General features: G+C 36.6%; 1 protein-coding gene and 2 long non-coding RNA genes across 10 annotated transcripts in view; 1 reads left to right on the top strand and 2 right to left on the bottom strand.

Annotated features, from left to right (window-relative positions):
- Positions 1–8,598: 8,598 nt before the first annotated feature.
- On the bottom strand, positions 8,599–50,088 carry LOC137487503 (uncharacterized). The gene is made up of 4 exons (XR_015507998.1): positions 50,008–50,088; positions 10,147–10,293; positions 8,832–8,929; positions 8,599–8,739 (listed from the first exon to the last, which is right to left on the bottom strand). It is a non-coding gene; the product is annotated as an uncharacterized LOC137487503 (long non-coding RNA).
- Positions 20,397–21,441, top strand: LOC147840910 (uncharacterized). 5 transcript variants are annotated; one of them, XR_015506974.1, is made up of 3 exons: positions 20,397–20,769; positions 20,845–20,907; positions 20,987–21,441. It is a non-coding gene; the product is annotated as an uncharacterized LOC147840910 (long non-coding RNA). The 5 variants fall into 5 exon arrangements; XR_015506972.1 differs by having other exon boundaries at positions 20,397–20,439; positions 20,682–20,769; positions 20,845–21,441; XR_015506973.1 differs by having other exon boundaries at positions 20,397–20,424; positions 20,682–20,769; positions 20,845–21,441.
- A 19,429-nt stretch (positions 50,089–69,517) lies between the features above and the next one.
- Positions 69,518–72,089, bottom strand: part of fstl5 (follistatin-like 5) — a 390,165-nt gene continuing 387,593 nt past the window's right edge. For 3 of the 4 annotated variants that reach the window (XM_087280661.2, XM_087280663.1, XM_087280662.1), the window contains one exon: positions 69,518–71,650. In XM_087280661.2, the coding sequence (XP_087136787.1) occupies positions 70,948–71,650 (703 nt within the window). In that variant the 3' untranslated portion in view covers positions 69,518–70,947. 4 annotated transcript variants of the gene reach the window in all.

The raw sequence follows: 72,089 nt of genomic DNA on the forward strand, positions 1-72,089 counted from the left end.
ATGGTATCGGTTGTCGTGAACTATGCCACATTACACAAGAAGAAACGATTGAATCTTGTGTCACAACGCCCATTTGTCATTTACAAATCCCCACGACACCCTACGTCAACGAAATCGTTCATGACATATTTGTGTGATCTGATAAATTTTACTATGATGCTACCATCTAATCACACAAATGAAAGCTGGTATCATGATTTGAAGGTGGATCATCTGATAGTGAATAATGCCACGCAGAAACCAACGTCTGAAAGTGACTTGTTTACCACACAACTTCTGGCATAACAGCCTTATAAAACATCCCCTGAAACCAACATTGCTGTCATATTCACCGCCTTTAAGATCCTTTCTCTATTTCCCAATAAATTTCCAGCTCTCCGTTTAGTGCTGAGAGAGAGACAAAGAAGTGCATATAAATGTTCGCTGCTCCCCGTATCCATGTGGCATGGGGTAACCTTGAGCTCTGCAATGTAATTCCTTTTCCTACACGTGTTTTTATTGATTTTCGCAAAGCCAGATTCTTCATATGCATCCTGCCCTGTCTCATTTACCTGAACCTTTTAAGGCCTCTCAGTGCTAAAATTGCATTTCTGAAAGAAATGGCTACCATCCGTTCATTCGCATTCACGATTGGCAATAGGATGTGGTGTGGTGTAGAAACGCAGGGAGATCAGTGAGAAATGAGTCTGCTCAAAAAACAGAGCTCCAGGCTCGACTCCAGGCTCTCTGGGCTGGATTTTTTGCTTATATATTTCTATACTTTATAATGATATACTGTATAGACAGACGGATGGATAGATAAACAAGATGGATGAATGTTTGATGCATGGACAGAATAAACAAACAATGAATAGATGAAAGAACAGAGTGAATGAATGATGCTGGTATGAATTAACGGATGGACTGAAGAAACAGTGCATGGATGGATGGATGGACAGATGGATGGATGAATAGAATGAAGGAGCAAGAAAAGAGCTGGATGAACAAACTAATGATGGATTGACTGCTTTAATGAACAAACAAAATGGATGATGAATGAAAATAAAGAATAAACAATCAATTATTGATGCATGGATTGACAGCAAACGAACAATGAATGATGCAGGTATAAATGGATGGATGAAATAAACATGAAATAAAATGAAAGAACAAAAAACTGGGGCGTGAAACAATAATATATAATATATAATAAACGAACAATAGATGGATGAATGAAATAACTAGAACAATAAAACAAATGAATGATGGATGTAGGAACAGAATTAACAAGTCATGGCTAGATGGATGGATGGATGGATGGATGGATGGATGGATGGACAGATAAAAATAATTGATAAATTGATGCATGGATGAATAAAGTGAACAAATGAAGTATAATTATGTATGGATTAATAGAACGAATGATGAAATAAATGAATAGTAGATGGATTGATAGAACAAATGAACAATAGCTAGAGGAACAGAATGAACAAAATATGGATAGATAGATGGATGAAGTGAACAAATGAACAAACAATAGATGGATGAACAGAACTGACTGATTAAATAATGGCTGATGATGGATGGATGGATGAACAGAAATAATAAGTCATGGATAGATAGATAGATAGACAACTGACTAAAATAACTAATGGACAGATGGATGGATGAAAGAAATGAAGAAAACAAATGAACAAGCAATGGATGGATGGCAAGACTTGAGTTAGGGCTGATAGATGGATGAATGGATGGTTGGTTGGACAAATGATTAAAATATTTGATGGGCAGATGAATGGGGTGGTAGATGGAAAGACAGATGAATAAAATAATGGATGGAGGGATTGATGGATGAATAAAATGAACATGAATAGATGGATAAATGGATAAATTGCTAAAACTTTTGATGGATGGATGGATGGATGGATGAAGAAAACAAATGAACAAACAAGGGATGGATGGACAGAATCAAATAACTGAATAATGGTTGATGGATGGATGGATGAATGGATAAACAAATCATGAATGGATAGATAGAAAAACAAATGACTAAAATAACTAATGGACAGAGGGATGGATGAATGGAATGAAGAGAACAAACAAACAAAATGGATGGATAACAGACTTGCATAATGCTTGATAGATAGATGGATAAATGGATGAATAAATGGCTAAAATATTTAACGGGCAATTGAATGGATGGATGAGGTGGTTGATGGAAAACAGATAAATAAATCAATGGATGGATGGATGGATGGAAGGTCAGATGAATGAAATGACTGATGGATGGCCAAACAACTAAAATATTTGATGGGCAAACGAATGGATGGATGGGGTGGTAGATGGAAAGACAGATGAATAAAATAATGGATGGAAGGTCAGATGAAAAAAATAACTGATGAGTGGATGGAGGGATTGATGGATGAATAAAATGAACATGAATAGATGGATAAATTACTAAAGTTATTGATGGATGGATGGGTGGATGAATGAAGAAAACAAATGAACAAACAAGGGATGGATGGACAGAATCAAATAACTGAATAATGGTTGATGGATGGATGGATGAATGGATAAACAAAATTAACAAATCATGAATGGATAGATAGAAAAACAAATGACTAAAATAACTAATGGACAGAGGGATGGATGAATGGAATGAAGAGAAAAAACAAACAAACAATGAATAGATAACAGACTTGCATAATGCTTAATAGATAGATGGATGAATGGATGAATAAATGGCTAAAATATTTAACGGGCAGATGAATGGATGGATGAGGTGGTTGATGGAAAACAGATAAATAAAACAATGGACGGATGGATGGAAGGTCAGATGAATGAAATGACTGATGGATGGACAAACAACTAGAATATTTGATGGGCAAATGAATGGATGGATGGGGAAATGGATGGAAAAAAGATGAATAAAACAATGGATGGATGAAAGGAAGGTCAGATTAATCAAATAACTGATAAATGGATGGATGCATGAATAAAATGAACAAAACATGGATGGATGGATGAATGGAGGGACAAATTACTAAAATAAATGATGGACAGATGGATGAATGAAGAGACAAATGAACAAACAAGGGATAGATAGACAGAATCAAATAATTGAATAATGGTTGATGGATGGATGAATGAATGAAATGAAAAGAACAAATGAACAAACGATGGATGGATGGATAATTTCATCAGCACTCTTAATTATTGATGATACATACGTGCACTTAATAGCCGATAAAATGCTTTCTCTTCCGGGGGGGTGGGGGGTGATACACATATTTGGGATATAAGGCTCTCATTCTCGCCTTTAGGACCCAGCGAAGACATTTATTAATTTACACAGCCATAATTCCAAAATAAAAGTACTTCAATAGTAATACCAGAATTGAAAAAATAACATTTAATCAAAATAACTCAATGCATTGGGTTAAAACAACCCATAGTTTGGAAGTTGCTATAATAACCTATGGTTGGGTTGTATATTGGAGTATTTCAGCCTGATCTCACGAGGAAACGCAAGTATGTTACGTTTAGCCAGTTTAGTGGCTAATTCGTCAGTTCAGTCGTACAGTTGAGTTCAGTCGTACGAAATTGTACGATTTTAAAAAAGAGGCATGGCACCTAAACCCAACCGTCATTGGGCGATGAGCAAGTCGTACTAAATTGTACAAATTAGATAGTACGAAATCATACGAATTAGCCCCTAAATCAAAAATCTACGAATTGCTGTGAGATTTTGTTCGGTATTTTCAACCCAGCTTTTTTAACAGAGTAGATAAATGGATGGATAAATGGACAAATTACTAAAATATTTCATGGACAGACAGATGGATGAAGAGAACAAGTGAACAAACAAGGGATGGAATAAATAATTAAATTAAATAGTTGAATATTGGTTGACGGATGAATAAATGGATAATTAACAAACCATAATTGGATGGATGGATGGAAAAATGACTAAAATAACTAATGAACAGATGGATGGATGTATGATGTATGAATGGATGAATGAACAGAATAAACAAATTATAGATAAATGAATTGATAATAGATATACAAAAAGAACAGTATTGGAATATTTAATGTACATTGATATGGTTATGCAAGACTTGCAACAATGTCAGTTCAAACATTACCAATGAATTACCAATGAAATCAGATTTTTCAAAGATATCATGTTTTCCAGAGTTGTTCATTCATTAATATTCTCTTTTTCAATTATTATTCTCTTTTTCAGAGGTTGCCCCAGCAGAAGGAACCACCAACTATTCCAGCATATGTTTTACCCAGCAGATGCACTTCCAGCTGCAACCCAGTATTGGGAAACACCCATGCACACTAATTCACACACACTCATACACTACGATCAATTTCATTCATTCAGTTCACCTTTAGTGCATGTCTTTGGACTGTGGGGGAAACCGGAGCACCCAGAGGAAATCCATGCGAACATGGGGAGAGCATGCAGACTCCAAACAGAAACCCCAATTGGCCCAGCCAGGACTTGAACCAGCGATCTTCGCACTTTGAGGCGACAGTGCAAACCACTGAGCCACTGTGCCACCCTGAGTTGTTCAAAACCCCACAACTGAATTTGCACTGTATATCTTCTCAAAGCAACTTTAAATGCATTATTGATCAATGCAGAGATAATGAGATCTGAAAAGGGTCTGCTTGATCTCATCAGCATGTTTATGGAAGTGTCCATCGTGCAGCACTGTCCAGATGCATTACTGACTCCAGTGCAGTAATTATCAGCGCCGTGACGCGAGGGTTTGCCCATTGTCTCTAGGTATTGCTGTTTAGATGAGAGCCGACATATGCTTCCTGCAGGCCTGTTCAGCGCTAATCTACAGCATGTGTTACCTTTATATGACAGGAGAATCGGATAAAGACAACCGCGAAAAGGTCTCCAGAAATAAAAAGTCTTTATAGAAGCACTCACTGTCAGTAATGCACACCATTATCCAAATACGATGTTCCATCTGCCATATTGCATTTCGAATAAAAAGGCACTTGTACTTTTCTCCCTGTGTTCGGGGTTGTAAGGAATAAAATGTTAATGACATATTTTTGATGTTCTGATGTTTACAAGACACACTGTGTACTCCTTGTGTCTCCACACACAGTGTGCGCTTATTACACCATAAATAACAGCTCCCTGATGTTCCTTCGTGATAGTCCAACAATGACTATCACAGCACGTGTATAAAAAAATAAAAAAAAGCTTCTTGTGCCTGTTTTCAAAGGCATCTCTGAGGTGAGAACAATATAAAAGTGAAAAACCTTTTGTTCTGCACGTCTTATTAAGGGTTCTTTCACACCTAGACTTTTGTTTAGGAACCTGTCTCGTTTGCCCAGTTAGCGCGGTTCGTTTGGCATATGTGAAACCACCAATCGCGCTCGGATCCGCAGCAAAACAATCGCTATAAGATCGCTTGAATGAGGTGGTCTCGGCTCGATTGAAACGAACTCTGGAGCGGATCGATTGTAGTGAGAAAGCGATACGATCCGAGCCCGGTTATGTCACAGTGTATTATGGATATGTAAAAGGCATATGGCTATATGAAGAGAAAATTATGAGCAGGGCATGTCATTCCAGACATCTCAAGTTTCCCGGAAGTTTCGTTAGTCTCCCGCAAATGCACAGAGACTCCCGGGCACCCACAAACGAGTGATAATTTCCCGAAAATCCAACGAAATCTCACAGCAGTCCGTAACTTTTTGATTCAGTGGCTAATTCGTATGATTTCGTACGATAGGGGTGGGGTTAGGTGCCACGCCTCCTTTTAAAAAAATCTTACAATTTCGTACGACTGAACTTGTACAAATTTGCACGAATTAGCCACTAAACTGGCAAAACGTAAAATACTTACGTTTTCTCGTGAGATCAGGCTGCTAAAATTGCTCTTGTCCCTCCCAGCCCTCAAATACGTTGCGTACCCTTCTCACCCCTCCCCACAGCATCCCTCCTCGCTCTTCAGACATGTCGCGCACACCCTGTCAAACACCACCAAACCACTACCACCCCCCTGACAGCTGAGCAGGACTCTGTAAAATAAACTGTGAAAGTGACCAATGTGAGGAGAGTTTACTCGCACATGACTTGTTATAGCTATTTTGGTCCGATTAGAAACTTTGCCGTGTGAAAGCGAGCCGCACTAAGATCAAAGAGCAACATTGTAACAATTTTAATCCCTGTTTCGGAACAACTGAATCGATTGACAGGTGTGAAAGCACTCTTAGTGTTCATATAAAATGTTTGCTGAGAACGTTCTCTATATTTGTTATTTTGTAATTTTAAGCAAAAAATTTTGCAGCTTCGACACATTATAGGACAACACAATATCATTATGTTATATACACTGTAGCCTAGTGAAGTGGGTCATGACGATTAAGACACCGACGCCCTACAAAAAAACCAAAAACTTTGCATTTAGGCAAATGATCTTATTTAGTCTGCATATAAAATGTTTGCTGAGAAGTTCTCTATATTTGTTTTCATTTATTCTTTCACTTTCTTTTCAGCTTAGTCCCTTTATTGATCCGGGGGTCGCCACAGCTGAATGAACTGCCAACTTATCCAACACATGTTTTACGCAGCGGATGCCCTTCCAGTCACAACCGATCTCTACACACTCACTCACACTCATACACTACTGACAATTTAGCCTACCCAACTCACCTATACCGCATGTCTTTGGACTGTGGGGGAAAAACCGGAGAACATGCAAACTTCACACAGAAACACCAATTGACCCAGCTGAGACTAGAACCAGCGACCTTCTTGCTGTGAGGCGACAGCACTACATCCTGCGCCACTACATCGCCCTCTATATTTGTTTTGTCATTTTAAATCATATATTTAGATATATTTGATGTCCAGGTGAGATTAAATTTACATAGTAACGATCAAATACAAACATTAAGCAGAAGCAATTTGATTTATTAATGTAAAAATTAAACCATTATTCTGACATGTTTATATTTAAATATATTAAAATATTAATTTATCGTAGTAGATTTTGTAACAATTTAAAGGGGAAATGAAGCACTCAGTCAAGTTTACCTTATTTTGTACATTGGATTCCACTTTAATGAAAATATATTAAACAAACTCGATTAATGTAACCAATTAGAAGAAAACGCCGTGCTTTATAATAGATTTTAGACCTAGGGTGCTGCCATCTTGGTATGTCGCTGTGTCTGACGTCACGGGGATGGTTTCGTTCCCTCCGCTGAACAGAAACAATGGAAGTAAAGGAGTCTTTATTGCCTAATTCACCTCCATGCGTGAAGTTGTAGACGTGAAGCTGTTGCAAATACAAGCATCAGATGTGTGTCTAATATAAAAGTATATATATATATTTTCTCTTTTTTTTTAATTACCAATCATTTGATGAGCTTGGATTCACTCTCTGTTTTACGCTGCCTGTTTAGGTTTCAACCATGATTGTAACAGACTGAACACAGAGACTGGACAGCCCAATTGAACTCAATGCATAAAGATGTGGACGAGCATTACAGAGCTGCTGCAAATACAACAAATATAAGCATTTAAGAGCCTTCAGTTGCGTATTTGTCTTTGTTAATACCTTTCGTTTGATGCGCTTTGATCCAATCTCTTACACTGCTCCAGCACTGCCTGACGAGGGGATTTACATTCAAACTAATGCAACGATTAAAATCATACATGACTTCACACTTTATTAAGTCACGTCTGTGACATATTCCCTCTTCAAGTCGATCTCTCAACATGTTATGAAGGATGTAAAAACCTGCCATGAGAAAAGCCGCGGTGATATTAGTGCCGTTTTCTTCTAAATGGTTACATTAATCGAGTTTGTTTAAATATATTTTCATTAAAGTGGAATCTAGTGTACAAAATAAGGTAAACTTGACAGTGCTTCACTTCCCTTTAATTGAATACAAACTTTTTGCTGACAAATGAGTAAAAGCCGAATGGTATGTGATCAGCTGGGGACAAAAAAGAAGGAAGAATAGACTCCCCTCAAAAAAAAAAAAAAAAAAAAAAAAAAAAAAAAATATATATATATATATATATATATATATATATATATATATATATATATATATATATATATCCATCAACATTAGGATGTGAAAATAAGGGATATGCCTATCATAATAAGGGACTACTCCGAACCCCAAACCCCTAAAAACAATCCCCAAATTACTAAATATGTTCCTCTGGAGCTGTTCCTCATTGTAAATAAACAGTTAAACTGTAATATGTTTTATTATTACTATTTACAAAATAAAAAATAGATAGTAGCAGCAAATAAATTAGCAAACAGTTCAGCTTATTAAAATTAATAGCTATTAAAAAGAAATAGAATCTAGTTACTAAATCTCATCAACCTTTTCTTCACTGTATAACTTACACATTCTGATTGAGAGCAACGGATGAATCTCATTTATTTAGATTTTTTCGTTTAATTACATTAAATAATTCATCATTTTAAAAATGCACACATCTAACATTATAATGAAAGCATTCGACTGCTTTCCAAACTGTTTATGCTCATTTAGGACGAAATGAGTTGTTTGAAAAAAAAAAAAAAAAAACCCACCAAAATCGACATCTTTAGACATTATTATTATTTATTATGTGTCAGTTCAGACACGAACCCAAAAACCAGACTTTCGCTCTGCTCAGCGTCTATTTATTATGGAGCACGTCAGCTGACAGTGATTGATTTGAGGATTGCATAGGAGGGGCTATGGCACCTGTAATGAAAAGGAAAGGGAATTGCGCCGTTTTAAATTTATTTCAATGTGTTTTCATGCATCGATAAAACAAAAACACAGAACAGACTCACATTTAAGAGCAAGGGGCGTCCCCTGGTGGTTCGGCGGTATGAGTTGTGTATAGGGAGGACTGGCTCTTTAATATTTATTGCCACCCTTCAGAGAAAGACTGAAAATACGGGAGAAATACGGAAATATATCTTTACAGGATGATAGTGGGATAGAACTGTAAAATACGGGAGAATCCTGATAAAAATGGGAGGGTTGACAGGTATAATATATATATATATATATATATATATATATATATATATATATATATATATATATAAATTGATATATTTATATATACTATTGTTTTAAGGGAAAAAAATATATATATATACACACACACACACACACACACTTTGTTTTGGCATATTTCTTAAAAAAGAATGGCATATTTTTTCCCTTAAAACAAGCAAAATAATCTGCCAATGGGGTAAACAGAATAATCTTGTTTTTCCCTTTGACAAGGCATTATTTTGCTTAAATATTTATTTTTTCTCAAATCAAGACAATCATTTTGACTGTTTTGCTTGTCTAGAACATGCATCTTGATTCATTTTTGCATTGTATTATTCAGGTATGTCTAGGTATATCCAGATTTAATTATATAGCACCTATAAATTGATTGACGATTATGAATATTTAAAGTTTTGAATTAACATGAGCATATCAAACATTAAACTTTGTGGATATATGCAATTAATATCATGTAAATAGGACGTGTTTGAGTAAGCTTAATCCACTGGCAAGCATTGGGAAAACAAGTAAACAAAACCCCTAATCAACAAATATTTCCATCAATATTTCCCTGTCTAAATCAACACTGCCCTCATTATTAGATGTGACAAGCGTTGAGAAGGCATCTTGAACATTTTAACTTTTCAAACACAAGCTCTTGCCGAGCACTGGCTGTTTCTGTGATTAGACACTGAGGGCTAAACGCTCTTCACACCACCATCTGTTCAGTAAATCTCTTCTTCCTCGCCACTCTTCTGTCTGGCTTTTTCCCATCGTCTAAACAGAGCTCAGACCCTGGGATTTTTGCCATTGGTCAGAGCTTCTTCTGGCTCTTGGCTTTAGCTGATGTCCCTCTCAGATGGCCAATCCTCAGTGTGGATTTGTGCTAATTGCATTAAATGGTGTCGGATGTTTCATATTAAGAAGACAATGCATTTCACACAATTAAACCAACATGAAATCTGAAAACGTGGCCCAGACGTTTCTGGAGATCGCAAATTATGTTACCAGAGCTATGTATGGCTGCATTTTGCCTTCAAAACGAATGCTATGAGGCGGTAGGATCCCTTTTCTTTTCTCGCTTATCAGCTGACCCCTTACCTCCATGTAGAAAACGGTCCGCTATTACCAGTTTGTCCGGTAGCTCGACGCATACGTTGGCGGACTTGAGACGCAGAGCGAAGATGACTGCGACAACAGCGTTCAAGTCTGGCAAAGATCCGTTCCAGAAAGCAGGTAAGACAAAAGCTGGAAAATAAAATAAACAAGTAAATAACAGAGTGAAAATGTGGTAAAATCTTAAAATGTGGTAAAAATCAGGCGGCTTTTCTTTTTCTGGATTGCTTTAGAAAACACTGCGGTTGGGTTTAGGAAAGTGGGTGGGCGGGTCAATCGGTGCTTTTTAAAACAATATTGGTTGGGTTTAGGAAAGGGAGAGGGTGGGGGATCGGTCGGTTAGTCTGTCAGTTGACAGCGACCTCTGGTGGATTTATGCAAGAACAGCAGGCACAAATGGCACTCCCGAGAGAAATTTGAGATCTAAAAAAGCATACACAGCGGCCTCTGGTGAATTCGCAAAAACAAAAACCTCCTGGGGCTTATTTGGTGCTCTCCAGAAATTTATTTAGAGGTATGTAATCAGAATGAGCCTGGGTGAAATTAAACTACTATAGACGATGGTTACTAGAAGACACAGCTGCGGCCGGAAGTTAATGAGAATTATTTATTAAAATATCCATGAATTGTTTTTTATTAACATCCAGCCCTACCCCAACCCTCACATAAATGTAAATTATATACAGTATTACTCATGTTATTTATGAAACAATCTATTAATTGTAATTTACCCATTAATTTACACATTAAATGTATAAAAACATTGGTAAAAATACTGTTATATGTAAAATCTAAATTTTGGGAAAATGTGTTTCAATAGCAACTTGGTTTAGTTAATAAACTAAAATAATAAAGATATCCAAAAGAGTAGGGCTGCACGATTCTGGCTTAAATTGAGAATCACAATTTCTTTTGCTTAAAATCAAGATCACGATTTTCTCAGGATTCTGTATCTCAAACGTATGGTAAAACAGCTAAAATACTATTAGGCTTATGTGTGGGTCTACTGTTGGTTAAAATAATACATTTTGTATAAACTTGGAATGACTTTAAATAAGTCCTGGTTGTTATTTCAAAGTAAAGTGACAACATCAAAATATAATTTTTTCACTTGTCATTGACAACATTATTAGACCATTTTTTTCTGGTAAAATGAAACATTTGTCATAATCAGATTCCCTCTTGCATTAAATTCAACATTATATAATCTAGAGTGGTTATACTCACCCAGTAAACATTTATTTTCATGCTCAACACTATGAAGGAAAAAAAAACATGTAAATATACTTCTAAAATGGGAAATGATCATTAAAATGATGTGTGCGCTTTCGGATTCACTTTTTACTGCTGAGTGTGGTTCATGTCACTGAACGTTATTTACAACTTAATTACCTGTTATTCACAGTCTGCGCAGTTTCTGTCAACTAAAGTAGACATTATTTGCAGGCACATGCACGTCCATTTGATAGTAAACAAACAGTGCGTCAGCTCATGTGTGATTTCGCGGCCGAGAATACTTCATTACATGATGACAAAAAATACTCTTTTGGGTGAATTATACCTTATAAATATAGGTGACACTTTTAACACCATTTGCAGGTGTCCATGTTGCTGAGCAACATATATAAAACAATGTGAAGACTTGTGTGACCGCCTTTACGCTTCTCTACTGACCGTGAAAATATAATTGAAGATCGAGTGTAAAGTTGCATCAAGATTGTGATCTTTTTTTCGATTAACCGCGCAGCTTTACAAAGGAGTTAAACTGAACAAAATGTTTATGTGCATTGTACAAACAATAAATTGATCAAATTGCGGGACTTAATCACACAAACTCAATGATCTCAAGTACAAACAAGTGTGCATTAATTAATATAATGAATTGTTGTGAGTTGTGACAACTAAAGAACAAATGGAAACACTTTACCAAACTAAAATCTTATTGAATAAAATCAAATACGTTTTTATGAAAGCCAATTTTATTTGCTCTACTAATCAATAATAGCTGTTTTTTTATTATGTGCTTTTTTATTTGATAAAATACACTTTCTAGATAAATTATAGATATTTAGATTTAACTATAAATCTCTATAAAAAGAGGTAATCATTGCATTTTTATTATAAACACAAATCAACAACACAGGGCAGTTCATGACACAATATATAGCGCCAAATTATAGTGCTGATATGTATGTCATGACTTTGCCAAGTAAGATGCGATCCTAGATTAACATCATGTTGATCCTGAAACATTATTTTTGGTATAATAGTTGAATAACAATCATGTAGAAGTGTATAAACCTAACCGTAAGACTAAACATAAACAGTAAACATATCTCTTAACTCCTATTGGAATGATGTTCCAGCATCAACGTTAATCCAGTAACATGTCCTACTTGCTGAAATCAGGTTGGCGGTGCTGATATACAATATAGCGCCAATATTTACAATGTGGGCATTTCAGGTTAGGGCTGCTCGATTTTGGAAAAAATCATAATCACGATTATTTTGGTCATAATTGTAATCACGATTATTCAAAACGATTATCAGTTGAAGTCAAAATTATTAGCGCTCCTGAGAATTTTGTTTTTTTAAATAACTATTTCCCAAATTATGTTAAACAGAGCAAGGAATTTTAACAGTATTTCCTCTAATATTTTTTTTTCTTCTGAAGAAAGTCTAATTTGTTTTATTTTATCTAGAATAAAAGCAGGTTTAAATATTTTGAAACCCATTTTAAGGTCAATATTATTAGCCCCCTTAAGCAATATATTATTTGATTGTCTGCAGAAGAAGCTACTGTTATACAATGACTTGCCTAATTATTCTAATTAAGCCTTTGAACTGCACTTTAATCTGAATGCTTGTATTTTGAAAAACATCTAGTAAAATGTTATCTACTGTAATCATAGCAAAGATAAAACAAATCAGTAATTAGACATGATATATCAAAACTATTATGTTCAGAAATAAGTTTTTTTTAAAAACTTCTTTCCATTAAACAGAAATTGGAGGAAAAGGGTTGCTAATATTCTGGAGGGCTAATAATTCTGACTTCAACTGTATATATACAGTTATTTTCCACCCTGCAGAGGAAAGAGAAATAAATACAATAGAATAAAAATATAAAACAAACTGTTATTTAAGCATCTTCACCCTAAGAAAAACACTTTAGCTACAAAAGTCCTTCAGTCAGGAGCAGTAAGGGATGTTCTCGTCGTTTGATTAATGATAAAACAGGCTGCAGCATTTGGCACCGTCACTTTAATGGTTTCTGTTTCACGTGTCTTTTGATTCTCAACTCGTTTGTTTATTACACAAATGAGGGTTAATATGAATAATCACTAATCATCGCGTTTTGACACCTATTTGACCATTAAAGCGCTCACGTTAAGATGACTTTAGATGTCTGCGCTCCTCTGCTCATCTCAGTGTGCGAATCAGACCGAATGCTAACCGCGTGCTTGTGCGTGTGCGGGTGTTGCACACACACATAAGCACGCGGTCTTTCGCGCTTTTGGTGTATGATGCAATAATCGTTTATCTCGATTGATGGTTTTTCATAATCGTTAGAAGCCGAAATCGAAATCGGATTTTCAATTAATTGCACAGCCCTATTTCAGGTTACAGTCCCCTGTCAATATACTGTCCCATCATAAAAAAGGCACAAATGTCCAAATTAATATTTTAAAAACAAAACAAAAAAGCTTTTCTTCATTTCAAAAAATGCTTCAAGTGTGCAAAATTTCCACTGAGCTTCTGTTCTCCACAGAGGTCTGATGGGGCTAAAAGTGATAGCAGAGAGCAGAGAAGAGAAAGAGACGGATGAACAGACCTCTGCGCTCCAGTCCTGCTGCGAGTAAGAAGCTGTTCCGGGAATTGAAGTCCAGATTTTGTTTTTTCGAGACTCTCTTCACCTGGATGACTGCAGTGATACGCCGCGGCGCTTGCAGAGGTTACGCATGAAAACACTTCATTCTGAGGAACAGTGTAACCTGCTGAGAGCCTTAAACCTGATATCAACCCACACACACACTTACTAGAGTGATCCTTGATAGTTGTTGTGTTTGTTGATATTTGCTGGGTAAATGAGGCCTGTCTCTCTTGTAGAATATACCCCCAAAAGAGGACTAAATAGGCTCCATTTCTCTTTCCTTCATCTCCCATCTGCTTTCCTCAGCAGGCTGTTTGTACCTGCTGCGAGATCCTTTATTAAGCTTCGTAGCAAATGTGTTTGGAGGGGGCAGTTGTCGCATGATCAGAACTTGTGTGTTTTTTTCTGCCTGGCTGCATAATTGTCTATTTTGATTTTCTAAACAGTTGAGTTTATCAAACACTATCATCCACCATTGGAGCCAGAAATACAGAAAGGAAAAGCGACAGAGAGATAAAGAGAGAAAGAGAGAGAGTTCAGGCACATCCACGGCCACCTGTTCTCTAATTCTCCAAGTCATTAAAATTACATCATGTAAATGAGCGCACTCCAGCAGCATCAATGAGTCTGTGTTGGATTTATTTCATTGTGACGGGAGTCTTATTCGAAATAATGTTAAATTGCCTCTACTATGCATATCTACGCTTATGTCTTTATGTTTTTATCCCAAGGTCTCTTTAATATTGGACTGCACTGTATCCTGAACAGATGTTGTGGTGTTCTTGGAGGAGTGGTTATCATGAGATTGATTCCTAAAAGACCCCAGTGACAGACCAGTCTCTGCACTGGTCCTGTGGGCCAGCCTGAACACTCGCCGGTAACCTACTCACACCTGCAGCTTCTCCATGATGGATGTCCAGCTCTCTCCAGCCACTGGCGCCTAGACTGAAGTTTGGCCAGAGGAGAAATGGTCGTGTCCAACTGGGCCTGGTTTCTCTCAAGGTTTTTTTCCTTCACTTCCATCATTTGGTTAAGTTTGTTTCTACGCCACTGTTGCCACTGTCTTGCATGGTTTAGGACTTGTGGAGCTGCGCATCGATGGATTTGCTCTTCATTGTTTGGACTTTCAGCAGTGAAAATTAAACCACAATAAACTGAACTAAACTGAACTTTAACTCTGAAAACTGGAGTGACACGGTTTCAATTTACTAGAACTTCTATGTTAAGCTGTGCTGGGAAAATCTACATTGTAAAAGTGCTATAGAAATAAAGATGAATTGAATTACTAAGTGCCCCCGTGTATTACCTATCATGTAATGTAACTATTTGTGAATGTAACAAATGTTTGTGAATCTAAAAACTGAAGTTGTAACTGAGGCCAGGAAGAGTTTAGTTAAAGTTTTCAACATGCTGAGACAATTTTGAATCTTCCAAAGGATCCGGATTTGCTGAATTAGTATCATTGTTAATTTGGCTTTTAGACCTGGTGCCTGTTAGGATTGGGCAGGTATAAGATTCTGACGGTGTGATAACCTTGGATAAAAATATCACAGTTTAACGGTAATCACAATTAATGCAAAACAAGTTCTTTCCTGCGGATCGATTGTTTTATTCCGAAACAGGAATTAAAATTGTAACAATGTTGCTCTTTGTTCTTGGTTGTTCTAGCTAAAACAAGTCACAAGTGAGTAAACTCTCCTCGCATTGGTCAGAGTTTCAGGATTTATTTTGAGTCCCGCTTAACTGTCATGCGTCCTTATTTTAAATTATGACAATGAGTAGTAAGACAATATAAGCGAAAAGTTGCGCTTTAATTTTGAATGGTGACACCACAGACACCATCGCCAAATATATATCAGAGGTAAGACTTTCTCATACATAGCCATTGGCTAGAATTATGCATTATAGGCTTTACATTAAAGAGAGGAAAAACAGATAAACTAAGACTGCAGTTCAGTCAATTTTCCTAACTAATAAACAGCACTCTAATATTTCTAGTAGAGCTGCACGATTCTGGCTAAAATAAGAATCGCGATTTTTTTGCTTAAATTGAAGATCATGATTTTTTCACGATTCTGTAGATGTAAAATAAAGATTAATGAGTCTGCAATTATTATTGTTTTTTTTTCAAACATATGGAAAAACAACAATATTATGTGTAGGAGATCTACTGATCTCTATAAAAAATTATATTCTACTTTTAATAATTCTGCTGTTGAATAATGTTTGAGATATAGGCCTATGTCTGCAATCTTTCATTGACAACTATATTAGACTATTTTATTCACTGGTAAAATCAACATTATATAGGCTAGAGTAGTTATACTGACACTGTAAACATTTATTTTTACATTTGAGTTCTTTCACACACTAGAATTTGTTTCAATCGAGCTGGGACCACTTCAATTAGGTGATCTCAGACCTATTGTTTTGGTGTAGATCCGAACGTGCTTGCGGGATTCACATATGCCAAATGAACCGCACTGACTCTTTCATGAAAAGTCAACAACAGTATATTAGTTTCAAAGCATGTGATTGGCTGTTTGCTACTGATGTACTGGTTTAGTTTTATCAACTCAAAACTAATCCTACAATCCTGAGCCACATCATGGTACAGGGCCCCTGTTCTCAAACCAACCACTGACTCTCTGATTCTAAAACCAACCATTTTAGACAAAATATAAAAAGGAAAGTGCTGTTGGACTTTAGATGAGTGTAAACCTATTGTATTAGATACCAAAACAAAATTAAAGAGCTTTAAAATAGCATAATAGGGGCACTAATGGCTAACACCTACAATTCCACCATGAGCATGATTCATTCTCATTGCTCTAAACTGCCATGGACGAAGAGAAAGCTTTGGGGAACAGTTGGCCTGACATCTGATCGATGAAGTTTATTGGTGTGATATATATAGCAGGTTCAGAGTTTTACAAGGTTTCCAGGATGCAACATGAAATGCAACATTAATAGTAAAGTGGTAAATCATGGTTTTGCTTGCTATAACAAAAAATGCTTAAAATGCCTGAAAAAAACAGGTCATTCCAAAGCTATGTGACTTATAAAACATTTACAATGAAACAGACTGAAGCTTTTAAGCTTCAAAAAACAGGGAAAACGCCATAAAACTATCACAATTGTCCATATTTACTTTAATTCAAGTTTATTTGTATAAATCTTTTTATTTGTATAGATCTTTTTATTGTTATCGTTCCATAGCAGCTTTTCAAAAATGTGCACATTATTACTACATTAAAGTCAAAATTAGAAATGTTAAAGAGCCCCTATTACGGGTTTTTGCTAATGACCTTCCATGCAGTGTAACACACAGGCCCGGATTAAGAACTCAGGGGCCCCTGGGCACATTGTCTTGTAAGCCCCCTACCTGGCCGCACCCCTATATTAGAATCAGAATAATATAATAATTTTTAAATAAAATTAACCTATAATTTGTTGCCCACATATATATATATATATATATATATATATATATATATATATATATATATATATATATATATATATATATATATATATTAGGGGTGTAACAGTTCACGGATGTAACGGATGTACCTGAGCGGTGGGGTTGAGTTGTGCCCAACGTACCTAAAGAGCTGGGAGGGATTCGGTGGGGAGTGGTGTGTGACGTATTAAAGGACCGGGGGGGAGACGCGCGATTTCCAGAAGATTATCATTTGTTTGCGGGCATCCAGCAGTCTCTGGAAGCTTCCGGGAGACTTGGGATGCCTAGGATTACATTAACATTACTAGCCATTTTGTGAGCTAGTGTAGCACGTGCCTGGAGTAGTGTTTGGAGGTTGGCTCTTCTGTGTCGGGGGCTCCAGGGTTGCTGGGGCAACGGGGGCAGAGCCAGCACGAGCAGCCAGGCTAACACAGAAGCTAGCAAGATTGCTAATGAGTGCATGCTTTAATACAGTGATATTCTGAGTTCAAAAGCGATGGTCTACTGTTTAACATGACAGCGGGGAAGTCAGCATGTTGTCTGCCACTACATTTGGGATGCCATGTTGAGCGTTGTTGCACTGAAAACATTATATTTTCTATTTATGCCCTTTTATTTTTTTAGATATTAGTCTGAATTGAATCGTTCGGTTCGTAATGCGTACCAAACCGAAAGTTTCATACCGAACGGTTCAATACGAATATGCGTATCGTTACACACACTCTCTCTCTCTCTCTCTCTCTCTCTCTCTCTCTCTATATATATATATATATATATATATATATATATATATATATATATAGAGAGCTCTCTCTCTCTCTCTCTCTCTCTATATATATATATATATATATATATATATATATATAGAGAGAGAGAGAGAGAGAGAGAGAGAGAGAGAGGGTCTACAATGATTTTACTTATTTTTCAAAGCATTCAAAAAATACTAATAAAGCTGGTACAAATGAATGTTTTTAGTATACTTGTTCAAGTTTACTAAAACAGTACTATATATAATATAGTATTAATATATATGGCTTTGTTTTATAGTACTTTTTAGTCATTTTAGGGCTTGACAGGCACAGCGTCAATTATTATTAGGGATGCACGATATATCGGCCGATAAATGCTAAATTTAAGATTATCCTTATCAATGCGATGTCTAAATTTGGCTGCTATCTTTAAGCCGATAAATTATGTAATTGTACAGAACTGCCTGCCTCCCGCATGCGTGGGTGGAACTTGTTCAGACTTGTCCAGTGCACTATAATGGATCTCTCCTCACACTGTTTATTCCTTCAAAGTTTGTCCTTTCTTCATGTGGCATTGCTGTGCGTTAATAACTCAGTAAGTAACCATATTTCTTATCATTGTAGATGTGTTTGATTGAGTGCCATTGTGTATTTTGGTTTAAATCACTTCAGGAAAAAATATTACATGTGTAAACATAACAGCAGAGACGCACACATGCTAAACAACTTGTTGGGTTGTTTGTAATCTAATATGATTATTTGTTATTATCAACCCGTTGCTTGCCATGTGTTGTTGATGTAATTGTTGTTGATGTAATTGTTGTTGATGTAATTGGATTCAGTTTGATTGGAATATTCATATTAATGAGCGCACCTGAGGGCTGTCACCCCACACACAGACACACACACAGACACACACACACACACACACACACACACACACACACACACACACACACACACACACACACACACACACACATCTGACAGTCTTCACAGCAGCATGGGGGAGAGGTGCGCCGGTCACTGAATCCAGCATAGGGGCTCTCAACTCGCCGCACATTCTCTTTATATTATGCTCTGTGTTTGACTGCGCCCGTATTTGAGTTAAACTCTCAGTGGTTTATAATAAACTTTTCATCCAGCACTTGACAGCAAAAACGAACACAGAAGCGTTGTCTGATTGACAAACAGCAGCTACATGTGTTCAAAAGATTAAAAACACCAAATAGGCTGAATCTATGCCACATTTTTTAAAGTAATACAATCTGTATTTAGCTTTTTGCTTGTACGGTGGCTCGGAGCTGCCAAAACACCTCTAAAAAGGCTTTTTTGGATATGACATATTTGTGCACATGTACATTACTGCACCACGCTTAATTCAAGAACATTTGAGCTGGTTTTAGACCTTAGCTCTTTCATTTTAATATTAATTAAAATATATTTAACTTGCTTGTTGATTAAATCCCATTTTGTTATTTAACCTATTTTTTCATGCAATAGTCAAGTTGCATGTTAATTTGCTATGAAGTAAAGGAAATCATTTATTTTGTGCATGCTGATTTATGTGAAATCGTGAATATAGGTTTATATTATCACCTTGCAATTTTGAAATCATAGCTTTTTTGCTTTGAGTATAGACTATTCAGTTCACAAGAGCAGTTCAATCTTTTATGAAGTTTGCTGTATAAAAATATAACATTTTGAAATATTTATAATTATCGGCCTATATATCAGCCTCCAAGTCTGAAGAGTTATCGGTTATTGATATGGATATGGAGGCAAATAACCAATATATTACAGCTGACAAATATAAATATTTTAAAATGTTATATTTTTATCCAGTGAATAACCTCAGAAAAGTTTGATCTAATCTTATAAACTAAAAAAAAGCAATAATTTCAAAATTGCAAAGTGATTATATAGACCTATATTGCCGATTTTAAATAAATCAGAGCATGCCAAAAACAAATTATTGTTTGTATAGAATGTAACATTTTTCCTGAAGCAATTTAAAACAAAATACATGTGATGGGGCGACGTATGGGCTTGGCACTACATTTCCCATAAGTCCGTAGCAGAGCGTAACGTTGCGTAATAGGTGTCAGTACGCGCTATAAATAGACGCACAACAGCATAGCGTGCTTTTGGTTGTCATTCATTGAGGCTACAAACAAGTGGGTATCAAGCAGGTAATTTGTTCTCTAACTATTATAGTAATTGTGACTTTGCTTGTTCATTGTGTCAGGAGAGCTGTTTGTTTATTTGATGTCATCATTTCAAGTTTGATTGCATGCATTTAGAACAATATGTTGTTAGATCAGCTCTGTGTAGCGGAGGATATAAAGTGCCCTCACGCATGGGATTTATTGCGAGGTAGGAAATGCGAGAAGAAAGGCGGGGTAAACAGTTACTTTATTGTGTTGTGTTTCAGAATCCCACCCGTGTTAATGGTGATTGGCCTGGTGACACAGTCGGCAGATTTTAACTGATATGCTACTTGTGTGAATTACATTCAAAAGGTAAAAGGAACTTAAAATGCTACTTTAATATTTACTATTACATAATGTGATTATTTAAATAAAATGGTTTTATAGGTTCTCTAAGAAGAAACTCTGGGTTGGGTTTTAATTCCTTTCGGTTAGGTCCAGTTATGTAAGGTATTTGAATTTTATCCAAAGCCATTTTAATGCAGATTTAATATTCACAAATATTTATTAAGTCGTTTTTGTGTTACAGGACTAGCACGACTATTGTTACTATTTTTGTTTGTTGATTTAGGTGAAAGGCCCTGTTTGTTGTGTGCTGTGTACAAATATTATTGTAACTTTTTCTTTGGTTTGTTTTGTTACTCTTGTGTGTTAAAGGGCAGCCGCTCGTCTCCTCCGTGGGTGTGACTGGCACTGGTGAGGTGGTGGGACCCTTTAATGGTTTGTGGTGATTTGTGTATATTTTTGGAGTGCTGTGGTTGCTGTAGTGTGATTGCTGTGCTACTGGGAGTTAAGAGCTTCTCATCTGTTGCATCTTCTCACACTTCGTCCTGCCCCTTGTAGGCCTGAGGTTTGCCCTGAATGTTTTGTTATTTTGTGTTGCTTACTTTAACATTCTCTTTTTTAAATTGAAATTGCCCCATTTATGCAATGTTTTAACGAGTAACTGGTTTTGTACTTTATAATAAAAACTGTTTGAATGAGTCATAGAGTTCTGATTAAGTTTTGTGGCTATTATTCACTCATCATTATCTGATGGGTTACATACACAATGACACTCTATCAAAATCTACAATAATAAGGAATATGGTTACTTACTGAATTAATAACGCATAGCAATACCATAAAGAAAAAAACTAACTTTGAAGGAATAAACAATGTGAGGAAAGCTCCATTATAGTGCACTGGACAAGTCTAAACATGTTCCACCCTCGCATGCACAAGGCAGGCAGTTCTGCACAATTACGTAATCTATCGGCTTAAACATATCAGGCTAATTTAGACATTGGATCGATATTCATAATCTTAAAAATAGCATTTATTGGCCGATAATGATATGGCTGCCAATATATCATTGATCGGCCAAAAAAATCCATCTCGGTGCATCCCTAGTCATTGTTTATGATAATAAAAAAAAAAAGGGAATAGATAATTGTTTAAAAAATGTATATAGTTTGCTCTACACTTACCGTATTTGTGTAATTTAAGAGTGTATATTATATGAGAACATTTTTGGATGCAATTTTCCTTTAAAACGCTACGATTTTAAAGTGGTTGTCCAACCAAACCTTCTTTAAGTTCTTACACAGCTGGGCTTCCAGTTTGAGTTGGCCTGGAGAAAACTGCATTATTGATAAACAACAAAATGTTCTCTTTTTTTGGTGAACAACTGAAGCTCTTTAACCTTACCAACCCCCCAAAAAGAGGAGAATGTTGGACAGCTGGAAGAGACAGAAAGGAGATGGACATGACAAGTAGGAAATGCAGCTTCTCTTTTCCTGGCATCTGTTTTCTGCTGTGCCACATTCAATTCCAGAAGGGAATTAGCCTGTCGATAAGAAGCCATTACTGCTAACTCTGTGGAACTGCACCTTGCATTCAATTGTCTGCTTTGCAATTTATTTGAAATCTTATCTTTCCTCTCAGAGTAGTGCATTCAGCTGCAGTCATGTCAATGAATGCCGTTTATGCTGCATGCAACATAGCCGGAGGTAAGAGAAAGAGAGGAGACAAGACTAAAAGACAGATGTTGGCAAGGAGAACAGGTCATACTGGTGCAAATGAAATCTGCCTCAATCATTTTGTAATTTTCTTCAGTGAAATGTCCATCACAGCTGTTATTACATTACAGTCCAGCAAATGCACCTGTGCTATGACCATGCTATTAAAACATTGTGGTATACATTATTATGATCATTCAGGTATGCACTTAACGACCACTCTATTAGGACACATTATCAGCCAATCACATGGCAGCAACTCAATGCATTTAGGCATGAAGACATGGTCAAGACGATCTGCTGCTGTTCAAACTGAGCATCGGAGTGGAGAAGAAAGGTGATTTAAGTTACTTTAAATGTGGCATGGTTGTTGGTGCCAGACGGGCTGGTCAGAGTATTTCTGAAACTGTTAATCTACTGGGATTATAACACACAACCATCTCTAGAGTTTACAGAGAATGGTCCAAAAAAAGAAAATATCTAGTGAACGACAGTTCTGTGGGCGCAAATGCCTTGTTCAGTATCATTAGAAATATCATTAGTACGATTTGAGCATTGTGTTAACAACTCAGCCTACCTGAGTATTGTTGCTGCCCATGTCCTTCCCTTGACCACAGTGTACCGATCTTCTTCCGGCTAATTTTATCAGAATAACCCGCCATGTTATAAAGCGTGATTCATCTCAGACTGATTTCTTGAATACGACAATGAGTTCACTGTACTCAAATGGCCACCACAGTCACCAGATCTCAATCCAATAGAGCACCTTTGGGATGTGGTGGAATGGGAGATTCCAATGCAATCTCACTGCAATTCGTAACTTTTTGATTTAGTGGCTTATTTGTATGAATTCATACAATTTAGTACGATTTGCTCATCACTCAATGACGGTTGCGGTTTGGGGTGGGGTTGGGTGCTATGCTTTCTTTTTAAAATCGTACATTTTCGTAAAACTGAACTCGTACGAATTCGTACGAATTAGCCCCTGAACTGACAAAACGTAAAATACTTGCGTTTCCTCGTGAGATCAGGCTGGAGATTCACATCATGGATGTGCAGTCGACAAATCTGCACCAACTGCGTGATGCTATCATGTCAATATGGAGCAAAATCTCTGAGGAATTTTCCAGTACCTTGTAGAATCTATGCCACAAAGGATTAAGGCTAATCTGAACGCAAAAAAAGGATCCTACCCGGTATATATATATATATATATATATATATCTGCAATGAGCAGTTTTGTGTATTTTGTGATCAATATATTTAAATTTTTGTCCATTTATTTATGCTTTTGAATGGCACTGAGGAACCTTAATTTTTCTTTCAACAATTTTTTACTTTGAAAATTTGGAAAAAGTGACTTTTAATAACATTTTTATTAGTTTAAAGTGATATATTGTTTGGGTTAGTGTTTTATATTACACTACAGAAACCTTGTAGTAAACTGCAAGAACATTTTCTGTTATTTTACAGACTTATTTCTCTATATATTATTATGACTAAAATGTCAGTAAAAGTCACTTTGTTAAATTATGTTGAATTTTCAACATTAAAAGTCGACAGAGCAGAGATCACTATCCCAAACTGCAATTCACAACCGTAAATAAATGGAAAACACTTGTAAATCTTAAAATACAGAAAATAATGTACAGATATTTTTGACAGTGTATATACTAAAAATAAATACTTAAATAAATACATATGTTCTTTAATCATTTTATTATTAATAATAATAATTTAGCCATTTTATAGGAGCATCTATATGATTAAATACTAAACATTATTCACTTAATGAAGAGTCAGTGATTATGTATACTGTACATGGATACCAATAATCCAATTTTAATACGATTAAGACAATACTCTGATTAAGAGTCGACCATATAAACATCGATTTTAGATTACGGTCAAAATCGAACTAAACAGAAACAAAATTAAGTAATGTGGAGAATGCCGATTTTAGTCACATTATTGAAGTGCAGTACAGACATGTAAACACCGCAATCAAATTATTACCATCGTGTAGGATTTTCGTCGCATTTTGTGACAGGATAGTTCATACACACACTGAAAACATATAAACAGAGCTCTGGTGCATTAAATCCGTGTTGTGGTTTCACTGTATGTCTAGGCTAAATGTAAAAGCAAAAGCAGAGAACAGGAGATGACAAATGGGCTCGGAGCAGCTGAGTCTGACAGCAGTGCTAACCTTTGCTCAGGAGACTCTCAGATGAGGAGCAATGACTCATGGGAAGACCAGCGTGTCAGTAAAGTCTATGCTTAAGAACAAACAATTAGATCAGCTCCCCAAACACTAGCAGTCACATCCAATCATTCAGTGACCATTTTAAACCATTTCTCGTCTCAAAAAAAAAAAAAAAAAAATAATAATAATAATATATATAATAATATATATATATATATATTAATAATAATAACCGACACGTATAAGAGAAATCGCCACACTCCTCTCACAAACTTTTTATAAATTATATAACTATGTATATAGACCAGGGATCTCAAACTTACAGCCAAAAGGCCATTTACATCCAACCTCCTTTCTCCCTCCGGCTCGCAACTACATCAAAAATATACTGAGATTCAGCCCAACAAAACATATATTTTTGAACCACTGTCATTGTTGTGCAGTAGCGTCTAGCCCAGGTGTGGGCAAACTTGATCCTGGAGGAACGGTGTCCTGCATAGTTTAGCTCCAACCCTATTAAAACAGACCTTTCTACAGAGTTCAAGTGATCTTGAAGACACTGATTAGTTTGTTAAGGTGTGTTTGACTAGTGTTGGAACAAAACTCTGCAGGGACACCGGCCCTCGAGGATCAAGTTTGCCCATAACTGGTCTAGCCACTTGTGGTTTTGACCCGCCGCCTAGTTGACATTTAAAGTACTGCATTCAGATTAGTTTTACTTTCATTTTTTCTCAGTGTGCGATCGAGAGTAACACACATGCGATTGAATTCTGTGTCTGATTTAAATGTTAAAAATATGTCTGTAAGTGCCCTATGTTTACTAAAGCTCTATTTTTGTAAATATTCAAAGGTTGTTTGATTATTATCAGTTTTAAACCACATGTATTTTTTTGTATAAACACTTCTTCATGGCTTACACATTAAGCATGTGGTGTAACAAATATAACAATTTTGCTAACATTCGATTCAAATGGTCTCATTAGATTGATTTTCCTCATATGCTTATTAAGATTTGCATGTAAATTAGTCAAATTGTACTGCTGGTTCAATTGAACATGATAAAGTAAATGTGAATTAGGGCTGGGTGATAATTCGATAATGATAATTATCATGATATTTATTTTTTCAATAAAACGCTATTGTCAGTTCGATAATATTTACGCACCACACGCAAGGCTGCGCAGGCATTTTGCAGCCTGCTCTTCCAGATGCCGCACGCAGTACAAGTTTACAGCCATACAGTGTTAGTTGCACTTGGAGGATTAAGGAAAAAAAGGTTAAAAAAAAAAAGTCACAGTCACAGACATTGTTGACATGAAACATCACAAAACTTCAGTCTGGAGCAACTTTATTTTTTGCAATCAGACACAAAACAGAGCAACTGCACAGACAACTCATTAAAAGCAGAAAAACACCACAAACCTGTTTCATCGTTTAAAACAGTGTCTCTCTTATGAAAATGTTAAGAAATTAACTTAGCATAAATGTTATACTTAGCATATTTTTTGTGTCGAAATGCCACGAAGCAGTAATATCAGCCCTCTGCAGCAAACTGCGGAGATATGACTGGAGCCTCTTTTGCGCTCTCTTGGTGTCACCACTCTTGCTCTCGCGAGTTGATTAAAACAGATATTATCAAATTGAAATTGTGGTTTGACATCAACAAATTTCATTAAATACAAATAATACAAAGGTTGTGTTATTTAGGAAATTAAAAAGTAGTCATAATTAAATAAAAAAATTTATATTGAAGTTATAGAAAGAAAATATGCAATTAAGTTTCTTGGTGTTGTATAAAACCATTAGTTGGAAACCGCAAATAAATAATGTGACATTAAATTTAGTAAAAACTGTAGCAATAGTGTATAAAGCAAGATTTATCCTGGACAATAAATCAATGTATGTATTATATAGCACACTTACGTTGCCATATAAGAGTTATTGAGCTGAAATGTTGGGGAATACATATAAATCTGCCCTTTCCTTATATAAATCGATCCTTAAGTACAATGCAGAACAAAAAGTAATCAGACTAATGGAAAATATGGGGTATTTGGAGCATACAAATCCTTTATTTTTTTTTTAAATTGAAGATACTTAAGTAAAATGAATTGGTTAAATTTAAAACAGCACAATTTATGTTTAAAGCTAGGAATAAAATACTTCTGAAATGCATACAAAAGTTTTTTTGAAGAAAGACAAAGGGGGATATAATCTGAGAAAAGAACTAGGAGGTTGAAAACAACTTAAGTACAACTTTGGACAACTTTAAAAAGTTGGTAACACTTTACAATAAGGTTCATTAGTTAATGCATTTATTAACTAACATGAACTAATCATGAACAACACTTGTACAGCATTTATTAATCATAATTGAACATTTACTAATGCATTATTAAGTCCATGCTTGTTAACATTAGTTAATGGACCATGAGTTAACATGAACTAACAATGAACAACTGTATTTTCATTACCTAACGTTAACTAACATAAACAAATACAGTAGTACATGTATTGTTCATTGTTTGTTCATGTTAGTAAATGCATTAATTAACATTAACTAATTAACCTTATTGTAAAGTGTGACCAAAAAGTTTGAGTATGTCTACATGTGGTGTGAAATTTTGCAACAGACTCTCAGATGTCAGGACATTAATCAATTTAAAAAGTTGTATGAATATATATTATTAAAGGAATGTAATGATGAACAGAGGTGATTGAAAAAGGATAAAATAAGAAAGGTATTATACAATTTCAATTAATGACTGTTTGCAGTAAATGTATTTTGGCGTGTATGCTATAAAATGTAAATGTACAAATGAAATCAAACAAATAATATGTCAAAGATGCCAAAAGGATCAAATATGTCTCATATGTCCCATGTAAAAAAAAGAGATAAGTAAAAGAAGTAATACTAATGATGTGTATGGTAATGGGGTGGAAAAATAACAAGCTTGTGCTTCATCCAGCTCCATTTCGACCATGTTGTAATGTATTTTTGAATTTTTATGTATGACATTTCTGTTCGAAAATAAATAAATCAAATCATATATTGTTCATTTTATATACATTGATTTCCATTTATTACAATACAATATGCACAATTGTCAACCAGGAAAAAAAGTCAGTTGTTTTGTTTTCTATTTGATGTATTTCAATTTAAGTACTAAAGAATGATCTGATTTCATTGTGCTACTCTCTGTGCTGCTTCTACACGAGAACATCCTCCTAACCGCTAAAGAAGAAAGTGAAAAAAATGTAAATGTACAAATGAAATCAAACAAATAATGTCAAAGATGCCAAAAGGATCAAATATGTCTCATGCTAAGCTTTTACTGTATGTCCCATGTTAAAAGAAGTGAAAAGTCAAAGAAATAATAGACAAATGATGTTTGTGGTATGGGGTGGGATCCTTGTGCTTCATCCAGCTCCATTTTCAACCATGTTGAAATGTATTTTTGTCAAAGAATTTTTATGTTTTATGCATTTCTGTAATAAATAAATCAAATCAAACTATGTTCTCTTTTTTGTATATATTGATTACCATTTACTACAATACAAAATGCAAAAAAATTTCTACCAGAAAAAAAGTCAGTTGTTTGTTTTCTATTTGATGTATTTCATTACTAAAGAATGATCTGATTTCATTGTGCATACTCTCTGTGCTGCTTCTACACGAGAACATCCTCCTAACTGCTAAAGAAGAAAGCTTTCATTTATCTTTAGTCATCCGGTGGCCTTGGGAGGAGTCCTACGATAGCCATTAAACTTAATAACTGTCAGTGTGAGGCAGCTTTTTATTCATTATTACCCACCCACAGGTCCCAGAACAGTTCAAAACTCCTTAATTCTCTTCAACCTCATCTCTGTGTACGGGTATTAGCATAGCTTCAGCACATGTCTTATTCATGACTACACTTCCATCTCTTAAATCAACCTCTTGGATGGAGGAGATCCAGCTGGGAGACGCTGAGGTTGTGAACCGCAGGTTAGATGCTCGTGTAAGCCTCCCTTTTAAGGCCAAATACTGCTGGATTTTTTTTTCATGCACCTGTCAATTTTGTGATCTTTTTGGCTTTTTGTAAAGTGTTTCTTCAATCTAATCTAAAGAAAGCATCCAAAAATACACTGTTAAGTGTTTCTTTTGCCACACTTTATCCATGTGCTGTTGATTTAAAACACAATACATATTTTTAAAAGGCATTTGAGATTTTCCCTTTTACTGAGCCATAAATCTCCACTCCACATAATAGTTTTATTCATACTGAAGGTTATCCTTTACTAAGTTATATATTCATACTTAAGTCTGATAATATAAACTTTTTATCCTACAAAAAAAAAAATTAAATGGTGAACATTTATTTATTCTGGCTGTTTGCTTTATTTTCAGGATCATGAAGCAATAAAAAGAGATTCCCAAGATCCCTTCTGCAAAACTTTGAATTAGTGATGGGAAGTTCGGATCATTTTACTGACTCGGATCTTTGAGTCTCGTTCATCAAGATGAACGAATCTTTTTTCGAGTCATTTCGTTCATTTGGTTCAATTTGCCAAAATCTTATTAAAATGTTACGAATTGCTTACAAACACATCTACAACTAGCCCAAACGGTTGATTGCACGACAAATAAGTCATAAGTAGAATATAACAAGGAGAAAATAATAATTCAATGTTTACCTGCTCTTTTGTCTATGAAGGCATGTTGTCTCTTTGCTTAGCTCACTTCTTCATGTCTTCAAATGTCAGTCACATATAATCTTAATCAATGCACAGTCTAAGCAGATAGGAGACATGATCGTTCGTTCATCACGTGACAGAATGACTCAAACCCAAGGACTCGAGAGATGAACGGTTCAATTCTTTTTCCGCCTCTAAACGCGTATGATTGGCCCGTGATGAACGAGTGACTCAGACCTGATAGAGGACTCGAAAGATGAACGGTTCAATTCTTTTTCCGGCTCTAAGCGCGTATGATTGGCCCGTGAGGAACGAGTGACTCAGACCCGATAGAGGACTCGAGAGGTGAGCGGATCAATTCTTTTTCCGGCTCTAAACGCGTATGATTGGCTCGTGATGAACGAGTGACTCAGACCCGATAGAGGACTCGAGAGATGAACGGTTCAATTCTTTTCCCGGCCCTAAGCGTGTATGATTGGCCCGTGAGGAACGAGTGACTCAGACCGGATAGAGGACTCAAGAGGTGAGCGGATCAATTCTTTTTCCGGCTCTAAACGCGTATGATTGGCTCGTGATGAACGAGTGACTCAGACCTGATAGAGGACTCGAGAGGTGAGCGGATTAATTCTTTTTCCGGCTCTAAACGCGTATGATTGGCTCGTGATGAACGAGTGACTCCGACCCGATAGAGGACTCGAGAGATGAACGGTTCAATTCTTTTTCCGGCTCTAAATGTGTATGATTGGCCCGTGAGGAACGAGTGACTCAGACCCGATAGAGAACTCGAGAGATGAACGGTTCAATTCTTTTTCCGGCTCTAAACGCGTATGATTGGCTTCTGCCAATGTGATGAAGACTTGAAATTAACGATACTACCTGCACAAATGTGCGCATGCGCGGATGAACGAATCATTCCCTGAGAGGACTCGTAGTTCCCGAGTCATATTGAATATTCGTTCAAAAAGAACAAATCGTTCATGAACGACCCATCACTACTTTGAATATGTAAAGCAAAATGAAACAAGGAATTTGAACTAAACCTCATCCAAAGTTCAGATTTTGTTTTTAGTTAGAAATGTTTACGAATTAGTAATTTTTTTATGGGCCTCTCGGTGGAACAGTGCACTGTAAAAAAATAAATCCGTAAAATTTACGGTAAAAAAACGGCAGCTGTGGTTGCCAGTATTTTACCGTTAAAAACACGGTACAACCCATAAAATTAATTTCTCATTTTTACAGTAAACTACTGTATTTCATTAATTTATAGATGTAATATGTCTGTATTTTGAATAACCAACACCTACACATCTTTTGTTACACAGATAGACACGTTAATAGAGCCACATGCAAGTGGTGATGAGAAAGTTACATAATGAACTAATGCTCATCACAAACAACTTTTCCCACAAGCATAGAAGGTGCTCAGTGTCATTCACACAGCTACTAAACACCAGTATGGTAACATGAATAAAATTAAAGTCATGAAATAAACATTGTTTATCAACATCAGATGTAACATAAATCTCTAATGTACATAACTGATGGGGAAACAACTAAAAAGATCCATATTAATGTCAACCAAATGCATAAAAAGTGACGTGCCATACAGGGAATTCTGGGAAAGTCAGTTTATGGTTATTCGCCATATATATTAAGGAAATATACTGTTAACCAGATTATGGATTTTTACTGTAGCATTTTTACAGTTTTTTACTGTTAAAATCACGGCCATTTTTTTACAGTGTGGGTAGCACGATCGCCTCACAGCAAGACGGTCGCTGGTTCGAGCCCCGGCTGGGTCAGTTGGCATTTCTGTGTGGAGTTTGCATGTTCTCCCTGTGTTAGTGTAACAGGGTTATTTCAGACATATTGATTTCACTATATTTTCCTCCCGTTTACTTACTGTTCATTTAAAATTGTTTTGTGTTCACAATATAAATGTAAAAAGAGTCTGCAAAGCGACAGTGGTTTCACCTCTTCTCCCCCCTTTGGGTTAACGTCAAGGTGGTATAGTCCAAGCAGCCATACCTGTTGCACTATTGTTTGAGCGGTCTTTTCCACCTTTACCTTGAACTAAAGAAGTATGCTCTACCTGTTCCATATTGAACTCGGCACTGGTCATAATTAACACGCACACACAAATACATATTTAAGTTTAATTTTAATCATTTGTTGTATTTACTGATGTAAAAAACAATTTGTCATATTGTAGAATGTTATTTTAGTTGACAGTGTGTATTTAATACTATGAGCTGAAGCTGCCGATCTGTCATAACAACATTCTCTGTGCAGGTATGCCTATGATTTTTATTTTGACGATGCAATATGTGGATTGTCACAGTTCATATGCTGTTTTTTTTGTAATTGTGAGAGCTAGTTTTCTCTTTCCCTTTCCTGTCTTTGCATCCTATCGCGGCGCCTCTCGCTCGTTTCCTCCATCTTTCATACACCTGTTTCTTTTCCACCTTTACCTTGAACTAAGGAGTGTGTATTTAATGCCATGAGCTGAGCCTGCCGATTTGTCATAATAACATTCTCTGTGCAGACTCAAAATGGTGTCCTCTCGTCATTCACTACACAACGCAGAGCAAAAGAGAGTACGGTTGCATTGGCGTGGGTTTCCTCCGGGTGCTCCGGTTTACCCCACAAGTCCAAACACATGCCTATTTAACATGCCTAAATATACCCAGACTTTCTTCATAGGGCACCTTTAAAGATAGTAAATTATGACTTTACTTTGCATGTAAATACAGTTAAAGTGAGAATTATTAACCCCCATGAATATTTTTTTCCCCAGTTTCAGTTTAACGGAGAGATGATTTTCTAAACACATTTTTAAACATATTAGTTTTAATAACTCATATCTAACTGATTTCTTTTATCTTTGCCATGATGACAGCACATAATATTTTACTAGATATTTTTAAGATACAAGTATTCAGCTTAAAGTGATATTTTAAGGCTTAATTAGGTTAATTAGGCAAGTTAGGGTAATTAGGCAATTCATTGTGTTAACAGTTGTTTATTCTGTTGCCAATCAAAAAAAGTTTGCTTAAGAGGGCTTAATAACATTTATTATAATATTGCTTAATATAACCTTAAAATGTTGACCTTAACAGATTAAAAACTGCTTTTATTCTAGCCAAAAAAACCAAAACAAAACAAACAAAAAAACGTTTCTCCAGAAGAAAAAATATTATAGGAAATACTGTAAAAAATTCTTTGCTCTGTTAAACATAATTTGGAAAAAAAATAAAAATCAAAAAAGGCCAAATAATTTGGACTTTAACTGTACATAAATAAAAAGACAAACATTCCTAAAGACACTTTGGAGTAAGGTTAAAATCAGCAAAAAAAAAAAAAAAAAAAAATGACAGGAATAAAGCTATGTCAATAAAAACAATGTATTGCAGAAGTGAGTATTGCTCCAGTATGGGCCAAGTGGCTCCTTCGGTCCTCTGTTGCCTTCTGTAATTAGTATTCTGCTCTTGCTTGACTTCTGGAGGCTGACCAAAGAGACAAATAGTCAATCGATCTGATTCACCAAATGGCAAAATAAATGCGGCTCTGGCCCTGAACCTCCATGCCTCACAGCTGACAGTTTAGCTTGTAGGTTTATTCCAGAGACAAGCTGATAAAACCTTTTAAATCACACTTATCTGGGTCATTTCACAAACAACGAACAATCTGAAGGCCACTTTATAAAAGTGAGTTAATTTTACGCCTCACATAACTGCATAATGGGTTAACCAATACATGGGAATGTGGTAAAGATTACCTCCAGAAGAATGACTAGTAAAAAAAAAAAGGATATTCTGCACGATATTGGTACAATCTAACATTGCAATGTTTTTTATTCTGCAATATACACTGACTGGTCACTTTATTAGGTACACCTTACTAGTACCGAGTTGGACCCCATTTTGCCTTCAGAACCATCTTAAACCATCATGGCATAGATTCAACATTTTAATTCATTTATTTTCTAATCGGCTTAGTCCCTTTATTAATCTGGGGTTGCCACAGCTAAATGAACCGCCATCTTATCCAGCAAGTTTTACGCAGCGGATGCCCTTCCAACCGCAACCCATTTCTGGGAAACATCCACACATACATACACACTCATACACTACGAACAATTTAGCCTACCAAATTCACCTATACCGCATGTCTTTGGACTGTGGGGGAAACCGGAGCACCCGCAGGGAGAACACACTCCACTCCACACAGAAACGCCAACTGAGCCGAGGATCGAACCAGCGACCTTCTTGCTGTGAGGCGAACGTGCTACCCACTGCGCCATTGCGTCGCCCTTAGATTCAACATGGTATCACTTATTTAATTTACTTATAGCGCATGTCTAGGAATGTGGGGAAAACCGGAGCACCAGGAGAAAACCTATGCCAGCACAGGGAGAACATGCCAACATCCACACAGAACACCAACTGACCCAAACAGGACTTGAACCAGCGACCTTCTTGCTGTGAGGCAACAGTGCTAACCACCTAGCCACTATGACACCTGCATCATTTTTAACACATATTTTTGATATTTTAAAGCATAAAGTAGACATTTTATTAGCATTTTAGATGCTTTCAATGTTTATATATTGGCAGACACCTACACTGCAAAAAAAAAAAAAAAAAACTTTACTTACTTGGAGTTTTTGTCATGTCAAATATCACAACATTCTTAAACCAAGAAGCATTCTATAGACAGCAAATATTTTGTTTTTAGAAAAAGTAAATCAAAACTAAGTAAATTTTCCCATAAAATAAACAAAATCTACCAAATAATCCAATTTAATAAAAGCAAAAACAAGATTATTTTCAACATAGGCTCATTCTGCAAACGTAGCCCTGTTTACATTTCAGGAGATCGCGAATAATGTAGCCAGCGGAACAGACAGCTGCATTCCGTCTTTAAAACAAATGCTATGGGGCGGTATGATGACGTAGATGGCTTCGGTTTCTTTTCGTACTACCAGCTGTGAACTGGCTACCAACTGTTACCTCCATTTGGACGGCTTATCCACTGTTACCAGTTTGCCCAGTGGCTTGCCAAGTAGCTCGGCTGACTTGAGAAGCAGAGAGTAGTTAAAATTCCTGTTTCGCACTTACCAGCTGACCGCTTACCTCAATATGGACGGCTTTTTTGATGTTACCAGTTTGTCCCAGTGGCTCACAATGTATGTTGGCGGACTTGTGACATGGAGCGAAGTTGACCGCTGCGCCGAGGTTTGAGTTTGGCGAAGAATGTGGTAAAATAAGAAAACATTGTAAAAATCAGGCTGCCCTGAAGGCTTTTTTTTCTGGATTGCTTTAGAAAACTGGCGTTTAGGTTTAGGAACGTGAATGAGTGCTGGTCAATCAGTGTTTTTGGAAACACTATTGTTTGGGTTTAGGGAACGAGAAGGGTGGGTCAGTCGATCACTCAGTCAGTCAACAGCGGCCTCTGGTGGATTAATGTGCGAACAGCAGGTGCAAATGGCACGCGAGAGAAATTTGAAAGCTCAAAAAGTGAAAAAACAAATACTGCAAAAAAAAAAATAATAATAAAAATACCTCCTGGTGTCGCCGTACCTTGTGTTCTTGCTCTCTTCTCCTACTGTGTGCAACAGATTACCTCTTTTTTTACCTGCTTTTATTTGCAGTCACAGGAGCACCAGTCATTTCAGCTAATTCTTTCCACCTGCCTCTCATTCCCTTTTTTCCCTTTTAATAGCACGTCATTTCCCTTCATGTTTGTCAGTATGTTATCGCTTGTGTGTCCATGTGAAGCATTCTGTTACTCACCCTGTATTTGTGTCCAGGACCGCCAGTGAGCGAGTGTAACGGAGTTGAAAAGATAAGATGATATAATTCATCAGAGTGAATGACATGAAATTAGGCATTATACATAAGATGGTGTTTGAGTGCCCCCCTGTGGTAAATAAATTGCAGGAGAATATTGTCCCTTTGCGCTTACCGTAGATTCACAGAGATCGTGTGACTGTGAAAGGTAAGCACAGCTCGTCTCTCTCTCTCTCTCGCAAACTAATTAAAAAGGGATGATATAAACAATTTTATATAATTTCATCGAGCGAAACAGATGTGTATGTTGTTTAAATAATACACTAGTTCATGTTTTGATTTCCTAATGTTTATTTTTTTTACGATTTAAATGATTTGTGTGTTGCTAGCTGAAGCATTACATTGCTAATGCATTTTAAAGTTGTATACAAGATCACAACGAGAGAGTTTTTGTATTTTTCCCTTTTAGAGAGAGAGCTGAATGTTAATGCTGCACTTTCCTGCATTACATGTCTTTGTTTTATCTCAGGTATGTTGTTTATAAATTTTTATATGTTATGTTTTTGAGTTTAAGAAAATGTACATTCACAGAGATCGGTGTGACTGTGAAAGAGAGAGAGCTGAATGTTAATGCTGCACTTTCCTGCATTACATATCTTTGTTTTATCTCAGTTTTATCTCAGACGGAGAGAATAAATCTGATTGAGTGCAATGGTGGATGGCTTCCTTTATTGTGTCCAAGACCTGAGTTATTATGGACGGGTGTGTTGCTGATGGGACACCCGTTACATGAGCGTCCCGTTGTTTTGGAGTTTTTCTTAGATGTTTCCTCAGTGTTCACCCACCTGGGTTACCTTAGTTTTGTTGCTTTTCCTGAGACCCGCTCCTTAAATTAAGACTTTTTCTGCATTTGAGTTCACCTCATCTTTGCCTGTGACACCTGGGACATATTTGGTGCTCTCCAGAAATGAATATAGGGGTAAGTTTTTTAGAATGAGCACGACTTGATTATTTTGCCTAAATGTTCTTGTTTTAAGAAAAAAAAACTGGTTTATTTTAAGTTAATTTCGACACATTATTTCAGAAAACAAGGAATAAAATATGCTTCTTACTTAAAGATTTTTCAGTTATTTGGACTAGAAACTTGTCTTTTTTGCAGTGTACAGTAGTTTTTCCCATATACATTTATATTAAGGTTTAGTCTGGAAAAAACAACAATACTCTTGAACAAGTGCACTGAAATAATATTTGAATGCTCTTTCTTTTGTTACATATCCTTGATCCTTGAATAAAACACACAGTGATGCAATAGGTTTTAGAAAGAGCTCCGGTTGCTCGAATCAGTCTGTTTTGTCTGTGAAATCAGAGAACACCAGGGCTAAAGTTTTATTTCAAAACTGCATTAATAATGCATTCCACCAGAGCAATCCTTCCTTTGCATCTTTCTTTCCAAGGCATCAATTTGCAGAGCCGGAATTGGAAATCAGAGTGTGTTTGAAATACATGTTCTGTGAGTGTAATCTTTCAAATAAGCATTCGGCACAGGAATCTGTGTGTTTTACTAGCGGCTCCTGCTAAGGTAAGATATCTTGTGATCAGAAGAAGCTGACAGAAGAAGGAAAGGTAATAAGAAACAGAGCGAGACCGCTGGACTCCAGCTCCTCATGAGGAAAAGGATCTAAAGGATTGGCCTGAAAACATTGATTCTTAATCTCATAGCAGAGAAAGAGGGAACTGGTTTTTCAGCAACACATGGATGAATGAGAGAGTCAAAAACTTTGGTAAGGTGTGCGATAGCAGTGTAGAAATTTCTAAAATTATCTTTTTTTTTTTTGTGCACTGTAAAAAGCGATTACTTGATTTTATCTTATAAATATTAAATCTGTTGTATGTAAGTATTTGACTCTTCTAAAGCATAAAAATACCATAATATGTTTGCAGATATTATGGGAAACATGCTAAGTGAACATACTTGTTTATCTGAAAAACAGACAGAAGTTGTGTTGACAGAAACAGACAGAAAATGTGTTTTCCATGCCAAAATGTCTGTCTTTGTTTTGGTTCTTTTAACCCGCACAATGTCAGATTAGCCAATTATATTTCAGCATCCCGGGTGGCCTTGGTGTAAAACTGCATATTTCATTCATTCAATCAGAAAGGTTAGCAAAGCATTTGTCTGTGACCGAAATGCAACCTTTGGTGGACAGTAGCAGATTTTGAAATGAGACGCAGATTCAGAGTACCACAGAAGGTGGTTATTAATTAGCAATTAATATAAATATTATGAGTCTAAATATTAGGTGAGCAGGTTACATTGTAACACTATGTCCTAACAACATGCTACGTGAGAAGATTTGCAGTGATAAGCAATTTGGCTGTTTGCACAAGACAAAATACGAAAGAAATGTAACCCTCTACCGCACGCATTATGATAAATCTATAAAAACAAATATTTGCCCGTTTTTCCTTTTCCTAAAATGGTTTAACTTGCAGTGCTGTAATAAAATGTAGAAAAGAAAGAACAATGTCCAACAATGGTTCTAACTAAGAAATTTCAAATTAAAACATTCCCTAAAATGTATAATTTTGTTGTTGGAAATGATTTAATTGGTGTTGCAGTGTTATAAGCTTCAACACAGAACTTTTATAAATGACACCTTATACATACTTTCCAACAGCTTTCATTTATTCCATCCTTTTTTTGCTGAATGTTATTAAAAACAAACCTAATATTGTATTATCATGTATACAACATATATTAAATATAAACATTTTCTCCAATAAATATTATAACAAATAAATAAGTCAAATATATCCAGATGCATCAGAATAATGAAGCAACTATGTTTGTATACTATACTATACTACGCCTATCTTATCTGCCTCTGAGCTAACTTACCTGCACTGTCTCTATCAAATGTCCAGTCTGTATCATTCTCATGGTGACTTAAACCCATCTCATCCTCACTTTCATCTGCATGAAGAGGCAGTTCTGTCCTTTTCTTGTTTGACTTACCATTTAACATGGTGGTGCTTGCTAACACTGCTCTCTGTATTTATATCTAATCAAAACTAGTATTGACCTTAAAACTAGATTTTATCTATAATGCAGTTGACATTAACATACAAGTAATCAACATTATATCACTAGCACTCATGTTGTTATTGTTACAACTAAAAATTCAGTTAAAACTGAAAATTCACAGCTGACCTCGCTAGCTAGCTAACCCATTGCAATATTGCACATTTCAGTGTCATTTGGCAACACATGCATTCGGTCCATTTACAAAAAAATAATTGGTCCCACTTTATATTAAGTGTCCTTAACTACTATGTACTTACATCAAAAAATAAATACAATGTACTTCCTGTGTTTATAATGTATTTGAGAACACTTGTGGTGCTTTTGAGTTGGGACAGAGGTTGGGTTATGGACAGGTTTGGTGGCATGGGTAGGTTTAAGGGTGGGTTAAGGTATAAGGGATGGTCAACAGTGTATTTACTAATGTAATTACAAAAGTTAATTACAGATGTAATTACATACATGTATTTAATCAAGCATAAGTACACAGTAAATACATGTATTTACACAATAAGTACATTGTAACAAACTATTAGTTTCTATGTAAGTACACATTAGTTAAGGCCACTTAATATAAAGACCAAATAATTTGATTTTTTAAAAATTAAGCTGTGAATATTTTATCATAACTTACTAGAGGTGATGTTTCAGATTTTTTTGTGGATCTGACATGAGTTGATCCTTTGTTTTTATTGACGTTCACATTTGCATTTAGTAACTACTCACAATAAACGCCAATCTGTCAGAAAACACTGCATGTCATGTGACTTAACCAAAGCACGTCATTGGCTACACTAAGTCTTCTCTTTCCAACAAAAGAAATGTAATGTTGGTCTTAAAGAAACAGTGGCAGGGAAATGCGCCTTCATGGCCTTCAGCAGAGATGACTGGTTTTGTGGCTTAAGCTGTAAATCTGGTAGAAAACACAAAAGAGAATTTGTGAAATCTGTATGAAGATTTCACTGCAGTCGGCGATCAATAAAACAAAATCAGCTACTACAAAATGCTGTTTAGACCAAAGGTCGAATATGCAATGCAACTGATGCAGACAAAACTGAGTCTGCACTAAAAAAAATCTGTTGATTATCAGTTTCTGTATTTTGTGATTCACACGCATTTTCTGTTTATTTATGGTTGTGAATTGCATTATGGGATGTTTATCTCTGCTCTGTCAACTTTTGATGTTGAAAATTCAACTCCACAGTTAAACACAGTGACTTTTATTCACATTTCAGTAGTTCAAAATATATAATAAATAAGAAATAATATATAGAGAGGGAAATGAGTCTGTAAAATGTACTTGCAGTTTAATACATGGGTTTTGTACACAGTAATACACAACACCAACTCAGACAATATATCACTTCATACTATTAAAAATGTTTATAAAAGTCAGTTTTTTGAGGTAATTAAGATTAAAAATTGTTGACAGAAAAATGAAGGCCCCATAATGCAATGCAAATGTATAAATAAATAGAAAAAAATTAAATAAAAAACATAAAATGGAAAAGAAATACAGATCATTTACTGATGTTTTTACAGTGTGTGAGAGACAAAACATTTTAAGCATTCTGTCTAAATGAATAAATAATATTAAAAATGTAATTTCTATATGATATAATTAAATGTGTCATTTATATGTTGTAGAAAAATATAATTCATATTTTTTTATTTTAATAATTTATTTTGAGCACAAATCTGTGTACACGTACATATGTTTCTGTATACTCCATTACACATCGAAACAATCAATAAAGCAAATCAGTCAAATATACAGTAAAAATACATATTTCTCTGATATAATTAAAAAGGTCTGATTTACATGTTGATGAATGAATAATGAAATAATAAATGAATGTAAAAAAATTATATATATATATATTATATATATAACATTAAATATATATATATATATATATATATATATATATATATATATATATATATATATATACATATATAACATTTATTTATTATTTCATTAACTTATTTTGAGGGAAAATCTTTGTACATGAACCTGTACGACTCCAGAACACATTGGAAAATCAATGAAGCAAATCCATTACTGCAAAATGATGTTTTGCCCATTTGTAAAAAATACATAATTCAATAGAAACAAACAAAAACAAAGCTTTATATAGTAAGAGTTCAGCCAAAAAATTAAAATAAATAAATTTTATATATATATATATATATATATATATATATATATATATATATATATATATATATATATATGAATAAATACATTTTAATCAAATATCTCTATATTATTTAATTAAATATATGTGTTTTCATATGTGGCTGAAATTATTTATTTATCATTTTAAAAATTTATTATGAGTGAAAATCTGTGTACATGTATTTGTATACTCCAGTACACACTGAACCAATCAATAAAGCAAATCAGGTAGAACAAACAAAGCTGCTTTGGCCAAATGTGGAATATGTATTGAAATTGACGCAAGCAAAACTAAGGCTGTAAGGGACAGATTTCAGGATTTAGTTTCATCCATACCATTCTGTAGAAACAGCATATAAACTGCATTTTAGCTCATTTTGTCAAAAAATAAATCAAATAAAATCAATAGGAAACAAGTGGAATGTCATGGTGGAATAAACAAAAATTGCATTATTCTCAGCACAGGACACAAACAGCGGTTTTGGCAGGAGCACACAAGACTCGGAGCAGGTGATTTTCAGCATCTCCTCGCTGTGTGTTCAGTAAACAGCTTATCCAGGTGTAAATATTTCCACAGGCTTCCAGTATTTGTTTGGCGTGAGTTTCATATTCTCTTTGCCGTGAGACTCTCTGACGTTCATTCATCTGGTCAGACATACAGTTGAATTCGCAGAATTATTTTTCTTTTTTAAATATATCCCAAATGATGTTTAACAGAGTACGGAATTTTTCACAGCATTTACTATAATATTTTTTCTCCTGTAGAAAGTGTTATTTTCTTTTGTTTTTTAAAACCATTTTAAAGTCAATAATATTAGCCTCATTAAGCAATATTTATACTTCGATTGTCTACAGAACAAACCACTGTTATACAATGATTTGTCTGATTATCCTACGTAACGTAATTAATCTATTTAAGCTTTTAAATGTCACTATAAGCTGAATATTAGTGTCTTGAAAATTACATAGTCAAATGTTATGTACTGTCATCATGGCAAAGATAAAAAATCAGTTATTATAGAAATTAGCTATTAAAACTATTATATTAAGAAATGTGTTACTTTACGTTAAACAGAAGTTAGGGAAAAACATACAAGGGGCTAATAATTCTGACTTCAACTGTATAAAAACTAGAAAAAAAGAGGCTTTCTGTAAACCAGCGCAAACAGCGTCTGCCATCTGTGCTGGATTCCCCAACAAAAGAAGGGATTTGCTTCACAAACAAGCCTGCAAAATACCAGCAAATCAGAGTATTATGGGCAAAAAGAGCATTAACAGGTGGGAGGTAGGAAGTGTGGTTTTGGCAGATGCGTGAAGCTCGGAGGGGCTGCAGAAATCACACCTGCATGTGCGCCACACGTGTGTTGGTGGAGCTCAGAGGATCTGGACTCGTGCCGACGGCATCGGAGCCACCGAATTCCTCTTTTCTCCTGCCAAACGCTGGAGCATCTCGACAGCTACAGGCGTGCCAGAAGCCCAGCGCTGGAGAAATGTCAGGCTGTCTGAGGTCAGAGGAGCTGTAGAGAGAGCCAAGAAACCGCAGCTGCCCACAGACCTTCTCATGATCAAACAAAAGCTCTGTGTCTGCATTCAGAGCTATTCTGTCTTTTTCAGGGTTTAATTGTTATAAACTGTGGTGAAATATTGTTTTTTTTTGACCATTCATACCCTACACAAAATTAAAAAAAACTCTATCTCTCTCTTAATATATATATGTAAATACTGTTATGGATTTGTGATTGGTTCGTTCTGTTTCCTGGTTTTTGCTTTCTGTTTCTCATAGATATATACACTAGATATCGCATAGGGACCCTGAGCATGTGTCAATAGCGCCGCCACATTGGTACAGTGCTCCCAGGACAAATGTCATTCAACCGCACTAATCAAGACAGTGTTATTACGTGAAGATGCGGGACTTTAGCACTGTCTACGGGTGTAGTAACGAGCAAACAAAAAAAACAAAGCACAAAGGCAGAACATTTCATAGGTAATATTAAGTTTTTTTCTGTTTTTGTATGTTCTGAACTTTTATGCAAATCAGGTAACGTTATTGAGGATAACAGTCACTTACTGCATTCACCATACGGCAAAGCAGCTCCAACTCGCACTAAACACTCGGCTTATGCTAGTTTTGTTGAATAAAATCAGCAAACAATGCAAAAGATATATGACAACGAGATGCTGCACTGCCAAAAACTTGTATTATTGTCGGCTAACGTTAGTGAAAGAGTCGTTCGGGGGATTCATTCACAAACGAATCGCTCCCTCCGTCAGTATGAGAAGTGAAAGCAGGAGAGGAGCTGTGTTTCAGGACACGAATTAGATTAAATTTAACAGGGAGGGTGAATAGTACATTTCTGTACACACAAACACAAGCTTTTTGTCAGGAATGCCCGTGCGGTCACTGATCCATCAATGTAGAAAAGTGATGTAAAATTATAATTTTCGTAATTAGAAAAAAAAATTACATACTAACATCCAGGAAAACTCCCGATCATAGATATATGTGTATATGTGTATATCTCTGGCTTTGCATGGCCACAGTCCTCAACTGTATTTTGGTCCCGCATTCATTTCAAAGGAGCGCTACCCTGTAGCAAAATGGCGGCGCTATTGACGCATTCCGTCCAATAGACAACAATAGGCAAGGCGACATCTAGTGTATATATCTATGTCTGATTCTAAACAGGTGACTCGTTATGATGCAGCAGGTGCGGATAATCTTCAGGCTTTATAAAAGGAGCTTCCAAAATGTCTTGGACAGACTGCTTTGGAGGACCGTTTTTTCGTTTGACTTCCCTTGGCTTACCCACCGCTTAAAATAATTTTGTTTATTTAAACTTTGCTCCTATGTAATTTGTTGTATTGAATATTGTTACGTTAGACATTTAATTTGTTTACTTTGATACCCCTTTTGCACATTATTTTGTTTTATCATTTGTGTCTTTTTGTAACCTTTAAATAAATATCTTTTTGCATTATTACATTCAACTTGGTTTAGGTTCCCTTCATTTTGTTGCGTGCTTGAGCCGGCACGTAACAATACAAACTATAAAAACTGTTGTTTAAATGCAATATCACACTCGTAGCAGTGCGATATGGTTGTATGCACGCCTACCACCAGTGCTGATATACAGCCATATTGCACTGCTACGAGTGTGATATTGCTCATATATATATATATATATATATATATATATATATATATATATATATATATATATATATATGTGTGTGTGTGTGTGTATATATAAATCACAAAATTATATGCAAATTCATCAGTTATTTTTAAATCGCAAAAAAATATATAAATGATTAATTTATATACATTTATATAAGCGTAATATAGTAATAAATAATACATAAAATAGTGTAAACATAGTTTGAAAGTATTGAACGATTTAAAGGGTTTGTTTCAAAAATATTATATTTTATTTCCAAGTGATGTTCAATGCAGCTTTTCATGCCATTCACATGGGAAAAAAATTCTCATAAAAATATATTAAACTGAATTTGAAGGGCCTTCTCACAGTTAAGGGAAAAATGGATTTCATGCTTCAGTGGCTTACTGAATTACAAATTACAATTTACATGGCTGTTCTGTAACTCACGGTGCCCAGATTCAATTACTGTGGCAAATGTCATTAATGCAATGTATTGTCATTTTCTCATTTTCCCTCTTGAGCTTTATTTCTAAAGATTTCATACAATTTTGTAAAGATGAAAAGACTTCCCTGCTGAAAACCTACAAAATAACCTTCACCAAAGACATGTATTTATTGCTGAATCATTTCATGATGCTTAAGATTATACTTTATTCATGCAGTCTGGTTTTTCTTAGGTATGCTCAAACTCAAAAGCAATCAATGCACAGTACATTAATCCTTACTTGTTATATAAATATTATTATTACAAGAGCTTTGCCAATGTAACAAAGGACAGCAAGGCCTGTAGATGTATTTCAAATAGATTTTTTAAACATTAATTAATGCATCTATTGTAAACCCCGATTTAGATTACTCAAAAATGTTAGTAAACTACCTATTTTTTAAAAGGGCACCTGTGATAAACTTTTGTAAGCTGTTTGGACAGAACTGTGTGTAGGTATAGTCTGTCTACTGTCATATTGGAGTGATAGAATCCAAACAAGTCTCTTTTCAGAAATTTTCTGACGTTAAAATAGGAGCCAAATCCCAGTGATTTTGAGGCCCACCGCAACGTGACATAGGAGTGTGGTTTTCCCCATCCACCAGTTGATTGACAGGCGCCATGTTTCTATAAAAACATGTATAGACATGTCCTCAGGATTTTTTTTTTTTGCAGAGAGATTAAAATATCTGTTTAACTCTCTGTGATTTTTATAAGTTTTATAAATTTTAAGCGTGTTTAAAACAGAGCATGTTTGTAATAAAGACAGAATAGTGGCATTTGTGTGTGACTCCTAATTTCAGAAAGGCTTAAATAAAATCCACCACAAATACATGGAGTAAACTTACTTAGTATTTTTGACTAATGAGCTGTATTTCAGCTTAATCTGTGTCTGTCTCTATCACTGACTGCTGTTTATCTGCTGTAGCATTTAAAGCCACAGGCAACAAAAACCGCTAGACCGTACTCAAACAACAAAATGGGCAGATTCTGGAGCCTATAATAAATTATATGATAAGTATTTTGAGCTGAAACTTTACAAACACATTCTGGAGACACCAAAGGCTTATCTTACATCCTGTAAAAGGGGTCAAATAGGTGCCCTTTAAGTTAGTAGATCTAACTTATGAGAGCATTATTAGAACTGCACATCAACATTTGAGATGGCACACTGGTGTTTTTATGCACATGCTGAAATTATTTGATTAATGTGTTTATTTCATACAAGAGTTAATGCGCATGCTTTTCTTATTGAATAAAAGGTTTATGTTACCGAGATGTGTGCATAAAGTCTTACTGAGCATTTTAAACATGTATTCACATCTTGGAATTTCCACTAAATATTTTTTCTATATTCACAATTTTATAATATTCACAGTATGCACATACAATTGGGTGGATGAAAACAGCTACACTGTAAAATGTATCTATTAATTAACAGCTTCCATATTTTGGATTCACAAATGTTTTCCATTTATTTACAGTTGTGATTTGTCGACTTTTGATGTTAAAAATTTAACTAGATTGAATAGAAGAAATAGATTGATAGAAGAAACCTATAACAATTTTCTTGAACAATATTGCGATTTCAGTTTTAATCTTGATTTTGTCTGCATTGATTGCATGCACATATTGAGAGCAGAACGCGCGCGTATGCCAGAAACATTCAGCTAAAAAACATCTCTTTTTAGACAAACTTTAAATTGAACTTTTCAGAAACCCGCACAACAGGGCATTGCTTTAATTCAGGGGGCTCGTTTCAGAGTGGAAAATGAGTGCCAGCCGCATGTGTCTTCAACATTCATCATAAGCGGTAATTATTTGCTTGATTGGTAAACTGCAGGTCTAAACGCAAAATGCGTGTGATGTATGCGCCAATTTTATGTACTTAAATAACAAAATAAATGTTATACAACCTATTTTCATTTATGTGCGACATATTCTAAAAGATCAGGGGCTTTTGACAATACATCAGGGGCTTAAGCCCAGATAATATATGACTTTAAACCATTGAAAATGTTAATAAAAGTCCCCTTTTCAAGGTTAAAAGTTGTTGGAAGAAATATCAAGCTCCTATAATGCAATTCAAAAGCATACATAAACAATGAAAATTTAAAACATGAATCACAAAATAGGAAAAACTGCTAATTTACCAATTTTTTTAATTTTTTTTTACTGTATATTGAGGGTTGAAATTCATACACTCTGCGCAATGCTTTTTATGATGTAATCGACAGATAACATGTCTGGCTGCCACTGTCTTCATAGACTCTGATGCCCTTGAACTGATGCTGAACTTGTCTGTTTTTTTCTCTCTCCTCATGAGTATTTCTGTCATGCACACACATGCCCTGTTTCTAATCTGGAATCCTAATGTCACCCGGAGAGTGGCGATCCATCAGAGACGCATGCATCATCATCACGGAGCAAAGCACTGGACGTGATGGTTGGGGCTGGAATTAACCTCCTGACTAGTCTTGCCTCGCACTCTCTAATCTCTCCTCTGAAGTACAATTATTTTGCGCTTCATAGATGAGACAATGAATTATTGAGAGATCAAAGCACAACGGGGCATTGCTTTAATTCAGGGGGCTCGTTTCAGAGTGGAAATTGAGTGCCAGCCGCATGTGTCTTCAACATTCATCATAAGCGGTAATTATTTGCTTGATTGGTAAACTGCAGGTCTGCAGAAATATCAGACGCCTTGAAATGTCAAAGTGATTCATGGAAGATGGCAATGACAAAGTCAAGGCCTGGCATGGTTTGTTTAGAAAGCCTTTATAATTTAATTACATTTTTTTTGTAATATTCATATGTATTATAGTATTTATATTAAGGCTGCACAATATATTATTTCAGCATCGATATCAAAACGTGTGTCTGCAATAATCACATTGCAAGATATGCAATGTTGAGAAGAGCAATATCTATAGGATATGCGACATGCACACCTCCCACTAGTGACGATATACAGCCATATCACACTGATACGAGTATGATATTGCATTTATACAAAAGCTCATACAACAAATAAAATAAATAAGTCAAAATATTAAAAACTTATAAGGATTTAAGATGCTGATGACCGTTAAATGCATCATAACTGTCTTATGAAAAGGGTGTATATATAGTGAAGGGTGGCCAAACGTGTTCCTGAAGAGCCACCTTCCTGCAGATTTCAGTTGCAACCCATATCAGACACACCTGCCTGTAATTATCATGTGGTGTTCAGGTCCTAATTAGTTGGTTCAGGTGTGTTTGATATGGGTAGCAACTGAAATCTGCAGGAAGGTGGCTCTCCAGGAACAGGGTTGGCCACCCCTGATACAGTGTATCATTTTCATCCCATTATCCATCATTGGTATTAGCATTACTGCAATGTGATGTTGGTACATTTCTCCTAAAGTGACAAATATTTGGTGTTTTGACTGAAATAAATGGCACAAAACGTATCAAACTACAAACTATGCAGACTACAATCATGGTATAACCATGGTATGGTTTAGTTCTTTTACCCCCTTTTAAAGGGTCATGACACCCCCTCACTTCCGGTTCAGGTCTACCTCAGAATTTTTTTCAAAAGATGCATCATAATGGGCGTGGAGCTCTGCGGGAAAAGAGCAGGAGTGGATGTGGCCAGCAGGGGAGAAGGAGGGGAGCGAACAACTGTTGTCAGTTTGCTCACAAAATGAGACAAAAACCATGAGGAGACGCATGATTTTATAGTTTACAAAAGTTAAAATGCAAAGAAATAAACAGTAATTTAATGCCCTGCTACGTTTGTCATTCGTAATTTCATATTCGCATAACCACAATTTATATCCTTATAAGGATAAGCGTGTTCATTTAAACACTATAAATGAGGACTTCTCCCTCAATCCCTGGGTCTAAATCATAGGTTTGAATGCAAACTCAATGCAGTAGGTCTCTTGCCCTGTCTATTTTAACCATTAGCCCTGTTGGTAATCTAGAGGATTTAGGCAAACACAGCAGCACGGCGATGTTTTTAAATGTGAACAAACTCCTGATAAAAGACAACGCCTGCCATTCTCCAAGTCTCATACTGCTCTCCCGACAAAAAGGCTTGCTGCACTCAACAGCTTTGCTGAATCGGCCCTGACAGCATCACAAGAAAAAACATGAAACAAACCCCGTAAATCATGGAAACAAGCACATACGAGCCTTCATCAACAGCTAAATACTGTGTGCCGTGGGTCTATGTCTTAAAGCTTGGCACTGGCAGGTCTGCCTTGCCTTTGGAAAGCACGCGCAGTCATGAATAATTAAGAAGCCGGCTCTTCTCATAGGATAAGAAAACTCAGCTCTGAATAATAATGAGAAACTGATGTGTCACCTTTGCACTTGCTGTTTTGCACTACGTCGCCGATTTTGATCCCGCCCCCAAATTTATTTTAAACCTGGAAGATGAAATTAGCTGACAAAAACTTAAAATTATCCAGTTTTCCCACAATTAAAGCGAACAGGTGCTATCATTGTCCTAACTGATGCTCAAAGCACACAAATGTTAAAATCTCAAAAAAAAAGTACTTGAGGGTTTCGTGAACCTTTTACTTCGTTTGCACACTTTTAATGTTGCTGAATATGTTCCCCACAGTATCAAAAATGCTATGTAATATCGATGTATTTCAAAGTATCGTATAGAAGTTGGAGATACCAGTATTGTGGCAACACTAATTTACACACTAAACACTATCATGGTAAAGCACATGAAATTAAAGTAATGCGATAAACATTACTTATCAAAATTAGAGGTAACTCTGATGTACATGGCTGATTTGAAAAAAATAAATAAAAAATTAAATAAATACGTCAAAATATAAAAATTTTTAAAGGATTTAAGATGCTGATGACCGCTAAATGCATCATAACAGTTTTGTGAAAAGGGTCCATATATAATGTTTACCATGGTACTTTGAATAATCGGTCTGAAATCAAATGTAAATATGACTGCAAAACAACATTAGCACTATTTAATTGACTGTGAACAATGGTGTACGTTGATTGTCATTAGCTGCTAATATTATTTCACTATTCAGAATTTGCAAATAATAATTTTCTAAAATTATGTTATTAAAGAGAAATTCTGGATGTGTGAATACAAAACCAACTTTACCTCAGTGTTGGAGATACCAGTATTGTAGCAACACTTAATTAACACAACTAAACACCATCATTGTAAAGCACATGAAATTAAAGTAATGCAATAAACATTATTTATCAAAATTAGGGGCAACTCTGATGTACACGGCTGATTTGGGGGAAAAAAAGTCAAAATAAATACGTCAAAATATTAAAAACTTTAAAGGATTTAAGATGCTGATGAACGTTACATGCATCATAACAGTCTTGTCAAAAGGGTCCATATATAATGTTTACCATGGTACTTTGAATAATCGTTCTGAAATCACATGTAAATATGACTTCAAAACAACATTAGCACTATTTAATTGACTGTGAACAATGCTGTACGTTGATTGTCATTAGCTGCTAATATTATTTCACTATTCAGAATTTGCAAATAATACTTTTCTAAAATTATGTTATTAAAGAGAAAGTCTGAATGTGTGAATATAAAACCAACTTTACCTCAGTGTTGGAGATACCAGTATTGTGGCAACACTTAATTAACACAACTAAACCCCATCATGGTAAAGCACATGAAATTAAAGTAATGCAATAAACATTATTCATCAAAATTAGAGGTAACTCTGATGTACACGACTGATTTGAAAAAAAAAAATAATAATAATAAAATAAACCTAGCCTAATGTCAGAAAAACGTAGACTAAAAACAATGCAGACTATATATTAAGTACTGATTACTGATAACCAGGTTACAGATTTTTAATGTAGCATTTTTATAACATTTGCAGAAACATTAGCACGCTCATTCACATACAGCTTTAAAATAACGTTTTAAGACGATAAACAAAAGAGCTTACCTGTCTGCACGTGGGAACCGGAAGGTCTCCGCGGTGGTGGAGTGAGGGGCGGAGCTTAGAGGAGCAATGAGCAGAATTCACCTCTGATAATTTTCACCAACACAAGGGGGTGTCTTACACCGTTTCTTGTTTAATTGGCTTACTCTAATGTAGACTAAGTTCAAGATCGAGTTGCTTGCTTTATTGGCATTACATTTAATACAGTATTGCCAAAGCATTTTAAATAGGTAATAACATCATCAGAGAAAATAATAATAATACAGTAAATACATTTAATAAAATATACTACTACTACTACTACTAATAATAATAATAATAATAATAGTAATAATAAAAAGTCTAGATCATTTAAATAAGAATTTACATTAACATTTCTTATGGTGTTTAGGGTGTATACATATTTTGCAGCTAGTCTAGATGTCAAGTCATCCACTCCGAGTTCATGGCAAAGTTTCTCTGAGTCATTTAAATCAAGAAATTAATTAATCAATGTTTCAAATTGGGGAAAAATTATTTCTCTTGTTGTAATGTTTTTGGGGCAGAGCAGAAGGAAGTGTGTCTTATCTTCTATTTGGTTTGTGTCACCGTTTACATATTCTCTGTTTTTAGGAGTCCAGGATTTTTATAAATCTGCCCTTTTCTATTTTCAGGTCATGAGCACAGAGGCGATATTTAGAAAGAATGTGTTTTTCTTTTAATTGTTTTAATGATAGAGAATTTGCCAACTGTGTGGTTCTGTTTACGGCCGAATAACATTGAAGTTTAATTTGGTGGTTGAATTGGGTTTTTAGTTTTTCATCATAATTATATTGTAATGTTTTGTCAATGTGTTTGTAAAGGTTTTGTTTGGGGATGGGTTCGGTTTGAGTTTTCTTTAGTAGTTCAGATACAAGTGTGTTTGTTAGAAGATTAGACACTGTCTCTCTCTTTCAATTCAATTCAATATTTGCTTTATTGGCATGACAAATGTTACAAATGTATTGCCAAAGCAGTTGTAAAGTTTACATAAAATTAAAAGAACATACACATTTAATAAAAACACAGTAAACGATAGTAGTAGTTGTAGTACAAAAAATGATATATACATATAATAATTCAATAAAAATAGAAATAATGTATCATATTATTCAATATATTACATTATTATTCAATATATAATATCATTCATATTATTAATTTAGGACAATACAATTATTAATAGATTATATGAATAAATTATACACTGAATAAATTATACATTTACAAACAACATTTTAGGATAAAACAGTAATAACAGCAATGACAATCAGTCTATTAACATTGATTCATTTATAATATTCTCTCTCTCTCTCTCTCTCTCTCTCTCTCTCTGTGTGTATGTATGTATGTATGCATTTATGTATGTATAGAAATAAGTTTTAGGTCATTTAAATAATTTGGTAGATCTGGGGTGCCCAAACTTTTTTTTATGCCGGGCTAAATCCAAACTTGAATGAGTACTGTAGGCTAAAGGGCATTATACCTAACTGTTTTACATAAAAAATTGCCATAGATAATCTCCAAATGTATTTTCCTAATATTTAAAAATAAATAGAAAACATTAATATAAATAGTATCGACTGATGCAGAATAATTTGATTTTATAGATAAATTACAATGTTTGTAAATATGCAGTAAAAAAACCAGGAGCGCTAGCATTTACAGTGGGGGAATGACATCCGATGCGGTAAAGAGTTTGTGGTGTCTTAGAAGTTATATTGGTTACATAATGTATATAATATTTACATAATACTTTCAGCGTATTATAACAGCTTGTCAGCCAGTGATAAGCACAGTGATTTGGCAAAGTAAACGTTAATGTCAGTGGGTTTGTCTGACACGTCCATTTGCGATAGATAGCACCCTCCCTCCCAATGGATATTGGATAAGATGAAATGACCAAGCATCCACCCTGAATATTCAAACTCTCATGAAACTCCAAATGATTTTACAAGAGAGAAGTTAAAGACCTACAAGTCTTTGGATGCCAGCAAGTTTGTTCTGTGCGGTCATGAGCAAGAAATAATGTTCCATGATTACCAGATTCAAAACTATGTCATGCTAAAAACCAGGGTTCTGCTAGCCAAAGACAAGGAAAGAAGACAGAGCTATACAAGGCTTGTTGTAATCATCAACAAGCAATACAACTGCATTCTGACAGCGAACTACACCTGTACGAAAGGATATGTGAACTTACACTTTCATGTTTCATTCTAAGCATTCAGTGTCCGCAGTTTAATTCACCATATTTAACTGCTTTTGCTGAAATCATTGCTGCAATCAAAAATTAGTTATGTGTATGATTCAGCATAGCGTGAACTTACCTGATATAAAAGAAGAACTGCAGAGTTGAGCATTTTTAATTAGGTCCTCACTCCATTCAGCTCCCTATAGCCAAAGATGTCTGCGGTTGGCATTAAAAGCAGTGTGGTGTAAGGTAAAATTTAAGTTTTCTATTTTTGGGCTTTGGCATCCTACAGCACAACACGACACGTTTGCTATTGCAACCGGTCTTTTTTTGCAACCGGGAACCTGTGTGACGTGTGATGTAGATTGGTAATAATGAATTTACCGTAAAAACATAAACATATCACAAGGGTTCAAAGTTCAATGTTGATTACATTAGTCAAGATGGACCTGCCCTAATTTGCTTGAGTGTCAGTGTTTTAAATCTGATTAATTAACAACATTCGAGTGAAACATTTAATTTCTTTTAGCTTTTTTGGTGGCTCAGCAATAAAGCAAACAAAAAAATGGTCAGGTTACAACTGAAATGCTGAGGTCTGTCAAAGGCTTTGCCCCAACAGACCTCCCCATCATTCCCCTTTTCTTCTCAGGTGGGATGGTGGGCCAAATCAAAGGTTACTATGGGCCAACTTTGACCCGCAGAACCTAGCTTGGGCATCGCTGTGGTAGATTGATGTTGCAGTAACATTATATGATTTTAGTCCTGATTTTCAGTCATCTCCAAATTATGTGGCAAATCAGTGTTCATTCATGTGAGCAACAGCCACAGAGTGTGAATTATCAAAGATGTGATTCATGAAATATTTGGCATGCAAAATATCTGGACCTATTGGTAATTCAAAATCATGCAGTGTGAAATAAGTTCTGACTGAAAAACACATTGGCGGTGAGAGAGCCAATAAGAGAGCAAGATAGAGGATAGCGGGGTGTTCGGGGAGGAGTTATAGGCCACAATTTCAGAATAAAAAAGCATTACATAACATTTGCTGCATATTTGATTAGCAGATAGCAAAATTATTCACTGACCTCCACTTTTAACTGTGTGATCTTGAGTTATTTCCTTATCACATCTTAACTGTTTGCTATCCAGACAGAATTGTCAGCTGTTATTTTTCATGTCATGTAGTGTGTATCTTTCTGAACACAGCAGCAACTGAATACAACCCCATAGAGTCATGTAGAGTGAATCATGCAGTGTTAACTTGCCATTAGGGATATTACCTAGTTTTTAATATGAAACAAGAAAAAAATTGTGCTACCCATGTCTTTTTGGGGCAGCACGGTTCTATGTAGTTAGTTTTGTTTCTTTATTATTCAATCAAAAATATTTAGTTTTAGGGAAAAAAATAAGTACTAATAAATAAAAAAAAAAACAAAAAAAAGAGTGCAAAAATTTTTTTTAATTTAAAAAAAGATAATAATAAAATATTTTGGATAGCAAAAAATAAAACCATTGTCCTATTACGCAGTTACTACAATTTTCGTTACACATTCATTTTGCTCTCTGTTCTGCTGTCATTTATTGCACATCTAGAATCTTTGCTTGCGAGTTAAAATGTTTTGTTTGCGGGTTGAAAAGTTCTGAACTTTTGTGTGCCGGGGTTAATTTTGTGTCTTTATTATTCAAACAAACATTTGACGTTTTTGACCAAAATTAGGTACATTGTAATGGAAAAAAAAAAATATATATATTTTTATTATTAATAGTAATAATAATAATAATAATAATAATAATTTAATAAAAATAATTATAAATTATAAAAATAAATTTCGCACTGCATAAAGTAACTATTGCCATTTTATGCAGTTACCACCAGATTTTTCATTGTGCGCTCACTGATTTTGCTTTCTGTTTGATCATTCTTTTGCACTTCTAAAATCTTTGTGGGGGTGGTATCTTTTCTCCGAGATTCTTTTGGTCAATCTTGATTGAGGTCACAGGTTAGCCACACCCATTACTATTTCGTGCGTCAGTTTCAATCTTTTCTGTGCACGTCCTTTTGAACACATGCATTCTTTAAAAAAAACAACATAAAAAAAAATATTCAAATATTCAAAAAAATATATATTAGTGGTAAGCCGTTATTGGTTTAAACTCTGCGTTATAAAAAAAAATATCGCCGTTAATCTATTCTCAGAGTTGGGTTGTGAGCTGGGTCTATTCTTCCAAGCTATGGTGACTTTCACCTTGATATTTTAGCGCAAATGTAAACCTGATCGGAGAGCCATCAAAAAAGTGCCTTTCTGAATCAAATCAGCAGGATGCCTGACTTTAACTGCAGTTCGGCTGTTTCACTTTAACTCATGAACATTTCATTTATGCCTTCATGACAAACTGGGGTATTGGACGCAAATAAGGAGTAAGGACTGGTGAGAGTGTTATGGAATTTAATAACGCACACCAAATGGAAAGAAAAAAACTTACGCATTTCGTGATGTGTGTGCTTGTGTGTGCGGTCCTTTACTGACAGCCGCGTGGATGTGTGTGGATCTTGTCAGAAAATATGGTGAAAAGTCCTACATGATGGTAATAGTTTGATCACGATGTGTACTTGTCTTAATTCCAATTCTGTTTAGTTCACAGTTATGACTTTAGTCACATTAAGGTGATCAAAAATCTCTGTTTGGAGCTTATGTAGGCCTACAATTCAAAATTCATGTTTAACTGAATAAACAGTTAGTAAACACAAGGAAACAGGAGATGAGCCCCTGGTCTAATGCGCCACCTGGCTTGAGAAACCCGTATTCAAAGACTTACTTTTAGTCATTATATGAGTAGCCTTCGACGGAATTCAAATGAGCCATTTTAATATAAATTACTTTAGAATCATTCCAAGATTGCAGTGAGATTAATCTAGATTAAAAAATAAATAAATCTATGCCCACCTATAATATATACATACATATAATTTTTTTATTACAATTTACTTAATTTTAGTCAAAAATGTAATATGTTTGTTTGAATAATAAAGACACAAAATTAACCCCGCCATACATGGGTTCAAAACATTTCAACTCCCAAGCAAAGATTCTAGATGTGCAATAAATCACAGCAGAACAGAGGGCAAAATAAATTAATATTTTTTTATCATCGACATAAGTATTTTAATTTAATGTTTTTTTTTCTTTTATCTTTTAATCTTTTATTTTTTTAATTACCATGTACTTAATTTTTCACTAAAACAAATTCTTTTTGATTGAATAATAAAGAAACAAATCTAACTCCATGGGTTTCCCCCACAGTCTAAACACATGCACTATAGGTGAATTGAATAAACTAAAATGGTCGTAGTGTATGAGTGTGTGTGAACTCAAGAACGAATGGGTGTTTCCCAGCACTGGGTTGAAGCTGGAAAGGCATCCGCTGCGGCAAATATATGCTGGATAAGTTGGCGGTTCATTCTGCTGTGGCAACTCCTGATAAATAAAGGAAGTAAGCTGTAGGAAAATGAATGAGTGTCTTTTAGCAGGATTTACAGTTGTAGTTCAAGTTGAAATGATTCTCTTTATATTGCTTGTAAGAAAGATAAGAGAGAGAGAGAGAGAGAGAGAGAGAGAGAGACTTTCCTTTGAAATCACATCATCACGTTGTAGTGACTATCATCAGTAGGGTTACTGCACCACTGCCCCGAGACATGACTGAACAGACACTGGTAACACACACACACACACACACACACACACACACACACACACACACACACACACACACACACACACACACACACACACACACACACACAGGTTTTGTTTACCAGACTACAAATCCTCAGAGCTCAAGACGGCATATTTCAGTCTGTCAAAGCTCTGTTGTCTCGTCTGGAACAATGTAAATGTTTCAGTGTTCTCGAGTTATACCTGAACACCTGAGCTTTAAAAATACTTGTTCATTTTTAGTTCAACCTCTCCAATCTTAAAAAAACTGCTTTAGTACTAAAACAGGGAGTATTACAAGTAAAATAACATCTGAATATGGGATTCAATCCAAACGAGGCCACTGTTGCAGCAGTAGGCGGAAGCGCGCTAATGTATTAGCATCAATGTCACGTCAATGTCACAGTCGTTAGCCTAGCGTACCTGTCTGAGCTCGGGCAATAAAACACCTGCCAGAAGTGATACTGAAGGCAAATAATCACTTTCCATAATGGCTTTGCTCATTTGCTCTGCAGAGGAGTCTTAATTAGACTTTTGTGAAGTTGAAAGGACTCATTCACAAAGGACCTTGCTGAAGGGCGTGCTAACACGCTGCTAACCGACGCCGCGCAACGTCTCTGCTATATATCCGCTACCCCTCCATTTTATTTCAGGAGGTTTCTCATAATTACAAATCACATGTTCCACCCATTTTTCATACGCTGTTGACAAGGGGGTGTGAACGCACAGAGATTGCGGCAGCTAGCATGTTAGCGCCATCATTCATCTCTGAACATGGCTGCGAACAGAAGCAAGCTAATTGAGTCACAAATCAAAAGGACCAGGAGTGTACGGGCTCAGAAAGCATGAGAGAGTGAGTGAGAGAGTGAGGCCACTTCATCCATATGAGTCCGGGATCTTTGCCAAAGTGCCATCATTAGAGAAATGTTCCTCATCCTGTCACTTATGAGACTGAACTCACTGCCAGATGAACGCACAACTGCTTTCCCTCACATATAGATGGGCTATGTTTAGCATGAGCGAATGGATATATGTAAAGAAGAGCTAATGTTATAGGAACTGGCATGTGGGATGAATATTTCAGGAAATATTATTAATTTGAGGGTGGCATGGTTGTTAGCACTGTCGCCTCACAGCAAGAAGGTCTCTGGTTCGAGTCCCGGCCATACCAGTTGACATTTTTGTGTGGAGTTTGTATGTTCTCCCCGTGTTGACGTGGATTTCCTCTGCATGCTCCAGTTTCCCCCAAAGTCTAAAGACATGCACTATAAGTAAATTGGGTAAACAAAATTGGCCGTAGTGTATGAGTGTATGAGTGCTTACCAGTACTGGGTTGCCGCTGGAAGGGCATCCGCTGCATAAAACATATGCTGGAATAGTTGGCAGTTCATTCCACTGTGGTGACCCCTGATAAATAAGGGACTAAGCTGAAGGAAAATAAATGAATAAATTAATGAATACCTAATATGTACTGTTTATATACAATTCAAAGCAAATATATGAGCCCTCCTGTAAACTTTTAGTGCTGTATAATGGATAGAATAAATTTTAAACACAATTTTTTAATGCCATTCAAATTTTACTCGAATTGTCTGGTATGGCAAGCAAAATCTAACGACTGATAGATGTCATAGTGGTAACGTCCACACAACGTTAAGCTGTAACATCATTAGACATGGATATTTGGTTAATTTTAGGTTGGACATTGACGTTGGCCTGACATTGAGTTCTGACGTCAAATCAATTTTCATTTCCGAACAAAATGCGGCACTCCCATGACATTGATGTACAACATCAATCTGACGTCATGTTGACGTCTTGTGCCTGCTGGGTGTTTAAGGCCATTTCGGTCATCATACAGTAAACATCCATCATCTTCTCATCAGTGACATGTATCTAAACAGTCTCTGGGTCAATGCGAGTAAAATTTTTGGACATCTTCTTGGACACTTTTAATGCTTCCAAACAGTTTGCTGCATTAATAATTCGTCCCCGTATTGCAACATTCCCATATTGCAGAGAGCAAGCCGGCAGCTAGCTCTCTGAAACTCTTACATGGTCGCCCACTGAAGCTAAGCAGGGCTGCGCCCGGTCAGTACCTGGATGGGAGACCACATGGGAAAGCTAGGTTGCTGCCGGAAGTGGTGTTAGTGAGGCCAGCAGGAGGCTCTCAACCTGCGAACTGTGTGGGTCCTAATGTCCCAGTATAGTGATGGGGACTCTATACTGCTCAGTGAGCGCCGTCTTTCAGATGAGACGTTAAACCGAGGTCCTGACTCTCTGTCAGGCATCCTGGCCAAATCTGCCTCCTGACCTCTGTCCATCATGCCCTCCTAACCATCCCCATATCATGATTGGCATATCATCACTCTGTCTCCTCTCCACCAATCAACTGGTGTGTGGTGTGCGGTCTGGTGCAAAATGGCTGCCGTCGTGTCATCCAGGTGGATACTGCACACTGGTGGTGGATGAGGAGATTCCCTCCACCCCCCCCACCCCCATTGTGTAAAGCGCTTTGAGTGCCCAAAAAAGCACTATATAAATGTAACGATGTGTCCATGACTTGAGGTAGTTCATTATGATGCAATTTAACTTGTATGTGCAATTTGACTGGACAGGAATCACAGGATTTAATCAGGTGGAAGACAGTGTGTTTACGCGTTTATCACACATGCGTTGTCACATGTGTAAGACATCATCAATGCACAAACACACAGGCATACATGATGCAATGCGTTTGTGTAAACTGAAAGTGTGAAGGAATACATTCCCATATTAGTCTCTCGGTGATTACAGTAATTGAGTTGTTTTTCTCAGGAACTGTAATTTATTAGGTAGTTTTAAAAATGTGTACTTTTACTTTCTCTTGAGTACATTTTTAGTGCAGTATCTGTACTTTAACTCCACTACTTTATTCCTTTTTTAAATGTTTTATTTTTTTATTGCCTATGGTGATTTGCTAAAGTGCAAATCCCTGCAATTCCTGTCCAATCAAATCGCCCACAGAAAGTAAATTGCGTCATACTGATCTATCTCAAGACATGGGTGCTTTATAAATGCAACAAACCTCTTGGAAGCATTAAAAATGTCCAAGAAGATGTTTGAAATCGTTGAACGCAATGATCCAGAGACTTTTCAAATTCAAATATCAAATAGAAACAAGCAGTGATCAAAAAATCTAGAAAATTGTAGGTTATATTTTGAATATAAATACGTTAAAGACAAAATATAACAGGAGACTGTAGCTGCGTCCCAAATGGCACACTATACACTATGCACTCATGCACTATGTACTTATGCACTTACACACTCAACAGGATAGTACATGTATGTAGTGTCGTCCCAAATGGCACACTAATGGTTTTTTACTAAGCGGAAATTCAAACCCTTTCCCTAATGACGTTTGACGGTTGCCAAATAAGTGAAATAAATGACCAAATTATCAAATATTACCTGCCGTGAGTATAACCGCATTCACCATCGAGAGGCGCTATAATTACTCTCGTAGGAGAATTTTGCTTTCACCATCCAAAATAAATAAAGGCTGCGTCCGAAACCGTATGTACTGCATTTGAATTTAAACGTACCACTCGGCCGTTAGAAAAGTACGCTCTGTACAGTATGAATGTGAAAAGTATGAATGGAATTCGGACGTACTACATCCGCAATTTTGCCATGGACACGTGACCTACCTGCGTCAGTTGCGTCGCCTCACTTCCATTCATGATTTCTCTCAAGGGGCATTATGGGATAGCGCAGCGTGCATGTAATGCGCACTTCAGAATCTCGCCGGAAGTAGTAAGTCATCCGGGTACTTCTCGCCTACTGATTTTCGAATTCTATGAATTCGGACATATTACTCGGCTCGCATACTGATTTTAGCGTACTATATAGTATGGAAGTATGCGGTTTCGGACGCAGCCAAAGTTATCCAACATGTGCGTCCGATAGCTCCGTCCCTTCCGCTACTTAAGCAAACCTGCGGTCGTTGAGTGCGTGAAGTGTCCATCATTACACATTTCATTTTAGCGGCTGAATGAGTGCATCATCTGGGTAATTAAAGTACACATTATTTTTAGAGTTTTCAGTGTGAACGCACTACTTACACTATTTATACTACAAAATGGCGTAGAATAGTGCATGAGAATGCAATTTGGGACGCAGCTTGTGTAATGTCCATGAAAATATAAAGCTGTATTAATACTTACATGGGCGAAGCAGTGGCGCAGTAGGTAGTGCTGTCGCCTCACAGCAAGAAGGTTGCTGGGTCGCTGGTTCGCAGTTGATGTTTCTGTGTGGAGTTTGCATGTTCTCCCTGCGTTCGCGTGGGTTTCCTACGGGTGCTCCGGTTTCCCCCACAGTCCAAAGACATGCAGTACAGGTGAATTGGGTAAGCTAAATTGTCCGTAGTGTATGAGTGTGTGTGTGAATGTGTGTGTGGATGTTTCCCAGAGATGGGCTGCGGCTGAAAGGGCATCCGCTGCGTAAAAACTTGCTGGATAAGTTGGTGGTTCATTCTGCTGTGGCGACCCCGGATTAATAAAGGGACTAAGCCAACAAGAAAATAAATGAATGAATACTTACCTAAAAATGACAAAATAGAAGCAGTTTTAAAAGCAATCTCAGACATTTGGTCTCATTGTATATATGCAAATTCGGTTTGTTTCCAGGCTTAGAACCCAGCGTGGCAGAAGTTCATTTATTACCCAGTAAAACAGCATACTGAAAATCATCTCAAACAAAAACAGCAAATACAAGCCACAAAAGAGTTTATTCGGGCCCCGGATACTAAAGGGAGAAATGCAATCTAGCTGAGTGCAGCCCTGAAATAAACAGGTTTTTACAGTTCAGACGGCTGCGCAGATACACAGGTGACCCAGGAAAGCAATTCCAATGCACTGGAGCGAGCGGGTCCGGAAAACACTGATACGCTGAGTGGCTCCTACACTCCCACGCCGCACACAATGACAATGGAAAATGCTGTAATCAGACACATTGCAGGAATGATTCAGCATTATATCACTTAGCTGGCAAACTGAAGGTCATCAAAAGTTTCAATAAGGTGTAAAGTTCCAAATGTCAAAATATACAGGCCCATACAGTCGCTATTCATAGAGCGATTAAGTATGTTGCCAATTTTTATTGCGTTTGCTTGAGGCAATATGAGATTGTTTTCTTAAAAATATATATAAGTAAGGAACTGAACAGAAGGAGAGCTGCAGGAAGCTTTAAAATCCGCAGTGCGATTTGACTTTCAAATCAGATCCCACTGTTAGTTACTGACACCTGGGAGAGCTTCATCTTAAAACTCAAAACCAATGTGTTAAGTTGGATATTAATTGTTGATTAAATACTATAACAAGCTCATTAGTGGCAAATATTACATTTGTGTTCCTCCTATTGTATCAGAAACTCACTAATTGGTGCACTTCATTACAAACCAGTGTGCCAGTCTGCTGGGAGCGTGTTGTGAATGTAATATGTATCTGTATCGTTTCATTTCATATCAGCACTTTTTTCAATAATGAAGGAAAATAATAGTGAACAGTGTCTTGAATTAAAAGTGGTTAGTGGTTAGCACTGTCGCCTCTGGGTGACATGTCCCGGATGGGTCAGTTGGCGTTTTGTGTGGAGTTTGTATGTTTATCCTGTGTTCGCATGGGTTTCCTCCAGGTGCTCCGGTTTCCCCCACAGTCAAAAGACATGCGCTGTAGGTGAATTGGATTAGCTAAATTAGCTAAAAGACTCCTTTTAGCTTGGAGGACTGCACCCATACATCTCTGCAATGACTCAAATCACTTATTAATAAAGCTATCTGGAATGGCAAAGAAAGCATTCTTGCAGGACTCCCAGCATCCATCAAGATTCTTTGGATTCATCTTCAATGCCTCATCCTCCGTCCTACCCCAGACATGCTCAATAATGTTCATGTCTGGTGATTGGGCTGGCCAATTCTGGAGCACCTTGACCTTCTTTGCTTTCAGGAACCTTAATTTGGAGGCTGAAGTATGAGAAGGAGCGCTATCCTGCTGGAGAATTTGCCCTCTCCTGTGGTTTGTAATGTAATGGGCAGCATTAATGTCTTGATACCTCAGGCTATTTATGTTGCCATCTACTCTGCAGATCTCTCGCATGCCCTATATTGAATGTAACCCCAAGTCATAATTTTTCCTCCACCAAACTTGACTGATTTCTGTGAGAATCTTGGGTCCATGCCCAATCCAGTAGGTCTTCAGCAGTATTTGTGATGATTGGGATGCAGTTCAACAGATGATTCATCTGAAAAATCGACCTTCTGCCACTTTTCCAAATCACCAACTAGAAGTCCAGTTATTATTTGTTGCTCTTACTACTGGGATTAACGACAAGACTTTTGTCAGGTAGTGTCTTGGGCTTCTGCAGAAAGAAACCAAGGTGATGCAAAATTACAATTAGGCCTATGCAATCACAGCAAAACTCCATTTAAAGTATCAAACTTCATACAATAACTGCAGCGTGAGCTTAAAATAAATATCAGACTCTGATGTGCTTAAGACTCTTGGTATGAATGGGCCTTAATGGAGCTCACCATCTTTGATATTTGCCTTTATCGCTGTCACCATGGTTATAGACGGTATTCACAGAAATTCTAAGAACAGAAAAGGTGCTTGACTTAATTCATTCATTCAGAGAGTATTTAAGTTGCCTTAGTGAGTTCTGTTGAACCAGTTCACAGCTGTGAGTCAAACACTGACTGTACTGAATGTGGCAGAAAGCTTAATACAAACACTACACAACCTTTTCATCAGTAAATCTCTGAACAGAACATCTGAGCAGGGATCAAGAAGGGTTTATGACAACAGGGTTAAAGTTATGCCACCTCAAAAAGCCAAACAAATAATATAGGCTGCATGCAATAGTGCTTTAATACATAGCGTTAAGCATAAATATCACAATTATGTAACATATTGAAAATTAAAATGCTGTTTGGTATATCTCTGAAGCTTCAAATCCCGGTTGAGCACGTTTTGCAACTTTAATTATCCAAGTAGCGTGGGCGCAATTAGCTGCATTTCTTTTCTTCTGTCAACCAAATGTCATTGCTTTGGCTGGTGAAGAGCAGCAGAAGTGGGATGGGTCAGTTGCCACGGTTAGTGAACCGACCTGCACAATTCACTTTCATTTAGAGGGGCAGGAGGAACAATCCCATAAAACCAGCATAAAGAAGAAGTGGAGTGTGCGTGTGTGTATAAAATCGTTTACATTAGTTTGTTGGCTTTGCTCAGATCTGCTGATGCAAGATTACATTTCATATTGCTAAATATAAAGCTAAATGGAACCATATTAAAATATCTATTTAATTAAATATGAATTATCAAGTCGGTTATAATCCAAAATTACAAAGTATAAACCCAGTGAAAAGATATACAAATTGAGCATGGTCTGTTTACAACGCTAAATAGTTTAGTGTTCACAAAAATATGACATTTTAAACGTTAACCATACCACTTTAAATGTTAAAGCTTTTTCAAAGAATTATGATTTCTGTCTTTGTTTTAAATATTGATCTGGAAAAATTATACAGAATATGCTACAAACCATGTGCTAAATCATGCTAGCAACATGATGAACATGCTAGCAGTGAGGTAATTCATGCAAAAAAAACAAAAAACAAAAAACAACCCATGTTATAACATGCAATGTGCTAATTGTATCAGAAATCTACGTAATCATGTTAGTAAGTTGGTAAATCTAAGCAAAACATGCTAACAATGTACTAAATCATGCTTGCAATGTAATAAGTATGTTAGCAATGTAGTAAATCATCAAAGAAATCTGCTTCTAAAATGGTAAATCATGCCAGAACATGATAAATGTGCTAGCAATGTACTTAATCGTGTTAGAAATGTGGTAAATCTAGGCAAAACATGCTTACAATGTACTAAATCATGCGTACAACATAATAAGCATGCCAGCCATATGATAAAACATGCTATAATCGAGTTTCTAAAATGTTGTCATGCCAGCAACATGATAAATGTGCCAGCAATGTGTTTAATTATGGTAAAATGTGGTAAATCTTGCTAAAACATGCTAAGTGCATGTTAAATTTCACTTGAAATATATTGGCAAGCATGCTAGAAACATGCTAGCAGCACATAATTCTAGTGACATGCTAAAAGTGTTGGAAATATACAAGAAATAACAATGTGCAATGTGCAAAAAAGGTTGCTAACATGCTACCAACAGTTCTACCTGACTTCAGTAAAAAGCTATTTTAAACTTTCAGACTACAGGTTTTATTAAGCCAATATAATTTTAAAGATGTTAAACCTCACTTTAAATGTCATTGTTTTAATCACTCATCTGGGAAAAAAAAAAAAAAAAAAAAAAAAAAAAATATATATATATATATATATACCATAGGCTAAAAATATGCCAACAATGGGCTAAATCATGCCAGCAACACAATGAACATGCTAGGAGTGTGTTAATTCATGCAAAAAAAAAAAAAAAAAAGTCTTCCAAAAATGATAAATCAGGTAATGTGCTAAATGTACTAGCAATCTGAGTAATCATGTTAATAACGTGGTAAACTAATCAAAACATGCTAGCAATGAACTAAAGCATGCTTGTAATGTAATAAACATGTTAGCAATGTGGTAAATCATCCTATGAAATAAGCTTCTAAAAAGTTAAATCATGGCAGGGACATGATAAATGTGCTAGCAATGCACGTACCCTGCTGAAAAATCTGATTTAAGCTGGATTTTTCAGCAGGGTAATCATGTTAGAAATGTAGTAAATCTAGTTAAAGCAAGCTAAATATGCTTAACACATGCTAAATTTAGCTTGAAATATACTAACACTCATGCTAGAAACATACTAGCAGTACATATTACTAGTGACATGATAAAAGTGTTAGCAATCTACAAAAGACATATAATTATATGCTAACAACGTGCAAAAAGGGTTGCTAACATGCTAACAACATGATAAATATGCTAGCAATGTCAATAATCATCTTAGAACCCTACTGAAAAAAACTGCTTAGGCTGCATAGGCTGGTTGACTGGTTTTAGTGAATGACCAGCCAGGTTTTAGAAGGGTTTTGGCCATTTCCAGGCTGGTTTCCAGCCGTTTCCAGCCTGGTCTTAGCTGGTCAGGTCGGAAGATGACCAGCTACAACCAGCTTGGCCAGCCTATCCAGGCTGGGACCCCAGCCAAAACCAGCTATGTCCAGCTTAAACCAGTCAGGTCAAACTGATTTTAGCTGGATTTTGCTGGTCATTTTCCAGCCTGACCAGCTAAGACCAGGCTGGAAATAGCTAGAAACCAGCCTGGAAGTGGCCAAAACCCCTCTAAAACCAGGCTGGTCAACCAGCTTAAACCAGCCAACCAGCCTAGGCTGGTTTAAGCTGTATTTTTCAGCAGGGAAATGCAATAAAGCTTGCCAAAGCATGCTAAATAATTTAATCATTCATCTGAAAAACAAAACAAAGTGCTTTAAACATACTAACAATGTGCTAAATTATGCTAGCAACATGATGAGTATGCTAGCAGTGTGGTATTTTATGCAAGAAGCATGCTTTTAATCATGCAATGTGCTAAACATACTAGCATTGTGCTTAATCATGTTAGAAATGTGAAAATTCGGCAAAAACATGCAGCTAACAATGTACTAAATCAAGTTTGCAACATAATAAACAAGTTGTGGTAAATGTGTGGAGTGTGGTAAATCATGCTAGAAATAAGCTTCTAGAATGTTAAATTATTCCAGCAACATATTAAGTATGCTAGCAATGTGCTAAACCAAGAAATGTGGTAAATCTAGCCAAAACATGCTAACAATGTTCTAAATCGTGCATACAACATAGCCTAATAAACATGTCAGCATGGTAAATTATGCTATAGTCAAGTTTTCAAAATTTTAAGTCATGCTAGCAACATGATAAATGAGCTAGCATTGTGCTTGATCATGTTAGAAATGTGGTAAATCTTGCTTAAACATGCAAAGCACATGTTAAATTTAGCTTAAAATATACCAGCACTCATGCTAGAAATGCTAGCAGCACAAAAGGCTAGTGACATGCTAAAAGTGTTAGCAATATATAAAAAATACGAGAACATGCAAGCAAAATACTAAGTTGCTTAAATACTAACAACATGCTAGCAACATGTCCATACATTTTAACGTTTCAGTCTACAGGTTTTATCAAGCCAACAATAAAGTTTGTCCTCAAACTTTACAGCTATAATCATCATCCTTGCTGTGAATGAGCTTTGTAAAATAGGCATGTATTTTTGGGGCGTTGGGACATTCATAATCTCGAATGATGGTGATCAGACATACAAAAGAGGAAGGGTATGAACATATTAAACCATGGCCACTAAATTATCCACAAATCTCTCCAAAAATGGTGGGTGTGCGGCCTGTAATGAGAGAAGGAGAGAATGGAGGAAAGATAAATGACCGACAATGGATAATTGCACCGCCGCCTTGCTCTCGTTCATGCAGCAACTTGTGCATTCATTTGGCATTATGAGCGAGATTGAAAAAAGGAGACTATTAATGTAATGGATCAGTTGGAGAGAAGGCAGGGAATACAGATAGGAGGAGAGAAAAAATAAAGGGGAAGTGGAAAAGAAGAAGCTTTCTAACATAGCCATTTTCCCAGATAGAGTATTTATATACAGAATGCTTACAAACATTCAACTGATTTTGATATTTACATGCTTCTGCTTTATATAATATATTAAGTGTAGCTGTCAAACAGAGCATGCTGTAATTTTGAATTGTTAAAGATGACATTTGGAGAGATAAATAATTGCAAGTGTAACCCACCGGTCCTACTGCACCCAACCCGGTCTGAGCTGAGCAAACTGGCGATTCTTTGCATGGAATTTGGATGCTCTAACAAGGAGGCTAAAGACCGTGTCCTCTAGTGGTTGTCACTAGAGCACCTTTAAAGGTCAGAGGAGTGAAGTTACCTGCATGGTACTTTGCTAGCTGACCTCCATTACACTTACCTCCTAAACCCCACTCCCATCCCGGACGAGCCCCCATGTGTAACACACTGGTCCCACTGCACCCAAACTGGTTTGAGCTGAGATCGAACCAACGAATCTTTGAATGGGAGTCGGTTTCTCTAACAAGGAGGCTTAAAACCATGGCCTCTAACGTCTGTTGCTAAAGCGCCTTTAGAGGTCAGAGGAGTGAGGTTTACCTGCACAGCACTTCACTAGCTGGCCTCCATTATACTCACCCCCCTAAACCTCACTCTCATCTCGGACGAGCCCCCATGTGTAACACATTGATCCTACTGCACCCAAACTGGTCTGAGCTGGGATTGAACAGGCTCTTTTTTTTATGGGAGTTGGTTGCTCAGAGGTGCTTTGTGGCTATGGAAGCTGGTTGCTCTAACAAGGAGGTTAAAGACCATGACCTCTAGTGTCTGTTGTTAGAGCAGTTTTAGAGGTCAGAAGAGCGAAGTTACGTGCATAGCACTTTGCTAACTTGCCTCAGTTACACTCAACCCCCTAAACCTCACTTCCATCCCGGACGAGACCCCACGTGTAACCCTCTGGTCCTACTGCACTTAACCCAGTCTGAGCTGGAATCAAACCAGTGATTATGGATACCTGCATAGCACTTCACAAGCTGGCCTCTGTTACACTCAGCCCCGTAACCTCACTCCCATTCTGGAGGAGCCCCCATCTGTAACCCACCAGTCCTACTTGGTTTGAGCTGGGATCGAACTGGCGATTCTTTGTATGATAGTGTTACAACCGGCTCAAAGTTGCAACATTAGAGAGACAATACGGACCAGGTAAATTGAAAAGAGAAATGATTTATTAACAAAACGTATAATTAACAAAAGTATTTAAAGCAATCAAAGTCAGTATAGGTGAAAGTCAGTAGTGAAAAGCATGTGTATGGAAGTGTACTGAGCTCATGATCCAAACACAAAAATAAATCAAAAGCGCCAAGCAGAGACGTCCGGCTAATCGAGCTCCCCCAGACAGAATGCCGGACTCCTTATAAACACCACACGATGAGTGTCAGGTGGGATGACCCACCCACCAATCTGCAATCATCATGCAGGCTCTGCAAAAATCATACAAAAAACACACACATACAAACAGGTCCCACATGGGACCTAACAATAGTTTTTGCTCTAACAAGGAGGTAAAAGACCATGGCCTCTAGTGGTTGTCGCTAGAGCACCTTTAGAGGTCAGAGGAGTGGGGTTTTAATGCATAGCACTTCACTAGCTGGCCTCTGTTACACGCACCATTTTGAACCTCACTCACATCCTGGATGAGCTTGCATGTGTATCCTACCACTCCTACTTGGTTTGAGCCGGGATTGAACTGTCAATTCTTTGTATGGAAGTTTTTGCTCCAACAAAAAGGCTAAAGACCATGGCCTCTAGTGGTTGTCGCTAGAGCACCTTTAGAGGTCAGAGGAGTGAGGTTTACCTGCACAGCACTTCACTAGCTGGCCTTCGTTACACTCACCCCCCTAAACCTCACTCAAATCCCGGACGAGCCCCCATGTGTAACACACTGGTCCTACTGCACCCAACCCGGTCTGAGCTGGGATTGAATCGGCGATTCTTTGTATCGAAGTCGGTTGCTCTAACAAGGAGGCTAAAGACCATGGCCTCTAGGATCTGTTTCTAGAGCACCTTTAGAAGTCAGAGGAGTAAGTTTACCTGCATGGCACCTCACAAACTGGCTTCTGTTACACGCACCCCCATAACCTCACTCCCATCCCGGACAAGCCCCCACATATAACCCACAGTTCCTACTGCACCCAACTTGGTTTGAGCTGGAATCAAACCAGTGGTTCTTTGTAGCTATAGGAGTCGGTTGCTCTAACAAGGAGGCTAAAGACGATGACCTTTAGCGTCTGTCACTAGAGCACCTTTAGAGGTCAGAGGCGTGAAGTTTACCTGTATAGCACTTCGCTAGCTGACCTCCATAACACTCAACCACCTAAACCTCACTCTCATCCCAGACGAGCTCCCATGTGTAACCCTACGGTCCTACTGCACCCAACCTGGTTTGAGCTGGGATCGAACTGGCTCTTCTTGTTTTATGGCAGTTGGTTGCCCGGTGGTTCTTTGTAGCTAAGGGAGTCCGTTGCTGTAACAAGAAGGCTAAAAACCATGACCTTTAGTGTCTGTCGCTAGAGCAGTTTTAGAGGTCAGAAGAGTGAGGTTACCTGCATAGCACTTTGCTAACTGACCTCAGTTATAGTCACCCTCCTAAAACTCACTCCCATCCCAGACGAGCCCCCACGTGTAACCCATCGGTCCTACTGCACCCAACCCAGTCTGAGCTGGGATCGAACCGGTGATACTTTGTATGAGAGTTGGTTGCTCTAACAAGGAGGCTAAAGGCCATGGCTTTTAGCATCTGTTGCTAGAGCATCTTTAGAGGTTAGAGGAGTGAGGTGTACCTGCTTCCAGCTGAAAAGATTCATACTTAATCCATCAATTTGTCAATGCACCAATGCATAAATTCAGGTGGATTGGGATTTCTATTCATTTTCTGGTCCATTCCACTCACATTACCCTGACAAAATAACACCCCAAACCCTCTCTTTTTTTTCAAAGTTATAGGCTTTATTTAACTGCCAAAATGTCAAGCATGTTTCTACATAAATAACAATCACAAGAATCAACATACATGGCTACATGGAGCTGATGAAATCTCTGGATGTGACATCACAATGTACGTGGTCATTTGTGGAACAAAGACAGTGCAGTTCTTTCATCTTAAAAATAAACGAGGGGAAACCTGAACCATTTGAAGATGATTTCGGCTACTCTGTTGTACGCGAGCGTAGACCAATCTGCTATTTACAGAACACAAGTCACTACAAAAATCAAAAGAAAAGAGTCATGGTTACTCGGAGCATAAGGAAAACACACTCAATAAAAAGCCATTGTTTTGTGTGTGCATTTTAACAAAATATACAAAATCTACAACTAAAACATGAAAACGGAACTAATTTGGGGGAAAAGCTCAATTCATGCAGCCCATTGGCTGGCGTTTCAATGAAAATGCATAGACTCTGTCCGTTGAGGAAATAATTCAATATCGTGAGCACACATTTGTGCTTCCTACTGACACTAAATATTCCTTAGTTCGTGCTCTTGTAGCAAAGTGACTCTCAAATAAATATTCCCCGGCTATATAACCCTTGCAATGCATAAATTATGTCTAACATCACACCACGCGACGCACCAGTTACTGAAAGCAGACTCTTACGGCTGCTGAGTCAACTAAAACTTGATTCTTTATGTGCCCTTGAAACTCTACTGCCTCTCTTACTAAGATTATACAGGATCATAACTGTCCCTAGGTATGTTACGTTTATATCTAGCCGGTTGCTTTTTTTTCAGTGTAGGGGTTCACACAAAAAACTCGCCGTCGTCATTCTCGCACCCTAGTTTTTCATGAAGATTTACAGTTGTCAAACACCATTACCGATATCTCAATATCCACAGGAGGTGACGGTTTCTCAGCACGATGCTGTTTTAATAAGCCAGATATGCTTCGGGGTCTGTGGGAGTTATAAACAGGTGAAATTTAAAGTGTAGCTCTCGCATTCTCTCCGCGTTTTATCCACAGGCTCGCAGGGAATAATTATGTTTACTTTCTTTTTTAAGCGAGCGTTCCTTCAAGGCACTGGAAAAAAATGGGCCGAATGCATTTTGGAGGTCTTTTCAAGTGGGAAAATGAGGACGAATGATGATTTATTTCTGCGTTCGCATCACTCAAATCGATTCATTCGATCGCCTTCAATCAAAGCTAGTTCGACACCATCTAATTTTACATTTTTACTTTTTTTTGGTACTACTTATTAGCTATTTGACTCGAAAGCCTTGCCAAGCCTTTCCCACAATTCTCATTTCCAATGCAGAGTCAAATTAGATTTAGTTCCAAACTGCTCGATAAATTAAACAGAGACCGAATTCAGTGCAACCTGTTTGTTGTTTCCCTCTCAAGCCCCCTTTTTAAGACGTCTTACGCCTCTCCCACCCACACCACAGTATTTCCCAAGGGAACGTCAGTGATCTCACAGTTGAGTTTATCCAGACGCCCATCCAGTATAAACAGGGAGCTTTGTGACGGGGTCATGAGATACTGTCCGAACAGCCCGCTTCCGGTCATAACTCGGTTCTGACGGTTCCAGGGCCACTGCGCCGACGCCGTGGGCTGCTTCAAGCTCTTGATCATTTTGACACTGCCAGAACTGAGCTCCACAAAAAGAGCATCCGTCTGCCTGCCGGAGCTTCCGAACACATTATACTGGTTGGCCTCAGTGAACGAGGGCATGAAGGCCAGATCGGACAGGTGCAGGTTGGTGTGAATGTCAAAGGGTTGGCCGATCTCTCCCCGTACGGACACATGCTGTAAGCGCATTAGCCCGTCACGGTCGTCCACACTCACTAAATAGTGGCCATCAGGAGAGACATAAGGTGTGCCGCTCACGTCGCCATTAGGGCCCATGACGTTGTCTGTTATGCTGTCGATGATTAATTGTGGCCGCGCCGCACCTGTTGAGTCCGGTCGACAGTTGACCAGATAATATCCGCCCAGGTGTGTGTAAGCCAGGGATTGTGGGATACAGTCGTACTGCTGCAGGCTGATGTTTTTAACATAGGACGTGGTTTCCAAGTCGATCTTGTGAAGAGCTGGTTCATTCTTATGGAGGACGATACCAAACCTGAAGAGAGAGCACATGGATGTATCAGTGTTTCTGTCATACACACATTAATTGATCTGTTAAATGACATTGACAGAGCAAGCTCATAAGAGTTCTGAATTCCAATATGAAATCCCTGATATTTAAAACTGGTGACTGCCACCGAGGACACAAAGGAAAACTCTAGATCTTCACAATTTAACATCGCCAAGGCCTTTAGATAAACAATACCCAATCTTAGTGTTGATCTGATAAAATCCCGAGGAGGAGTCCGTTAAAATATAACGCCTGGAAAAGGCAAAAACTGCAATTCTTTTTTTAAATGGAAGTTAAAAATATCTGACTTCCTGTTCAGGTTTTGATTTTGCTCCAAGAGACTTTTTTGTAGGTATTGGCATGTTTTATGTGTGTGCCAATTTTTGTACATGTGCATGAAATGTAGCTCGGGGGCCACTCTGTC

This window comes from Danio rerio, chromosome 14 (assembly GCF_052040795.2).
Source record: "Danio rerio strain M-AB ecotype USA chromosome 14, GRCz13ab, whole genome shotgun sequence".
Lineage (NCBI taxonomy): Eukaryota > Metazoa > Chordata > Actinopteri > Cypriniformes > Danionidae > Danio > Danio rerio.